This window comes from Colossoma macropomum, unplaced genomic scaffold (assembly GCF_904425465.1).
Source record: "Colossoma macropomum unplaced genomic scaffold, Colossoma_macropomum, whole genome shotgun sequence".
In the NCBI taxonomy this organism is placed as follows: Eukaryota; Metazoa; Chordata; class Actinopteri; order Characiformes; family Serrasalmidae; genus Colossoma; species Colossoma macropomum.
Window position 1 is genome coordinate 30,313,915 of NW_023494794.1, and position 71,795 is coordinate 30,385,709.

At 41.2% G+C, this 71,795-nt stretch overlaps 4 protein-coding genes across 6 annotated transcripts in view; 3 read left to right on the forward strand and 1 right to left on the reverse strand.

Moving 5' to 3' along the window:
* The first annotated feature begins 451 nt into the window (after positions 1-451).
* On the forward strand, positions 452-17,349 carry tp53 (tumor protein p53). 2 transcript variants are annotated; one of them, XM_036580814.1, is made up of 11 exons: positions 452-589; positions 2,212-2,319; positions 3,741-3,780; positions 6,242-6,424; positions 10,359-10,545; positions 11,476-11,588; positions 13,803-13,912; positions 14,209-14,348; positions 14,961-15,046; positions 15,496-15,599; positions 15,853-17,349. In XM_036580814.1, exons 2-11 carry the CDS (start codon positions 2,246-2,248, stop codon positions 15,947-15,949), a joined length of 1,134 nt encoding a protein of 377 aa, XP_036436707.1. In that variant the 5' UTR covers positions 452-589; positions 2,212-2,245; the 3' UTR covers positions 15,950-17,349. The 2 variants fall into 2 exon arrangements, with proteins under 2 accessions (XP_036436707.1, XP_036436708.1); XM_036580815.1 differs by lacking the exons at positions 452-589; positions 2,212-2,319; positions 3,741-3,780; positions 6,242-6,424 and adding an exon at positions 9,484-9,644.
* Positions 17,350-18,954: 1,605 nt separating this feature from the next.
* Positions 18,955-31,899, reverse strand: si:ch211-114c12.5 (E3 ubiquitin-protein ligase TRIM39). Its single transcript, XM_036580808.1, has 11 exons — positions 31,765-31,899; positions 29,443-29,508; positions 28,266-28,393; positions 26,203-26,283; positions 23,638-23,757; positions 23,234-23,365; positions 22,746-22,871; positions 21,176-21,227; positions 20,637-20,663; positions 20,454-20,480; positions 18,955-19,699 (listed from the first exon to the last, which is right to left on the reverse strand). The coding sequence occupies exons 2-11, from the start codon at positions 29,471-29,473 to the stop codon at positions 19,167-19,169; spliced, it is 1,257 nt and encodes a 418-aa protein (XP_036436701.1). The 5' UTR covers positions 29,474-29,508; positions 31,765-31,899; the 3' UTR covers positions 18,955-19,166.
* Positions 31,900-38,153: 6,254 nt separating this feature from the next.
* On the forward strand, positions 38,154-57,873 carry LOC118814911. The gene is made up of 8 exons (XM_036580792.1): positions 38,154-38,159; positions 39,891-39,973; positions 42,964-43,070; positions 52,049-52,252; positions 52,363-52,556; positions 52,820-52,847; positions 53,018-53,082; positions 54,490-57,873. Exons 3-8 carry the CDS (start codon positions 43,019-43,021, stop codon positions 55,792-55,794), a joined length of 1,848 nt encoding a protein of 615 aa, XP_036436685.1. The 5' UTR covers positions 38,154-38,159; positions 39,891-39,973; positions 42,964-43,018; the 3' UTR covers positions 55,795-57,873.
* A 12,203-nt stretch (positions 57,874-70,076) lies between these two features.
* The window catches only part of LOC118814905, a 30,612-nt gene continuing 28,893 nt past the window's right edge, over positions 70,077-71,795 (forward strand). For both annotated transcript variants that reach the window (XM_036580780.1, XM_036580781.1), the window contains exons 1-2: positions 70,077-70,134; positions 70,665-70,806. In XM_036580780.1, coding sequence (XP_036436673.1) covers positions 70,755-70,806 — 52 coding nt within the window. In that variant the 5' untranslated portion in view covers positions 70,077-70,134; positions 70,665-70,754. The remainder of the gene's footprint in view (positions 70,135-70,664; positions 70,807-71,795) is intronic.

Sequence of the window (71,795 nt, forward strand, 5' to 3'; positions counted from 1 at the left end):
ACTGAGTGATATATAAAAGCATAACCTGAGTGAAGGGGTTTACAAGGGTGGTCTCTGCTTTAACTGAAAGCGGAATTGTCTTTACAGTGGTGGTGACAGGAACCAGGGGTCGCCATGACTACAGCACAAATATAGACATTTTATTTACTATCCAGAACCTAAATACCATCCATAACTTTCTGTAAGGGAGCTTTTAGAGGTGGACGTCTGGTTCCTATCACCACCACTGTGAACAACTCTGACTCGGTAAGTTTCTCTAGAACAGAGAGTTTCACACCAAACCACTCTGAACGACTCTGTTTACATCTCAACCGATTAAATATGCAGAAAGTTTGAAAAATCGGTGGAGTTCCCCTTTAATGATAGGCATCGTGTTTTTGAAGCGGATTTAATGTCACAGGCTTACAGAGACCCGATTGGTCGTCGTGCTCGCGTCACGTGGCGCCTGGCCCCGCCTCCTGGGGAATTCCCCGGCAGCGTTGTGAGAAAATAGGGATTAGCTGGAGCGGAGAATTCGAGTGTTTTTGTTGGTTGAAGATCATCTTGGAGGACTTTCAGCGGAAACTCGGTCGCTTTTTTGGAATAAGAGGTAAAAAAGAGATAATATTTACCTGTTCGCACCGCCGTCATCACTTTTTTGCGGTTACTTTGCACAGCGAATAAAAGTCGGCAAGTGAATTTGCGATAAATCGCAGTTCTCAGATAATTTCCCCGTTCCACCTTAAATAGCGCCGCGGCAACGTTCTGGCGTTTCAATCGCTGTATTGTAACTGCGGCACCATTTAAGGTGGAACGGCAAAATTCGAACAAGAAGCTGGTGAATGGAAAACCAACTTAAGCATTTGCACACATTTCAGCTGTGTGCGATATTTTAACTCGTTTTCGGGGTTTTTAGTGAAGTTGTGTGAATGTGAGAGTCGGGTATGCGGCCTGCGTGGGAACGTTGGAGTGACGTTCAGATCAGGAAATGCAGTTAGCATCAAAAAACACTCTTTAAAATGCACATTTATCACCTATTACAGTCTTATTACAGTCAAAGTCACATTCAGGCGGCATTTTAATGAGTTCAGCTCTTAAACAGCCGCAGCTGACCGCGTTTAACCGAACCGGTGTTCATTAAAGTAGCTTAGCCAGCTCGCCGAAGCTCGCAGTGGCGCTGATACTCGGTATGTTAGTCGGTCTGAGTCCCAGAATGGAGGAAAGTCAGTTTGTGTTCGTCTGAGAGAAGTTTATATTAAATAATTAGCAGATTTAGCCTTTTCCCCATTCAGGATACTGAGCTAATTTAGCTTAGCATCCTAGCTAACCCGGTTAAAGAGCTCCAACTGGTGTAATTTCAGTATTTTCGGTCTCAGCTCAGTAAAATAGTACATTAATTTCAATATTTTCAGTCTCAGGTTAGTAAAATAGTACATTAATTTGAGTATTTTCAGTCTCAGGTTAGTAAAATAGTACAATAATTTCAGTATTTTCAGTCTCAGGTTAGTAAAATAGTATATTAATTTGAGTATTTTCAGTCTCAGGTTAGTAAAATAGTACATTACTTTCAGTATTTTCAGTCTCAGGTTAGTAAAATAGTACATTAATTTGAGTATTGTCAGTGTAAGGATAGTAAAATAGTACATTACTTTCAGTATTTTCAGTATCAGGTAGTAAATGGTTGCATTTAATTTTAGTTTTTTCAGTGTCAATTTAGTAAAATAGTGCATTACTTTCAGTATTTTTAGTATCAGTTGGTGAAATAGTGCATTAAATGCTGTAATTTAAACGTAAGGATGGTAAAACACTGCATTGTTGTCATAATTTCAGTATCAGGTTAGTAAAATACTGTTTTAAATACTGTAATTTTAGTGTCAGATTTGTAAAATTGTACATTACAGTAATGCCAGAGGTCATTTGAGAAAAATTCAGAAACTATTAATTACTACTGATTTATTTTATTAGGATGTTGTTAAAATAGTTGAGAAAGTAGTTAAGTCCAGCACCTGTTTGGTAAAACACTTCAGAACCTGCAGTAATTTTTTGGGGGGAATAAGTTGCTGAAATAATTCAGAACAGTGAGTCGGGAGGAAATTCAGAGTGTTTAATAACTGAGGTTTAGTTTTTTGGTGCCTAATTTTGTGTCTGATAACCCTTGTCTGTACTAACGTCCTCACCTCCTCTTTTCTTTCTCTCTTTTCCTCTTCCCCCTCTCCCTCCCTCGTTCCCCAGCTCTGTGGGGCCGCTGAGCTCCAGCCCGCTGCCGATGGAGCCGCAGGCCGCCATGGAGGAGCCTTCAGAGAGCCAGGAGTTCGCTGAGCTGTGGCTGCAGAACCTCATGTAAGCGCTCAGACTGATGATGCAGTTTAGTCCAAGACTAGCCTTAATCTGTGTCCAGCAACCCATGCAGGTCGGCTGGTGATGTCTGGACACACAAATCAGATCTGATCATTTGCAAATAACAATGTGGGCAAATAAGCCGCCTCAGAAGATCTGATTTAAGAGACAGATTTGATTGTCCTGCACCTGAACACAGCCGGATTGGTGCGTCAGTTTGACGTGACGCTGTGAACATCACACACTTTTCTTTGAGTCCGTGTGTCGCTCTGAAAGCTCAGTCCCGGCGCAGAGCGAGGAGCTGCCTCAGAGCGAGGAGCTGCCTCAGAGCTGTGTTTGGCATCTAACTGATAAAACCCACTTGAGTTGCTCTCAGAATCCCCATGGTTCTGTCCAGCTCAGTGCGCAAAGGTTCAGGTGCTCAGTGCATGTGTGGGCGGAGCTTCTGAGGCTGAAGGTCACTCGAATCGCACAAATCTATTTTTCTAAAAAAACGCTATCCAGAATCTCCGTCTGTGCCTCTTCACATAAAACAAACCCAGTAAAATCTCAGTCGGGACCTGGACTGTTTGCATCGTCGCTGTCACTGTTTGTGTTTCCCGTTGTGACCTTCACATGACCTCCAGAGCCCCGCCCACTTTCACAGGTACCATTACGTGTTGGCAAACAGACGCAGGTACTGGAGGAGGATGTGGATAGCAGGGCAGCAACAACTGATCAGAATTGTCGATAACATGGCTAATAAGTGATTTGTTGGAGTTATTGGTTTTTTGGGGTTTTTTTTGAACAAATAATAACCTTTCTATTTTTAATTGGTGCAAAGGGACATTATTGCCAGACTAATATCTGCAGGGTTTCGTTTTGCAACTAATCGATTAATCGGAGTCAAAACGGACCAACTAATCGATTAATCGGAGTCAAAATGGACCAACTAATCGATTAATCGGAGTCAAAACGGACCAACCAATCGATTAATCGGAGTCAAAACGGACCAACCAATCGATTAATCGGAATCAAAACGGACCAACTAATCGATTAATCGGAGTCAAAATGGACCAACTAATCGATTAATCGGAGTCAAAACGGACCAACTAATCGATTATGAAAATGTTAGTTTGTCGCAGCCCTAGTGGAGATTTCTGGGTTCGGATTAGTAGCCGTACCGCACTGATACATTTAGAGAGGGGGGCTGATCTGAGAGTTTAGTCCTGCTGAGACGAGATTCCCAGAGTAACACACACGGCTGAGAGGGTTTCACTCGTCCAGGTCGAAGTTCACTAATAGTGATTGAAGGTGGCTTCAGTCTCACCTTCATTAGTTATACTAGACAATAACACTGTGAGTGATCATATTAGTGCGGTTATCTCACTTCTCTCTCTCTCTCTCTCTCTCTCTCTCTCTCTCTCTCTCTCTCTCTCTCTCAGGGGGCAGACACCTGAAAATAGTCCATGGGGAAACGAAGAGGTAAGTCTTCATTCATTCACTTTCTCTCTTTCTTTGTTTCATTCTTCTCCCTCTCTGTATCTCACTTTTTTTTTCTTCTCTCTTATCACTCCCTCTCACTCGCTCTCCTCTCTTCTTTTGCACCCTCTTTTTCTTTTGTTCTCTCTTCTCTCTCCTTCATTCTTTCTTCTCAGTTTTCTTTTGTTTGTTTCTTCTGACACCCTTTTGTTCCCTGTCCTCTTTTGCTATGTTTTTCTCTCGTTATGTTTTTTCACTCCGTTATTAAGGTGTTTTCACATAGAATCTGATTTCTACCCTCGGAAAAAACTTAATTCGCTTTGTAAAAACAGACGTTACGTGTTAATCCGGCTTAGCCAGACGACTTTACACTTGGATTTCACGTGAACGTCCTCATAACACCCACCTGCAGCCAGCAGAAGTCGTGTATGTCTGTCGCCATGCGGAGCAGTGTTTTTGTCCAGGTTGCGTTCACACAGCAGGTGAAAGTGGCCCAAATCGGTTATGTTTTTTTTGGTCAGGCTGTTCACACTGTCCTTTATATGTGACCTTCATCTGACCTCAGTGTGAACAGATCAGCTCCTAAACTGACCCACATGTGCAGAGGAAGCTTCACGTGGCTCATCCAGAGGAAACCAGTCAGAATGGAGTGAACAGTGACAGGTTTCAGCTTCATCTTCTCAGCATCTCAGGAGCTGATAAGAAGTTCTGATGACTGACAGCCGGACTCGTCACCCAGAATGAGCTCGATCTCGCTGTAAAAAGGCCACGGTATTCAGCCACGCCCACTTCTTTGGTTTGCGTTGTTGGTTTCTTTAAACTTTGCTTTCAGACTTGTAGCTTTTCTTTGATGCTGGAGCCTCGTTCTCCCACGGATTTTTCCTGAAATCTCTTCAAACGCGGAACGGTTTCGGATGAGCTTCTTCTAATTTTGTTTGTACAGAAACATCAGCCCAGATGTTTGAGGTCACAGCATTGCGAAATTATGACAAATGTGGAGTTGGATCAACGTCATTTGAGTTCCAATCTGGCTGTTCAGACTGAGTCGCGCTGCCACGTATCGGATACGGATTTCAGCACCACGTATGAAAGCGTCTCTAATCAGATTCATGTCAGATTCAGAGTGTTTATCTGTTCACACTGACACACAGACACACGTCTGCGTCACACATGAGGAAAAGGATTTCACCTGCTGTGTGAGATGTGAGAAAAGCAGCTAATCAAACCCAGGGTGGTTTGAATTTTGTTGATGGGATTAAAAAGTCTGAGTGTCGTAATCAAAGCCTGTTTTAATGTCCGCGTTTGTACAGATGTTACGAATCAAGCTGGCCGATTTGAGCTCCGTTGTCGTGGTTACAGTGTAGAGAAATGTTCATTATGGTAGCGGCAGAGCAGCTCGTCCTGACTGTAGCAGCACAAAAACATATGCGATTATAAAAATGTGGTTGTTAATGAAGACATACGTATGGTTGTGGCTGAAAGGCGGGAAACCATGGCGAGAACTTCAGTACAACACAGAGACTGTTTACTGCTGCGGTCGTTCATCCTGGTGGAGCCTCGTCTGCTTTGTAGAATGATTGGCTGCTACAAAGAAAGAAGGAAATTCTTCATGGCTGCTTCTCGAGGAATCCATTTTTCCCATCTTCTTGGATTCTCAAAGTGTTTAAAAGTGGTATTGGAGTGGGCTCCGCCCGTTCCACCTCACCGTGGGTCGGCATCATGCAGCTCCGAAATAACACAATCCTCCTTTACAGTAAAATAAAGCTCTGCTGATCGTTCAACACAGTTTAACAATAAATGGTCTTAAACTCTGGAGTTAATGTAGAACTGCTAATTCACCCTTTAACCCTGAAGATCAGCCCAGACTGCTGGTCACCATAGCAACACAGACAACAGTCTCGCCTAGATAGTAGCTAACGAAACGGCAAAGAGAGAGATTTAAGATGAACGTCGATAATTTAGAGATGAATGGACTGATTAGTGTTTATAATCACTCCAGCTGGTTTCCTGATACGTTTAATCTGCAACGAGAAACTGACAAACACGAGGCTGATGTCAGGTTCTCAGTTGTGTTTTCCCGTTCCACCTTAAATGGTGCAGCAGTTACATTCTGGTGTCTCAGGCACCATTTAAGGTGGAACGGGAAAATTCCAACAAGAATCCGGCGAATGAGAAGCGACTTCGTTTAATTTCGAACATTGAGAGACATTTTACAAGAAACTGTTCTACTTTTGTGAGAATGTTTCCTGCTGGAGATGCGAGAAAAGCAGCTAACCAAAGCTAAGGTGGTTTGATTTTTGCGGGTTAAAAGCTCTTCTTAACGTTCGGGTTGCGACTCCTGCATTAGACTAAAAATCATTTTCACTCTCCAGAAAAATCAGATTTAGTGTGAACAACCTCTGTGATGATGATGTTGTTGATGATGATGATGATGATGATGATGATCTGAACGGTTTTACTCCAGTTCCCTGAGGATCTTCAGAGCATGCTGGATCAGCCTCTGTTCGGTGAAGTTTCGGCCGAGCCCCCCCAGCCGTCCACGTCCCCGCCTGCCCCCACCGTTCCCGTGGCGACCGACTATCCCGGAGCTCACGGCTTCACGCTGCGCTTCCAGCAGTCCGGCACGGCCAAGAGCGTCACCTGCACCGTGAGTACCGTTCCTCAGAGAACTGTTCCTCAGAGAACCGTTCCTCAGAGAACCTCACGCAGAACTGGAGCTTCAGAAAGTGAAGCACAAGAACAGAAACTATTAGTTAGCTAACGTTAAGACGGCTCAGAGTTAGCTGAGTAGGCTAACGGTACACAAGCCTGTAACGGAGTTAGCTAATGTTAATTCAGTTGTTACCGCACTCCTCCACAGAGTTATCTACCGTTATTTGAGCCGTTTACGTTGTGAGCAGTGTGATAGTGTCTCTGAATGTGGTTTTTGATATCTGGTCTCTTTGGCTGCAGCCTATTAGTTAGTTTGCTAGATTTGTGTGTATATTAGCTACACTTATATACAATCTATAAAGGTAGCTAATATACACACAATCTATAAAGGTGATGGAAAACAGCAGATCTCAAAACCGTTCAGGGATGAAGTGATGTTTCATTTGTTTTGCATCACCTTTATAGATTTGTGTGTATATTAGCTACACTTATATACAATCTATAAAGGTGATGCAAAACAAATGAAACATCACTTCATCCCTGAACGGTGTTGAGATCTGAGTCTGATCAGTTATGGCTGGAGCTCTGCTGTGTCCACTGGAGTCCAGCGTTAGCTGCAGTTCTCCTGCTGTACTTGCAGTGTGAGCTCATTTAAAAGCAGTTATTTTTAACAGTTTGATATTAAAATATTTCTAATTGCATGAACTGTTAGATGAACTACCACTGAGAATTACTGCTCTGTGAAATGAACCTGAGGACACTGAGCTCAGTAGATGAGCTTACTTTAAAGATTTTATCTTCATTAACGGAAGTTTTGTTCACAACATGCGGTTCTGTTGATTTTTTGGTACAGCTGTTTACAAAAGTTTGTGCGCCCTGTATGTATTAATTTTCTAAGTGTAAATAAGTTACACATCCTCTACAGAGACACACGACTGCACATTTTAATTACTGTTTATTTACTGAATTTGACAAAATGTTATGAGGTCTGCGTGAAAGTAATGGCATATTTTATAATCTATGCTTACTTTTTTTCCGATGTGTTAAAGAGAATTTGTGCACTAAAATTAGCATAAAAATGCCTTTTTTAAGTGTGTCGCAGTCCGACTCTGCAGTAGAAAAATAGAATATTATTTAGATACTTAATATATATAATAAATATTAGATTCTTTTCATAAATCTCTAATTAGTTATTAGATTTATTAAAAAGCCTGAGAATTAGTGCATACATCATATTATTGTAATGTTGACTGTAACATAATTCAGTCTCAACTGATTGAATCATCACCTTCAGCTGGTCGCAGCACACAGAGCCATGTGTGTTCCTCCTCTTTGTTCTCCTGAAGTTCTCTCGTTCTCCAGAGCTGCAGGTTCCTCTCCGTCTCTTCCTCGTTCCCCGAATCCTGACCGAGCGAGTCCGAGCGATCCGTCTGTCTGTGACGGCCGGTTCTCCTCCAGTTCTCTGATTGGGTTCTGATGGTGAATTTTCGGCGTTTCTGGTGTAACTCCACTGCAGGCATGAACGGACATGTTCTAGCTATCAGTTCCTGCGGCGGTGACGGGGTTAATGAGGCGCCCCCCCCCCGTCCTGTGCTCGGCCCCTCGGACGCTGCTTAGGTTTCACTGACGGATCTGAGCCGCGTTTATTTACCTTATTCAGGGTTTTTAGGAGACTCTGATTCACTCAGTGTGAACAGATCCTGAAACAACAGACCAGCAGAGACGCTTCAGCATCACTGACAGCAGATCAGAGGCTTCGTTACAGATCAGATCAGAGAGTCACAGCTCTCAGAGTGACGGCACAGCTTTCAGATACTCCTCCACTCACTCACTCACTCACATCAGAGCAATAACAATGATGGTAATAATAAGAATAGTAGTTGTAATAATGATTGTAATAATAATAATAATAATAATAATAATAGTACTTTTAGTTCTATTATTAGTAACAATACAATTACTATTACTACTCGCACTATTAGTAATAATATTGTTAATAACTGCACTGCTGCTAATAAGTTTTTAAATGGTAGTTTTTTCCACCCAGATCAATAAATCTTCCTGAGATCAGATCAGTGCTACTCCTACTACTAATAAAATCAACATTAATAATTGTAGTACATTTTTCTTTAATAGTAATAACAATAATAGTGCTATTAATAATACTAAGCGTTTATTTCTCTGTGCTATGCTAATGGATCTGACCTCATAATGAAGACTCACTGCTTTTATATTCAAAATTATATGTATAAATTGTGTATATGTTTCATTAACAGGACTGTTTGTTCCTTGTTTAACACTATTGTACAAAAGTTACAGTGAATTTTATAAAATAAATGTCTCGCATGAAGGAACTGCGTTTTCCCCAAAACACTAATAATGTGGGTCACAGTGTTATTAATGTTTTAATAAGTACATGTTAAAAACCTTATTAATATGTCTACATTTAATAAATCAACCAATAAACTAATAGATTTCGGCTGGAGTGCAGTGAGAAAGTGGGATCCAAACCTGTGGTGTTCTAATCAGCTCCCGAGAGGTCAGCTAGATTTTAATGTAAAATTCTTTTTATAATTTTGTAATTTTTAATTCTATTTTTTTTTTATTTGTGTTTATTCTGATGTTAAATAGTGACTTTACTGGTACAGACGTACTTACTTACTGCTGAGATACGCAGTTTGAAGCAGATTGCCCTAAACTTTTGCACAGTTCTGTTATATAAGCTGTGAAAAAGTTTGTGCACCCCGGTTCAGCGCCGTGTTGATTTTGAGTGTGAATAAGTCGAAACATCCTCTACAGAGACACACTGCTGTACATTTTACTACAGTCACTGTTTTTAATCACTGTATTTTAAACAGTGGAGGAAAAATAAAATACAAAATGTGGCCTGTGCAAAAGTATTGGCACATTTTGTATTTTGTTTCTTTTTTTTCTTTTGCCAATGTGTTAAACACAGTAAATAAATAGAAATGGTGTGTGTGTGTGTGTGTGTGTGTGTGTGTGTGTGTGAGAGAATGCAGGGACGTGTCTGAACATGTCTGCTCAGCAGTGTGAGTGAGTGAGCGAGCAAGGAAGTGAGTGAGTGAGTGAGAATGGTGGAGTCTCCTGCGGTCGGACTGTGAGGGTTAAACAGTATTCAGTTCATTAGAAACTCAGACTGTGGGGGGGGCAGTTATGGAGAAATGAAGATCTGCAGACTGTATCTGATCAGGAGGGTAAGAACAGAAATTACATTAAATACTCAGTTATCGCTCACGAGGAGAGGATTTAACTGCGTGTTCTGCTCTGATTGACGTTGATCTGTTATTGGAATATTTTAGACTTTTTTTTTTGATGTATTTCTTTGTGTTTGTTTTTTCTTCACTTTGAGAAGCAAAGTTTTTTTCCTTGTAATTTGCTGTCTCCTCCGACGCCAGTTCTGTCCGCTTCATGCTTTTGTAAACCCGTTTAAGTGGACAGATTATTTTGTTTAAAAACAATACTTGGTAAAGCTGATTAAGTTATTCTGTAAGAATCCAGCTTCTCAATAAAGGACAAGTTTTTCTGTTCTCTGTTTGCTTTATGCTCTGACGACTGTCCGGTAGAAATGTCTCTGACCTCTCTTCTTACAGGAGAGGCTTAACTTTTGGTTTAACCCTTTAAAATGGTCAGGACCTTAGGATGCAATAAGCCTGGATTATTTAAGGAGTTAAAGCCTGTTCAGAAATAGTTTTTGCTTGATTGTTAATCAAATTCAAATCATAATAAAATGTCTCGTCTTCCGCTCGTGGACACTAATGTGATCTGGATTGTAAGTTTACACTCTTCTCTTTCCAGTTCCTCCACTCGTTTCAGTGAACGAGTCAGAAATAACTAAAACTCCAGTGTGACTTTGTTACTGAATCCTAAAGCGACTGATGGTTCTGTGTTTTGTGTTTTTCTCTCTGCAGTTTTCTCCTGAGCTCAATAAGCTGTATTGTCAGCTTGCAAAAACGTGTCCGGTGCAGATGGAGGTCAACTCCCCTCCTCCACCGGGGGCAGTGTTGAGGGCCACAGCGGTGTATAAGAAAGCGGAGCACGTGGCAGAGGTGGTCCGCCGCTGCCCCCACCACGAGAGGACACCCGAGAACAATGACGGTACACGCGCGCACACGCACACGCACGCACGCACGCACGCACGCACGCACGCACGCACGCACGCACGCATGCTGCTTCAGATAATCTAGAACTCTAACAACCACGTCAGCCACACCTAGTAAACAGCAGCCTTAGGATGACGTGAGAGTTAATGTTAACTCATGTTAGCCTGCCTCACTTTGATGGCTGTGCTAATTAGCTACGTTCAATAAACTTTGATCTGGGAAGATCAGAGAGAGATTAGAGAAGATTAACTAATGTTTTCTTCTCTTACTTTATTTATTTGTGCTAGTTAGCAAGATGTATTTAGATTTTTGTGACAATGTCAAAGAACTCGGAGCTAAGGGCTGTCCTCAGATCTCAGAACTGTCCTCAGATCTCAGAACTGTCCTCAGATCTCAGAACTGTCCTCAGATCTCAGAACTGTCCTCAGATCTTAGAGCTATCCCCAGATCTTAGAGCTATCCTCAGATCTTAGAGCTATCCTCAGATCTTAGAGCTATCCTCAGATCTTAGAACTATCCCCAGATCTTAGAGCCATCCTCAGATCTTAGAGCTATCCTCAGATCTTAGAACTAACCCCAGATCTTAGAACTAACCCCAGATCTTAGCGCTATCCCCAGGTCTTAGCGCTATCCCCAGGTCTTAGCGCTATCCCCAAGTCTTAGCGCTATCCCCAGATCTTAGAACTAACCCCAGATCTTAGAGCTGTCCTCAGGTCTTACCGCTGTCCCCAGATCTTAGAGCTGTCCTCAGGTCTTACCGCTGTCCCCAGATCTTAGTCAGTGTAGAGCACTGCTCAATCTAACAAAGAGAGCTGTCAGGCCTGCGTGGCGTTCCAGGCTGTGTGTCTGCAGTGTGTGGTGTGATGTTGGTCTGTATGACTGTAGCGTGGTGTAGTTCAGTTAGCTGAGTGTGTTCTGTCTCTAGGCCTGACTCCTCCTGGTCATCTGCTGCGTGTGGAGGGAAACCCCCGGGCGCAGTATCAGGAGGATGATAACACTCTCCGCCACAGCGTGCTGGTGCCCTACGAACCCCCACAGGTACATCATCTGCGACCTCTGACCTTTCACACAAAAGAGAAGAGACATGTTGTATCAAAGGTGAAAAAGTCCCCGTTCACACCTGGTATTAGCATCTGTCTCGAGTGATCTGATCATATATGAACAGCGAGATGTGTAGCTGTTCATATCTGGCATCTCGAATGCATCTCCAGTGATCGGATTCCTGACTGGAGGTTGAGGACCACCCACAATTACTACGTGTAACTCGTGTTTGTTGTCAGACAGACGTGTTTTTGTAAATGAAAGAACTGTTGAAACGTTTAGACATGAACCTCTAATGCAGCTCGTAAACAAACGGTAGAGGCGATGACAAATGAAGCTACAGCAGCTGTTTTTTTGGTGGCGCAGCTGATTTAGACTGATTTAGCCGATTTTAGCCCCGATTTGCCCCTGACAAATTTTCACAATCTAAAACGATCCTCGAGGTTGAGAATCAGATCAGAAGTGATGGCGCAGATGATCTGTTGATTTGAGCGGAGAAACGAATGAATCTTTAGCCTCCGATCGAATTCTGAAGTGATCAGAGACCCTCAGATGTTATTAAACGTTTACTATTTCCAACTCCGAACGTTCACGAGTCCTGCAGTGTGAGATGAACTCAGCGAGAGATTCGGAGAGCTGGAAGAGCAGAGAAAAAGGCGAAGAGCTGAGTATGAACAGTGGAGCGGAGACAGAGGAGCTGTGTATAAACACAACCAGATAAGCGTTGATATCATGTTTATAATGTTTATCATGATTATTATGTTCATAGAGTTTATAATGTTGATCCAGGTCAGTGTCTTTACAGTTTCAGCTCAGCTGCCAGTTTGTAGTGAAATATTTCTCCAGCTCTCACTGTGATATCAGCGTTTCTCACCTCATATCCATCCCTAGTTTGAGCTTTCGCCATGCATAGAACTGAGTTCAGCTCTGTGTGTGTCGTGTGATCTGAGGGGATCTGGGAGTGTGAATTCTTAATTGTAGCTGAAAATCGTTGTGTGTTATGCTGTCTCTTTGCCTTGTGGTCTAGTCTGAGCGCCTCACAGCGAGAAGGCCAGGAATTCTGTGACAGACTGACGTTAAGCGTGTGATGCTTTCCGGTTTAGAAATCCGCTAAGATTTTAAAAGTTGCGTAGTGAACCATCAGCCTAAAGCGGTCCCTGTAGCGTTCACACTGTAAACGTTCTGTGGTCATATGCGTCCCTGACCACCTCGGGTGGTTTGTGTACTCTGGTTTGAGTACTCTGATCACAACGTGTCTCCAAGAGTGACACCTTCACTCTGCGCTGTCCACTTTTGATCTGATCACCCAGAATGCTTGTTAATGCTTGTGTGAACAGGGCCAAAGGTAAAGCTAACAGAACATCTGTGATGAAGGTGTTGGATACTGTTGAAGAGATACTGTGAAGAATCATTGGGCCTCATTCACCAACTGTTCTCAAGAACAAATTTCTTCCTAAAACCCACTTACGCAGTTTTCACCAAGACTCTCATCATCATCATCATCATCATCACTTTTATTTATATAGCACCTTTCCCATGCTCAAGGATGCTTTCCAATCATAATAAAATACATAATCAACAATACATAACACAGAACACGCACACAACTCCACAGTTCCCACAGCTAGCCGGGGCTTTCACTGACCACGGTATAGAGTCACTTAGCTAGCCCGGAAAGAGTCCTTAGCCGTGGTGCATCAAACAGGGGCTGGCCTAGGAAGTCTCGAAGGCTCAAAATGTCCTTAGCCACGAAGGGGGAGCATTTCCCTGCAGCCGAACACCACCAGTCCAGCAGCCTCATAGCTGCAGTGCAGCGTTACCCAGGCGGCTGGCCCAGGCAGCCACGTCACTGCGATGTAGCGTCGCTCAGGCAGCCAAACACTCCTGGTCCAGGCAGCCAAACACTACCGGTCCAGGCAGCCCCACAGCTGCAGCGCAGCGTCATCCAAGCAGCCAGCCCAGGCTGCGATGTAGCGTCGATCAGGTCCTCAGGTCATGACTATTCTATTACAAAGCCAAACCAATGTCGTGTTACCATTACTGCTAACTATTATCATCAGATGCTGTCGTCATCCGCTATGACTTGTTTATGGCATTGTTACGTCAGTGTTATGTAGCTAATGTAAAGTGTTACCAGCTCATACACAAATGTGTTTCTCAGGAGAATACTGTACGTGTTTATTGTTGAACCCTCTCTCTGTCTGTGTGTAGGTTGGGTCGGAGTACACAACAGTGCTGTACAACTATATGTGTAACAGCAGCTGTATGGGTGGGATGAATCGGAGACCCATCCTCACCATCGTCACCTTGGAAACTCAGGAGTGAGTTACATACTACACACCTTCTACTGTTTCATTTAACAAGCCTCTATAATGTTTATGTGATCCACACAGTCACTCTGACAGACTGTAATACACTACAGGAAGTGTAGGGGGCGATATGGCTTCTACTGTTTCATTTAAAAAGCTCTGTAATGTTCATATGATCCACACAGTCACTCTGACAGACTGTAATACACTACAGGAAGTGTAGGGGGCGATATGGCTTCTATTTAGTGTCCTTCAGTGCTCTGTAACGCTCATTTGATCCTCCCTGTCTCTCTCTCTGTGTCCTGTAGTGGTCAGCTGCTGGGCCGGCGCTCGTTTGAGGTGCGTGTCTGTGCGTGTCCGGGTCGGGACAGGAAGACGGAGGAGAGTAACTTCAGGAAATTGCAGGAGGCCAAAAATACCAACAAAACACCGGCTACCAACAAACGCTGTGAGAGAGAGACTGAGAGTTATTCTGTTACAGTTTAGTCATGAATGTGTAGGAAGCAGTTCAGCATGTTCACTTCCCTTATTGTGGCACATTTCAGATCATTTTTTATGTATTTATTTGTTTTAATGTTTTGAATGGTTGATATTGAATATAAACTGAGAATAGAGGTGAGTAACACGGGCAGTATTTTGTTGCGTCGAATCACTGAATGCTTCTCTGAGCATACATTTAATGCATTTTATAAACGTTTATGTATTGATGATGGCAGATATGTACATAAAAATATCAGATATCTGCATCAGCCCACAATCCTGTTATCAGTGAGTCCCTACTCGTGATGAAGTATTGTGATATGGTATTTTTTCCATATCGAGCAGATATAATTGAGTATAAATACACTGAATATATGAACTGTTTACACAGTAGTGGAGTATAGACAACACCGAGGGGGAGTAGTTTGATTTGTTTGATTTATTTTTACCAAAACATCAAAACACACTCTGCGTATTATAATTGATTAGAATATTCCAATATTGTGATCGACTTGCCACCTTCAGTGTAATAACACTGTAAACATTAAACTCCCCCTTAATCTGACCTCTGACCCCTCAGCCCTGAAGGAGCCGACCTCCCGCCCTGAGGCCAGCAAGAAGGCCAAGACCAGCAGCAGCAGTGATGAGGAGATCTACACGCTGCAGGTACACAAACACAGGCTGAGTGTTTTAGTGAGGACTGAGATTATAAGGGTTGAAAAATGGAAAAATCAGAACAAAAACGTCAAACAGCACTTTTAATGTATGTAATTTAAACCACAGTTATGTATCTGTTATATTCAGTGTATCTGGGACAGATTCCAGTTCCACCAGAGGGGGCGACAAAGCCTTACTCTCAGTAACTAAATGCTCAACTAAAATTACTGATAAAAATAAAGTACAATAAGCAATTTATTATTATAGAAAAGACATGGCATTTCCTCCCTCTGTCTCTCCCTCCCTCTCTCCCCCCCCTCTGTCTCTCTCCCCCTCCCTCTCTCTCTCTTTCCCCCTCCCTCTGCCCCCCCCCCGTCTCTCCCTCCCTCCCTCCCTCCCTCCCTCTCTCTCCCTCCCTCTCTCTCCCTCTCTCTTCCCCTCTCTTCCCCTCTCTGTAGGTTAGAGGTCGAGAGCGTTATGAACTTCTAAAGAAGATTAATGATGGTCTGGAGCTCAGTGATGTGGTGCCCCCTGCTGACGCTGAGAAGTACCGCCAGAAACTGTGAGTCTGAACACACACACACACACACACACATTTCACTAGTGTAATGAATATTAACTATAGTGGATACTGAATAATTAATAGAATGTACTAAATAATTTAAAATAATTACTGAATAATTCGTAGTAGATGCTGAAGAATTCGTATTGGTTGCTGAATTGAATTTAATCTGAACTAGTTAAGCCGTCTAATGTCTGCACTCCTATTCGTTCTCTCACTGTTTAGCTGCTTTTCTTCTTCTTCTCTGTTTCAGTCACTCTAAGAGCTCGAGGAAAGAGCGAGACGGAGCTCCTGAACCGAAACGAGGGAAGAAGCTGCTGGTGAAGGAGGAGAAGAGTGACTCGGACTGAGAGAGAGAGAGAGGGGCTCATTCTTTTTAATGTCCTTTTATTTTCGTTCAAGATTTACTTGCTTTTGGGGGAGGGGGGGGTGGGTGGGTCATTTTTTGACCTTTTTTAATAACTCGTCATCAGTTCCATTCATTACGGTTGGTGTTGCGTTATTAAACACTGCAAAACTGTCTGCAAAAACTGGACCATAGTGACCATATCCGTTCCTGCTGGGTGTGTGTGAGGATGATACAGTGGTCAGACTGTGTTTAGTGGTTTAGTGGCAGATTCACTACGTTATTACAGGTCGGTCAGTGCTGGTCACTGAATCTGCTAAACTGTCCGGAATGATCTTTAATTAAAACTCCATGCTGGTCTTTATCTCCTGTATCTGTACCATCGGTTAGCACCAACAGCAGCTTCAGCACGTCGCCATGAACACGTTTATAAACCCGTTTATAACAGACGTCTGTGAGCAGATGCCTTTTCTGGTTTCCATGGCGATCAGGAGGCAGAGGCTGTGAAAAATTATAGATTTATAAACACTTGATAAACACTTTCATCTGACTCTGACTTTCATCTACCAAAACAAACAAATCTCACTGACACGGTTCAGCATCTGTTCACTGGCTACTGTTATGAGTTTGATGCTTGTAGGTCATTAATTACGTTCATTAAAATGTATTGAAATCGTGCAGTAAGTGAGATTATACATTTTGAAATACTTCCTAAAAATACCCTTTTTAATTTGGCAGCCCTGCTGGAGCCTTTTGAATATTTTGCAGTTTTTTTCTGTATTTTATGTCCTTCGTTAGTTAATTTTAAAGCTGATTAACCTGCCAATGACGAGTAAACCAGTAAACACGATAAGCTAAAACGATTCAGAGTGAAATGCAGTCTCGTGTGCAGTGAATAAAAACGTTTTATTGATCAGCAGCCGACCCTGTTCACCCCAGACCGCCTCTGCAGCCGTTCACCTGTCAGTCAATCAGTATCCGATTAATGCACAGCCATAATTACAGCTGACTCTGGTTAGTTTGTTCTCACTGCTTGGTTCGATGACGTGATTGTTAAATAATCGATCTGTATCATAGATCGGCTGATCGACAGACACTGTGGGGGTTTTGTTCTTTGTTTTTTGTATAACTTGAATGGTTCTTCATTATGGTGCATTAAAGAAAAACTCAGGGCACCAAGATCCATCCTGATATTCTTGATACATTTGTCCTTTTTTTTACATATATATATTTCTTCTCCATATAAAGTGCTGTTCGGTTGTTATTTTTTACTCGGTCATGAACAGCCTTTAGTTTTTCATTTATCTACATTTATCGCATTTATCTACAAATGTAGTTCACTGTAGCCTTTCTCTGTCTTTTTGGAAAAAAAAGAAAATGTAATAAAAATAAATTCTTGAATAATTTTTCTTTAAAAAGGTCTTTGTCTTTAATTGCTGTGTGGGAATTAATTACAGCGTTTACCAACAAAACAAGCTTTCAGTTTTAAAGAACGGGAACATTTTTAGTGTTTTTTTAAAACATATTGTAGAGGAGTTTCATTGTTTATGACGACAAACTGCTTTCAAATGGACAGAACATGAAACTGAAACGTTTCAGCTGTTTTCCAGTGTTTTAATCAAGCTGTACTCAGCAGTCTTAACCAGTTTCACTTCAGATCATCCAGTGAAAATCCTCAGAAGAAAACTTTAATTTACTAATTGTATAAATTGATGAATGAAAATCAAATTCTACACAATAGAAATACCCCCTCTCTCTTTTCCTATTGACTTTAGGCTTAAAGGGGAATCCCACCATTTTTTCAAAATTCCCCCATAACTCAGTGTGTGAGATGTAAACAGAGAGATTCAGAGTGTTTTGGTGTGAAATGGTTCAGATGTCTTTACAGTGGTGGTGATAGGAACCAGGGGTCGCCATGACTACAACACAGATATAGACATTTTATTTACTATCCAGAACCACCAGTGAACCTACACGAGTCTTCTGAGTTTATATGGAATGTTGATGATGGAAAATAGTGGAAAATCTGAAATAATAAGTTTTCTTTGGGGACTATTTTGCCTCACAGCGCCCTGCATGTATCCCTCCACCATGAATGGAGTTTAAGTTCTCTAAACTATCATAAAACAGTGTCTCAGTCATCAGGCAGTGAATTCATAACCATTTCATGTAGGAACTTTCTGTGAGGGAGCTTTTAGAGGTGGACGTCTGGTTCCTATCACCACCACTGTGAACAATTCAGACTCGCTAAGTTTATCTAGAACGTTTTACACCAAACCACTCTTTACATCTCAAACAATTAATTATGTGGAACTTCTGAAAAAGTGGTGGAGTTCTCCTTGTTATCGGGCTAACTGAGGCAATCCTACTGCATCCATGAGGAAAAAAAAACTAGAATGTCCAGCAGTTTCAGTTCTCCTCTCCAGGCTCCGCCCACATGTGTGTTCCTTAGTTCCTTTCGTGAGGTTGGACAGAACACTGATATAAATCCCATTCAGCCTAATGACCGATAAGCTTTCTTTGTATAATTAAGGCGTCTGATACACTAAACGGAAGATTCACCAACTTCAGCTCTTTAGGAATTGCTAGCTTAATAAATTAACATTTTAGGCTTGATTACTCAGGGCTGAATGAATAACTGACTCTAAATGTAGGTATTGTGATATAAACTGAGTCCGTTCTACAGTTTCTCATTAGGCTGAATGAATAACTGACTCTAAATGTAGGTATTGTGATATAAACTGAGTCCGTTCTACAGTTTCTCATTAGGCTGAATGAATAACTGACTCTAAATGTAGGTATTGTGGTATAAACTGAGTCTGTTCTACAGTTTCTCATTAGGCTGAATGAATAACTGACTCTAAATGTAGGTATTGTGGTATAAACTGAGTCTGTTCTACAGTTTCTCATTAGGCTGAATGAATAACTGGCTCTAAATGTAGGTATTGTGGTATAAACTGAGTCTGTTCTACAGTTTCTCATTAGGCTGAATGAATAACCGACTCTAAATGTAGGTATTGTGGTATAAACTGAGTCTGTTCTACAGTTTCTCATTAGGCTGAATGAATAACTGACTCTAAATGTAGGTATTGTGATATAAACTGAGTCGTGTGTTTGGATGGGATTTGTCTGTAAAGCTTCACAGCAGCAGCTCTGAAAGAACACAGTTGTGGGCGGAGACTCAACAGTTAAGTTCTACTAAAGGGGCACGTTGGCATCTCCTAAGTCTCTGGTGGTGTGTCCGGTGACCGAAGCGTCATGAGGGTGCGTCCGTCCAGCGGTGCAAAGAGTGGATACAGTTTCTCTTTGAAGTGTCCAGTAAAGGTGTAGATATGTGAGCGTGCCTCTGCGTTATAGAAGGACACCTGACCCTCCTCAAAGTCCAGGTAGATGCCCACTCTCTTGGGCACCAGTGTGAGGGGCAGCGGGGTTTCAGGTTTGGTGCAGGCATAGAACTGCCGAGTGCTCCTCCAGATTACCCAGAATCCCTGGCAGGGGCTCATGGGGAGCCGTCCGTGGCGTTTGGACGATGCCGTGGTCACCCCGAGACGCCAGTATCCGTTGTTGGCCACTTCGACCTCCCAGTAATGACGTCCGGAAGAGAAACCCTGCCAGCCCAGCACGCACGGCCAACCGTCGAACCGCTGCACGTTAGGCTCCACCTCCGTCTCACTGAGAGCCTCCTGGACACGCTTACGGTCATCTGACACCTGCAGCCAGCGGTGGTTGGTCAGCGGGTCCATAGAGACGTCAACTAGGAGAGAAAAAAGAGGTGAAAAGAGGAAAACAGTACGTTCCACCTTAAACAGTACAGCAGTCACGTTCAGGCACCACATTTACATGCACTTATTAATCCAATCATAATCAGATTTCTGCAGTTATCTGATTATTCAGATGGTCATGTAAACAGTACATTCAGATTTCTCAGATTGGAGTAAAGTCTAGAAATCTGATCAAGAAATCTGATAAAGAAATCTGATAAATAAAGTTTTCTCAGTCTGAGCATGTGCGAAAACAGACGGTGGTACCGGAAATAAGTGAGTATCGTCGCCGCGGGACACAGCAAAACATTTTTAGAGCAACGCTGAAACCAAATACATGCTGGACAAATGAAGGATTTGAATATTCTTCATGTTCTGATGATTGATGTTCATATTTTCAGGAAAAGCGGTGCGATATCATTAAAAATAAGCTGCAGGATGAGTTTTACGTTACGTTTACATCACGTCTTCTGTGAGTTTATTGGCTGATTGTAAAGCAGAAATCTGATTGCTGCCTGACTCATGAGTTTCTCCATTGTCTGATTACTCAAGTGCATGTAAACATTGATCGGATTACGGACAAAATCTGATTTTCAGCAGTTATCGGATTATTAAGCGCAAGTAAATGCACTCATTGTAACTGCTGCAGCATTTAAGGTGGAACAGAAAATTGAAGTCAACACGGTTTCAGGCAGAGCGCTTTAGGCATGTAAGATTGGTGTAATTAGAGCGAGACTAATTCGTTACCTGCAGCGCTGCAGATCCACATCCACACTGCAAGAAGACAGAACAGCCAGAATGAACAACCACAGAATCAATCACGTTCATCACCGTTTATGATACACGAACACTAATGCAAACAAAAGATCATATAATATCATCTTCAAATGTACAAAATACAGACGCGGTAAAAAGGGCAGTAAAAATTACCTGAATTTGGAATGTACTTCGGAGTTTCTGTCCAAAAATTTGAAAAAAAATTTTGATTCATGACTATTAAAGAACATAAGAAATGTGGGTCACATATGCAGCATTATGGAAGTAAAACAGACAGAATTATACAGATCAATATTTTAATTCATTTTGAGTTGTGTTTATTTACTGTACATGGAATTAGAATTTATGTGAAGTAAAATATTTCAAAATAATGAATTCAGTAGTGAATTTGTTGGATAAAGAACTAAACACAGTTCTGAGTTCACATATTCACATCACATCAATTCAGCATATTCTCAATAAAAAATACAACAAAAAGTCTTTGGACGACAACAGTTCACCACTGAATATTCTTAAATATAAAATTCATGGTTCATAAATTCAAATGAATGATAAATAAATTCACTTTGATCAAGATTTTGAAGCTGAAATTAGGTTTTTTGGCCAGAATGAAATTACTGCACCATTTAAGGTGGAATGGGATTTTTTTTGTTCACACGGTCTGACCTCTACAGTGACGGTACTGAGCTTACCTGTTTTCCAGGTACGTTGCTTACATAACAGCCACACCTGAGAAACCAAACCCTGTGAAACCCAGTAAAGAGTACAGTGTTAACAGTAAATCATAAAACCCCAAAAAACATCAGTTTTAAGAGGTTTGAATTCAGGAAACATAAAAGAAGAGGACACTAAAGTGTTGAAAGAGTCGGGAGTAAAAGTTGAGCTGTGCTGAAATGAGTTGATCATTATGGATATGAAGATTAGTCTGTGTTGTGTAAGTCTTAATAAAGTCATCTTCAGTCTGAAGTGTGAGAGTTAATGGAGGACGAACTCGTCCAGTTCAGCCGGAGCTCAGAGTTTATGGTCTTTATCTGCTGAAGTTCGTCACTCTCGGTATTATAAACTCGGTTGTTTGGACGAGGCTGAGCTCCTCAGGGCTTTACAGTAAACTGTAAACCGTAAAACTGAGCACATAAACTCTGAGCACGCAACTAAACTGTGATACAGTAACTAAACTGTGATACAGATTCGCCCAGAATATTGATTTTTTCTCCTGTTTTCTTTCTAAAAAAACTAATTTGCTAACTTGTCTTACAGTTTTTGAGATATTGATTCCAGAATGTTCTACATGATTGTGAGCTGTGCTTGTAAACAGGTTTTTGACTAAATGTACAAATGTGTAGCAACTGTTTAATACAAGTACACTAGCAGCTCCCTAGCAACCATGCGATACTAGACTAACCCCCTAGCAACCACCTGGGACACCACTGGAGCCACCTAGTAACCCCCTGAGACACCTTAGCAACCATCTAGCAGTCCCCTAGGAACCACCTAAGCATCCACACAGCAACGCCTTAGCAGCCACCTAAAATACCATAGAAACCACCTAGCAATCCCCTAGCAACCATCTGAGATACCATAACAACCATCTGAAATAACATATGAACTACTTAGTTGCACCCTAGCAACCACCTTGGATACCTTAACAATCAACTGGCAACCACCTGAGATACCATAGCAACCACCTGAAGTAACATATGAACTACTTAGTAACATTCTAGCAATTGCCTTGGATACCTTAACAACTACCTAGCAACCATCTGAGATACCAGCGCAACCAACTGAAATAACATATGAACCACTCAGCAACACCTTAGCAACTACCTTGGATACCATAACAACAACCTTGCAACCACCCTGGATAACCTAACTACCACCTAAGATACCATAGCAGCTTCCTGAAATAACACATGAACCGCTTAGTAACACCCTAGCAACTATCTGGGATACCTTAACAACTGCCTAGCAACCACCTGAGATACCATAGCAACCACCTGAAGTAACATATGAACCACTTAGTAATACCCTAGCAAATACCTGGGATACCTTAACAACCACCTGACATACCATAGCAACCATGGAGCAAACATCATGACACCACCTCATGACAGCATAGCAACTACCCGGAACACCAGTGACCCCTTTCAAACCAAACCAACACAATCACTCTGCACTTTTCTACTTTTTAATTTTTGTAATAAAAAAATTAAATGTAAAAATATTTAATGTTTATGTTTATTTAAAATAAACAGTTTATCTGACCTGGTCATGTCTGAGCAGAGACCATGTGATGAACTCCAGGAAGGGCAGCAGAGTCAGCAGCTTCTTCTTCTTCAGCTCCAGCTGCCTCAGAGTCTGAGCGAGTTCCTCTCTCATCACCCCACAGCTCTGATTAACACATTCACACCATCACACACTGTTACCCACCACTACACCCGGCCACTTTATCAGAAACCCCTCTCTGAGGATGCTTTTTGGTCTGATTTTGTTGATCTCTGGGCGTCTGCCAGGAGTTTCTCCTCGGCTGAGAGTTATTTGATTAACATCTTACTTCTATGACCTCAGGAACTGACCGCTGATGAAACAGGGAGAGGGGCTGATAAACTGTACAGCAGCAGATGGACTGCAGTCTGTAACTCTACGCCCACACGGTGGAGCTGTGAGGGAGGTGTTTCTAATAAAGTGGTCAGCGATTAACAGACAGTGCTTCACTGTAGAAACAGAACCGTCTTCATCTATTAAGGCTCTACCTCTGAGACCGCCTGCAGTTCTTTAGCCCACTCCATGATCCTCTGCTCTGCCTCCACGGCTGAATCAGCCTTGTTCTCCTTTGTTTCCCAGCATGCATCTTTCTCCTGCCTCTCTTCACATTCACTGAACAGCTACAAAGACAGATTATCATGGGTAATGCAGTTCATTAGCACAATTTCTGACCTTAAATATCTGCCCTCTAGTACCTGCCCCTCAATATCTGCCCTTCAGTACCTGCCCCTCAATATCTGCCCTTCAGTACCTGCCCCTCAATATCTGCCCTTCAGTACCTGCCCCTCAATATCTGCCCTTCAGTATCTGGTAAAAAGCTCTTAAATATCTAGAAATAATAATAATAATAATAATAATAATAATAATAATAATGATGATGCTGTGGACTCACAGTGTTGACGTTCTTGAGTTCGTCGGCCCACTGCAGGATGAGTTTACGGCACTGCTCCAGACTGCGGGGCTCAGCAGCACTGTTAGCACTGGAGCTGACAGGTAGAGCGCCACCACCAGGCTGAAACACAAACATGTACAGATACTGACGCAGATACAGATACACCACTCACACACACAGCTACACACACACACACACACACTCACACACACAGCTACACACACACACAGCTACACACACACACACACACACACACACACACACACACTCACACACACAGCTACACACACACACAGCTACACACACACACACACACACACACACACACACACACACAGCTACACACACACACACACACACACACAGCTACACACACACACAGCTACACACACACACACACACAGCTACACACACACTCACACACACACACACACACACAGCTACACACACACACACACACAGCTACACACACACACACACACACACAGCTACACACACACACACACACTCACACACACACACACAGCTACACACACACACACACACACACAGCTACACACACACACACACACAGCTACACACACACACACACACACACACACACAGCTACACACACACACACACACACACAGCTACACACACACACACACAGCTATACACACACACACACACACACACACAGCTACACACACACACACAGCTACACACACACACACACACACACACACACAGCTACACACACACAAACACACACACACACACACAGCTACACACACACACACACAAACACACACACACACACAGCTACACACACACACACACACACACACAGCTACACACACACACACACAGCTATACACACACACACACACACACACAGCTACACACACACACACAGCTACACACACACACACACACACACACACAGCTACACACACACACTCACACACACACACAGCTATACACACACACACACACACAGCTACACACACACACACACAGCTACACACACACACTCAGACACACACACACAGCTACACACACACACACACACACACACACACACACACACACACACAGCTACACACACACTCACACACAGCTACACACACACACACACACACACACGCAGCTACACACACACTCACACACACACACACCCACACACAGCTACACACACACACACACACACACACACACACACACACACACAGCTACACACACACACACACACACAGCTACACACACACACAGCTACACACACACACACACACAGCTACACACACACTCACACACACACACACACAGCTACACACACACACACACACAGCTACACACACACACACACACACACACACAGCTACACACACACACACACACTCACACACACACACACAGCTACACACACACACACACACACCCACACACACACAGCTACACACACACACACACACAGCTACACACACACACACACACACACACACAGCTACACACACACACACACACACACACAGCTACACACACACATATTCAAACAGTCACTCAGAGCTCGTTCTGCTCTGCTCGTCCACACAGACGCTTATGAAGTTCAGGCTTTATAAAGTTTAAAGTGTATAAACTGCTGGACTCTTCTGGACTCGGCAGCAGCTTTACAACCTGCAATAACCCTAAACTCAGCCTGACCTCAGTGACTCAGCGCTCAGCGCTCAGCTCAGACGCCCTGCGCTCAGTGTCAGTGAGGGCGTGGCTGATGCTGCCAGCAGCAGCGTTACAGAACTACACAGACTCATAAAGTCTTATCACAGTCAGCAGGTGAGCAACTGCAGAACAGACCATTGGAGTGAAGGTTGTGGGCCTATTAATTATTACAGTTACTGACAATAAATCACGTCCTACGACACAAACACAGCCAACGGCATGAAGGTAACAGTGTATGAGTGACCTACTACTGACCGTTACTGACCTACTACTGACCGTAACACTAATGACCCACTTCTAACTGACAGTTAGCCACTACTTACCACTATTGACTGACCTCTGATCACATTTGGGCAAAGTACCTTGAAAAAGTGGTGATGTCTGAATACTGAGTACACTGTCCGGAATGTATTCAGTACTGGCTTCAGGCTTTAGCAGAGCTCAGTAACACTGAGATTAATAACTGATCATATTGATTTATCAGTCTACTCAGGCTTTAGCAGAGCTCAGTAATGCTGAGATTAATAACTGATCACATTGATTTATCAGTCTACTCAGGCTTTAGCAGAGCTCAGTAACACTGAGATTAATAACTCATAGTTATTAATTAAAGAGTAAGTCTTTACATGCCGTGTGCTGATTTTTAAATAGTCAATAAACAAGTATTTCAGGTATTTCCTTTAAAAATTTGGGTCGTTTGTTTTGGTCCATTCATGAAATTTACACACAATGTAAAGGGTAACAGGGATTTTCAAATCATCTGAAAAACTGAAAAACGGAGATCCGAGTTTTTGTTCAGACAGCAGTGAAATAATCTGCTGTTGTGAAAGTCAGGAAGTCATTTCTCCCGTTTCAGGTGAGTGTTACCTTACAGACTCGCTCCACCTCCTGTTTCCACTGTCTGAGGAACTTCACACACTCCTGCAGACTCCGCAAATCCCCCAGATCCTACAGAGAGAGAGAGAGAGAGAGAGACAGAGAGAGAGAGAGAGAGAGAGAGACAGACAGAGAGAGAGAGAGAGAGAGAGAGAGAGAGAGAGAGAGAGACAGACAGAGAGAGAGAGAGAGAGAGAGAGACAGAGAGAGAGACAGAGAGAGAGAGAGAGAGAGAGAGAGAGAGATAGAGAGACAGAGAGAGAGAGAGAGACAGAGAGAGAGACAGAGAGAGAGAGAGAGAGAGAGAGAGAGAGGGAGAGAGACACACAGAGAGAGAGACAGACAGAGAGGCAGAGAGTGGTCGAGTTGAAGTAGAGATGAATTTTCTTTTTACTGTGAAAAAAGACAAAACTATGAGCAATGCTGGGACAGGATGTGAAACACAAATAAAAACAGAAGGCAGTGATTTATAAATCCACTCTGATCTGTATTTAAATGAAAACGGTGTTTTTAATGTTTTACGACTTCACAGTTTTTTATGAACTCACACTCATCCTGAACGTATCTGCCCTTTAGTAACGTTACTGTACAGAATCAGGAATCAGGACAGTGTCTGACTTTCACTTTCTTCCCCCCATTATCTGCTCATAACTATCAGTACCAGGACAGGATCCACCCTCAAATAATCTGCCCTTCGATATCTGCCCTTCAGTACACAATGAAAAAGAACCAGTCAGCTCAACATAAAATGATCAAGTAACTGATTACACAAAGGGGAATTCCACAGATTTTTCAAAATTTCTCCATAATTAAATGGTTAAAATGTATTCAGAGTGGTTCAGAGTGGTTTGGTGTGAAACGCTCTGTTCTAGAGAAACTCACCGAGTCAGAATTGTTCACAGTGGTGGTGATAGGAACCAGACGTCCCCCTCTAAAAGCTCCCTCACAGAAAGTTCCTACATGAAATGGTTATGAATTCACTGCCTGATGACTGAGACACTGTTTATGATAGTTTAGAGAACTTAAACTCCATTCATGGTGGAGGGATACATGCAGGGTGCTGTGAGGCAAAATAGTCCCAAAGAAAACTTATTATTTCAGATTTTCCACTATTTTCCATCATCAACATTCCATATAAACTCAGAAGACTCGTGTAGGTTCACTGGTGGTTCTGGATAGTAAATAAAATGTCTATATCTGTGTTGTAGTCATGGCGACCCCTGATTCCTATCACCACCACTGTAAAGAGATCTGAACCATTTCACACCAAACCACTCTGAATCTGTCTGTTTACCTCAATGATGGAATTATGCAGAAAAATCTGAAAAATCTGTGTAATTCTTCTTTGGATCTCTAGGAATGGAATGAGTGGATATTTCCAAAATTAAAAATGAAATTTCATTAAAGCAAATATCTTCTGTTTTTGTCATGTTTTCAGTTTAATGCAGATCAAGCAGAATTTAATAATCACAACGTTTTTGTTTTAATGAGCATTTCACACACTGCACCAACGTATTTGACCTGAGGTTTGTATGATGGGTGTGGTTTGTTTATTCTGTTCTCAGATCATCATAATTTGCTGGTTATTTCTGTTCTGGTAGTTTGTGCTGAATGCTTTGGTGTTTGTGTGCATTTACTGACGAAGTCAGTGGTGCAGAATGAAGTTAAACCGGAGGGACATGAAATTACACAGGATCGTTCTGCCAGCTGAGGGATGGGTAAAAAACCTGGCGGCACTAAAACTACACACTAAATCAGACTGGCTGTTGGAGCGGACTGGATTTAAGACTCTCAACACACAACGGATTTTGTTTATAGTCACTAACGATACAGAAAGCAGCACCGATCTGTTCTGACTGTAGTTACAACAAATGGAATTTACTGCTCTTTGATTATCTGTAGATTTATGCCATATTATTATTTTCTCATTATGCCAGTTATTAATAACCCTTCACATTACTATTTTTCCGTTACCATTCCTGTTAACAATACTGTTGGTTTTGTGTTTTAATACTGACTCTAATAAGCAGCTGATTATCATTATTTCTCTGTACCTTCTGTCGGTGAGCGCTGCTGCTCTTGCTGGGTGCTGAGCTGTGGGTCTGCAGGTCCTGGTCCGGTTGAGCCCAGCGCACTGCTGAAACAGAGCTGCCCAGACTCCCCCCCTCACCCTCCGGCAGCTCTGTGACACACACAGTTTGTATTCTGTTATCTTTTTTAATGAAAGCTGCAGTTTTGGGATGTTTTCACATGTGGAGCAGCTAAATGTCCCCAGTCGAGCAGAGCAATGTGCAAAGATGTCACTATTCATCAGTGGTGTACAGGACAGTATCCAGTGTACGACACAAGCCGTGTGCTGAACTGCAGGACAGGGGCGGAACTAGACCACCAACATCAGGCACTGTGAGTCCATCAGACCATCTCAACACCCGCCCTGTTTTCCTCAGCCCGCCAATCAATGCTTAGCAACCGTTGCCAGCTGCTTTTCAATGTGTACATTTATATTTTGATGGAGAGATGAACCTGTGTGACTTTAAAACACACCCCGAACTTCTTCTTAGTCTTCTACTCGCCTCCAAAACTACGAATAAGCTTTAAACAGTCATTTCATTTTCAATACACTTGCAGGTGGTCATATGAGCTCGTCTGACGGACTAATAAACAGTGTGAATCCACACAGGATGCTGAGTGGATTGTTCGGCTGAGACCAACTTTAACCTCATTATAAACATTACGCAGTAATTTAGTAGCTTAATTAAATAACCAAAGTAGTCAAATCCACCTGAAGACCAGAAGTGAGAGCTGATGTGGCTTCAGTGCGGCACTAAGTGCAGCAGCATTTGGAAAAAAATGCAGAAAAAGTCTTTCATTTTGCCATTTTTAATTAGAAAGGCTGAATCTACAGCTATTAAAATGATCCTGGCAGTTACGTCAGCAGTTACGTCCTCCTGACACGGCTGTGTTGCACTGTGGGATGCCTTATGTCAGAGACAGCTCTGCTCACGTACTGGAATAGCGTAATCCGGGTGTGTTTGGTGTACTGGAGAAATTCATGTTGGTCACACACTGAATATCACAGCCCAAATCCAGTCTGAGCCATACTGTGATATTCTACACAATCCTGACATCACACCCTTATCCTTTCATCCGGGGGACATTCAGTGCTCACAGTGAGAAATACATATTCACACAAACAGGTTCTCCAACTGTAAAACAGCTGTAAAGACTCACTTATCCGCTTCTCCTTCAGAATGCTCTTCATCTTAGGAGGCCACTGTCACAGCATTTGTATTCAACCTACCAAAGAAAAAACAGAGTCTCTAAAATGCTCCTCCAGGAATCTGATATAAAGCTGATATTCAGTTATTCAGTCCGCGAGTGGGGCGTAGCGAAAGTGCCAGTAGATGGAGTGGACGTGGAGGTGGGCTTCCTCCGTCCAGAGTGATTACAGAACACTTTAAGCCAGGGCTGCCCACCCCTGGTCCTGGAGAGCTCAGATCCAGCACACCTGGCTGTAATATTCAGACGCCCCTGAAGGCCCTGATTACCTGGATCAGGTGTGATAGATTAGGGTGGGAGATAAACTCTGCAGGCTGAAACTACACCACACTGCTGCTCCACTACACTCACACACTCTGAACATTCATAATCATAAATCAGAGCATTCCCAGCATTTACGCCCATTTTAATGCTCATGTTTGAAGGAATCTCACCTGATTAGGAAACTCTACATCTGTTCAATCTAAAGCCCAGTTCACACTCGTCTGACCAGACCAGACAGAGGAGTTTTAGACCGTTACAGAAAGCAGTTTTTTAATAAAAATGAATCTACATTAAATCTACATTAAAAGGATGGTTGTACAGTAAAGAAGTTCAAATTGCCTCAGTAATCTAAGCTCAATTATTTTGGTTTCTATCAATCTCTCATCAAAGTGTTTGGTTATAGATAAGAAAAAATGACCTAATTTCTTGCCTGATTTTATCCACACTGTAAAATCATTATTAAACCTACGTATTACTGATTCTTGTATAATACATTAGTTACTTAAAAAAGCTAGTTAAGATGGTAAGATGAAGAATTATTGGTGTTCCTCCACACATTTTCAGTCTTTGGAGGAGAGAAGAGATGAAGCAACACTTAGGACGTTTAAATGACACCAGCAAGATCAAACCAGTCCATTACATGAACCTCTGACCGACTCCAGACTCCGTAATAAGAGATGTTATTTTATATGTTATTTACATGTTGTTTTGTATAGAGTGTGCTTTATGTTGTACTTTGAGTTGTAACTGTTGTTATATACTGTAGTGTTTCACTATCCAGGACTCAATGTTTATGCTGCATTTTGTTATGTGTCTTTGCATGTTTATGTATAGGTATGTATACAAAGTCTTCGCAGTAATAAACTTTCAACTTCCAACTTAATTCGGATCAGTTCTACAGACTGCAGTTCTACAGACTGTTTTTTGCTCAACAATTCTTTACAGTTTTGTTGGCTTCTGTTAACTTTTATGTTTCACATATTTGATCTGTTGTTATTTTTGCGTTATAGCGCACTCTAATGCTAAACTGTAACGTTTGGATGCATGTTGAGGTCAAGGCAGCGAGTTCAAATTATTTAACTGAGTAAAGCGACATTATTTGAGCTGATTAAATTAACCTAAACAGGCTGACTAAACCCTTACATGGCCAGGGCCACCGGCACACCCAATGTTTATTACACATCTATAACCTAAGAATAGCTCAGCTAATTTGCACTGAAGTCCCTGTAGTTACTGAATAATAATTCTTAGTGTGTAATAATCCTGAGATTTTAAGGGGTTTAAGTTAATCTAACTCATTCAAGAGTGAGCAGAAATATCAGAAGTGAGAGTCACTGAAAATTAGACAGTAACTATAATTCAAATATTCAGTCATTTAACCTGAACCTGTCAAGTAACTTTACTTAATTCTTTTAAGGCAGAAAGTTTGCCTAATTTTTTAAAGTAAAATAAACTACTTTAAGTTTACAGTAAATGCTAGAATTATAAACTCCAATTATACAAGCAATATTTCGGAGGGTGTTCGCTTTAGTGGTCAGTTACTTTTAGCGCTGCAGTCATACAAAGAAATATGGCCTTCAGAAAAGTTGTGAACTTGACAGTCCAAAACTGGACACACTGAACTTTTTTAAATGGTTCTTGATTTGAATGTAAGCTTCTAGGTGTTATTGGTATAGAGCCTTTATTTTATGTGGAGATTCTATAAACTTCAAAAAAGTTCTTCACACACATATTTCACTACACAAAGTTATTTAACGAAATGTCTATTAGAAGGTTTTTTAGAGAACCAAATGTGGTTCTTCTAAGGCATCGCTTCAAAAGACCATCTTAATGTTCTAAAGCTGGAGAGATCATTGATCACACAGATCAAAGCACCTTTTAAACCTTCTAAAACTCATCTTGTGCCGCTGGATGAGTGTGAACTGAGCTTTGTGTGAATCTTTCAGGTAGACCTACAGAACCTGATCTATAACCGACTGGACTAAAATGAAGAGAACAGCAGCGCCTCACCTCTCGCTGTGTCTGCAGACAGAACGAACAAGCCTGAAGCTGAAGCTCCTCAGACAAAGAGTGAAAGGACTAAGACTTTCACCCACAGCTGCACTTCACTGACGACGCTGGAGTGACCTTTATCCATCATATCTGCACTGGAATATAATACTAAGGTCAGCTCAACATTTCCGTAAGCAGCAGGTTTATGTAATCAGACAGGGAGGTGTGCAGATTAAAGGCAGTATTAAGGCAGGATGATGTGGCGAACAGGTAACATCATGACACGTGACATTTTCATGGTGGACGATAAAGTCATCGTCAAAGTCAAAGTTTATTTATACAGCGTTTTTTACAACAGGTGTTGTCACAAAGCAGCTTTACAGTAAAATCTGTGTCCGAGTCCCCATGAGCGTCGCCAATGGCAATAAAACCTCCCTAAGAGCAAGAGGAAGAAACACTGAGAGGAACCTCAAAAGAAGAACCCATCCTCCTCTGGACCACACCGGACAGTAAACAGTAACACGAGCAAAATGAGCAGAGAATAAGGTTTTAACATTAGTGTAAAATAGTAAAATACAGAAAAGGGGAAAAGCAGGTGAAGCAGGTGAAGCAGGTGAAGCAGGTGAAGCAACGGCTCTGATTAAACAGTTTGAGTGCAGCAGCATCAGGAGGGTCAGTTCATGCAGGTGAGGTTTGCACAGCATTGTACAGCAAGAAGCTCCATGGTGGTCAGACTGGTCCAGAAGGCTGGTGAGCAGTGGCACCCGATCAAGGCAGAAGAAGAACAGCACCAGACCCACAGGATGGGCAGCTGATCAACTCGGCACAGAGAGGAAACACACAGAGAGTCAGTTCTGTACAGAGAGACTGACCACAGATTACAGTGTAACAGAGCAGCAGAGACTCCAGCAGGTCAAGCTATTACAGCCTCACTAAGAGGGAGAAACCAGAAAGGTAACAGAGTCATGAGGCTCCCTGAGATGTCGGTGCCCCTCCACTCCACCGTCAGCAAACCTGAGTGAGCGCGTGAGCAGCGGGACGACAGCACCAACACTCCCAGTTTACCATAATACTCTGTGACCATGAACCCCAGATCTGCACCTTTTATCTAACAGGGAAAACTAATCACCAAAGGCTCCACTAAACAAGTGGGTTTTAGCCTAGACTAAAACACTGAGGCTGAGTCTGAGTCCCGAACACTGACTGGAAGATTATTCCAAAGCTGGGGGGCTTTGTATGAGAAGCTCCGCCCCCTGATGTAGCTTTATTAATTCTAGGTACTAATAGAGAGCAGCACCTTGTGATCTAAGTAGGCGTGATGGTTCATAGTGGGAGAGAAGTTCACTCAGGTACTGAGGGGCGAGTCCATTTAGAGCTTTATAAGTCAGTAAAGAAACATCTTTGTTTAAAACATCCTATAATTTTTCTTATCACAGCATATATTTCTACTTTCCTGATGTCTGTGACCTTTTAGCTGCAACTTCCCTGATCTGATAATGTATTCAACCCACATCTGTTCCTGAAATACACTCCTCAAAGCTGTGAGCGAGCACAAATAGGATCCATGAGGTGAAGGTGGGGTCAGGAAGGAACAGAAAGAAAAATGCCTGACACATATCATGAATTTTTTTTTAAGGTTTACAAATGAGGTGGAAAGGACAAAATGTACCATCAAAACAGCAGAAACATGTTGGGAAATGCTGTGAAATATGGCAGAATGGACACTACATGGTTTATGTATTTACTGTACACTGATTGCTGTTGTTTACAGGCTCTCTATAGTACAGTGCCTAAGAAGTATTGACCATATCCATCATACACACCCTTTAAAGATGCCAAAAAGGGCTCTTTGCACAGTGCCAAAAAAGAACCACTTTGATTCCCTGAAGAACCTTTTGTATAGTTTAGCACTGGTAGACATCTTTAATATTATGTGACCTTTGAAAGGTTCTTCACCCTCACATGCCTCTTTTTCAAGACTGGTTCTGTGGGAGACTAAAACATGGTTCTTCTATGGGAGGGGTGTCCAATCTTGTCAAAGGGCTGATGTGGTTGCAGGAGCTGACGTGATCAGTCATTTGAAGACCAGCTGATCAAACGAGCAGAATCAGGAGCATGTTTGGAATGTAAACCCGCAACCACACCAGGCCTCGGCACCAGTCCTGTTCTATGGCATTTCTCACAGAACCCTTTGTAGCACCTTTATTTAAAAGGGACCTATTCTATTTATTTTCAATGTTGATACTTTTATTTATGAGGTTTATATTAGATTTACATCCTTCAATGTTACAGAACATATTATTTTCCTCATACTGTTCATCTCTATTCACCCACTGTCTGAAACGCTCTGTTAAATCTCCTGCGTCTTTAAGCCCCGCCTCCTGATGAGTCCAGTGTGCTCAGATTGGTCAGCTCACCCACTCTGTCCTGATCAGTCGACCTCCAGAGTGGTTCCGCCCCTCTATGTTCCGCCCCTGTCCTGCAGTCTGCAGACAGACCCTTCTCTCCTGAGCAGCTGTAACTCCGCTGTGGCTGTTTCTCCTGCGGTGTCGGTTCTGCCGTATCAGTTTGATCCAGAGTGGATCCTGAAAGTCCGGTCAGCGTCTCTCCACACGCTACAGCACTGAACACACTCTTCCTCCTCCAGTAGCCGCTGTGCGCTGTGTGAGGGGGCCGAGCTCACTGGTAGGCAGGCAGTAAGGACTGTGTTACGAGATGATCCTGGTCATCCTGTAACAAAGGAAAAGGGCTGGAATTCCAACGAGGTGTTTCAGGCAGCTGAGAAAAGTGGATTCTGTGGGAGAGAGTTTCTCCCTCTGGAGGGACGCTGAGCTTTGCAGTCAAAAATATGTATTGTGATGTAACATGTCAAAAATAAACATTTTCATCTTCCAACGCTATTTGGATTTAGTGAAGGATTCATCATTGGTCAGTTGGGTTAATGACTGCAGTCACTCAAAGCTGGATGGACACAGCAGTCTAAGTGATGTAGCTCCAAGAACACCTATGAGGTGCTGGAGGAATCAAGTGGTTGAAAAAGTCTGATATCACAACTTCAAGGCTGGATTACCAACATAGGATTCTGCTGAGGATCTTGTAGCCGCTGCTCCTCTATGAATTCTCAGTGCCCACCATCACTGAACTGGGGAGGAAAGCCTCCACCTGAGGTTATGGCTTTTTATTACTATAATTATTATAAATTTGCAGTTGTAAACATGGTGAGGAAAAGGCTCGACTGCATCTAGCTGGTTGATCATATGGTTCACTTTATTGGTGCTGTCAGTTAAGTGTTGCAGTCAGGAGGTATCTGTGTACTTTGCCCTTAAAGACTTGGATGACCGTGTCTGTTATCTGTCTAACACACTCTTCCTGGTGGACACACCAACTGCCAAGGAAACTGAGCAGCATCACCCTCTGTGGCGACATCTACAAACTGAGACTTCCTCTTGAAGCCTGCTGAGGAGGAGTTCAGCATCTTCCAAACAAGTGAGGCGCTACAATATAGAGATTCAGATGATCCTAAGATCTCAGGGACTTGGGAGAGGTAGGGAAGGTAGTTGTGGAGAATGTGGGGTCACAGTTACGATATGCAGACCTGGGTGTTATAACTAGAAAAAGGAAAGAACTGGCAACCTTTGCAACTCACCAGTATATCAAGACCAGCAGCAGCTAGTCCAGAATGAAGTGTGAACAGTTATTGAGGAGGGGAAGTTCAGCAGAGCAGTGGGAATGAGGCAGCAAGGAGCTGGGAACGAGTGGGGTAAAGGTAGCTCATGTGGATAGAGCTATAGCAGGTAGATCACAAAGCATTACATTCTTGGTCCGAGCAGTTTATGATGAACTCCACGGTCTTTCCAAATTATATCATTAGAGATAGGCACCATCTTGAACCCTGGGCAAGAAAAGGAAACTGTGAGGTTGCGTGGCCACAGCGGGCAAGAGGAGGTCCAAGAACAGCCTCAGACAACACAAACATCCCCCAAAAGTCATTGTGTATTGTTCTCAACAAGCACAGAAATGGTCAAAATAAAGAAAAAATTAGAAAATAGTAAAAATACTCCACACTTTCTGTGGGGAGTTTGTATGTTCTCCCCGTGTCTGCGTGGGTTTCCTCCCACAGTCCAAAAACATGCAGTCAGGCTGATTAGACATACTAAATTGCCCCTGGGTGTGAGTTTGTGTGAATGTATATGTCATGTGTTTGCCCTGTGATGGACTGGTGACCTGTCCAGGGTGTTTCCTGCCCTCCGCCCAGTGACCCCTGGGATAGGCTTAAGCACCTGCCGAGACCCAGGAGGATAAGCGGCATAGACTCTGTGTGTGCATGTAGCAATGACAGGGGACAATGCATAAAACAAAACAAAAAAACAGAAAAGACAAAAATATTGGGCTTATCACAGCATGTCATACAGTCCTAGCTATGAACAAACCATCCACTTGGCAATATGCTTCAATACTCTCCTCTATCCAAGAGAGAGTGGAAAAGACCCCCAACAGTCTATAGAGATTATATCCCAATATAATCAATATCCCAGTTTTGCCTGCGAATGGGATCTTTACTGAAAGAATGGGGCTCAAAAAACCAAAACTTCATTATGCAGATTTTCACCCATATGAATAACAATGTTAATACACATCTGTATCATCATTATTGATTCAGAAATTCAGAAATGCGGTACAGATCCTGAACTGTTCATATATATATATATATATATATATATATATATATATATATATATATATATATACATGATTCGATGTTTGGGACACACAAAGCCATAAACAGCATTTTAGACGGTCCTTCTTTGTGTAACCAGTGTTAATACTTTATAGGACTGGAACAGACGTTTCAAACGGCAAAGATTTTTATTGTTCGTACAGAGTGGATGTAGAAATGCTGTGTTCATAGACGCGCTAGTGATGGCAGCAGTTGTCATCACAGCAACACGAAGAACATTTAAGGAACAAAGAGCTTCTCTCCAACAGCTCTGAGGAACCAGTATTGCTGGTATATGACTGAGTTCTCAAGATCATTGTACAGGTCACCTGCAGTGCAATCAGGAACAAACAGAACTTAAAAACCAGGAAGGAAAGCTGGAATAAAATCCCCTGAAGAGAGAAAAGGGCAGCAGATCAGATAAGCGAGGTAATAGCAGGGTCATCCTCCTGATAAGAAACCATCATTCTGGATATAAAACTACACGTTACTTAAGGAGTCCAATTCTGAATGTAGGAGCTGCTCCTTTACATGGAAATGTACTGTAAGTAGCGTTGTGAATCTTTGAACTGACGGCGAACTGATTCGATTCACAAACCATTGGTCTATGATTCAATTAAAAATTATGTTTATAGTTTAAGAATGATTTTATTAAAATAAAATAAAAATATTGAAATAGTATAATGAACTAAAAGATGACAATATTTCTTGGGCAAAAACTCAATCAAATTACCTCAGTATCGTTTATTGAAATAAAAGTGATTTCAAAAGAAATATTTACAATATACACAAGACATTCACGCTTTAAAAAGATGGTTCCTCAAGGGTTCTGCTGCTGCTGCATGAACTAAACTAATCAAATTAATCATTGCTCCACCTGTTTTCCCTGTTTTTGTACTAACAATGTTTACTATCCGGTGTCGACCAGAGGAGGATGGGTTCCCCTTCTGAGTCTTGGTTCCTCTCAAGGTTTCTTCCTGTTTCTCTTAGGGAGTTTTTCATTGCCACTGTCGCCACTGGCGACGCTCATGGGGGCTCGGACCCGGATTTCTTTCTGTAATGCTCATTTCCTTGTAAAGCTGCTTTGTCACAACACCTGTTGTAAAAAGCGCTATAAAAATAAACTTTACTTACTTGCTTCTTTGGTAAAGAAAATGATTCTAAATAGAACCATGAACACTCACAGATTCCTTTGCATGATTAAAAGGTTCTTTGCATGGTGAGAGGGCTCTTCAGATTTATGGAATGTGTTGTAGATGGTTCTACATAAAATCTTTTTCAAAAGGGTTCTATATAGCACTAAAAGGGTTCTGCTATTGTTGCAATATCAAGCTTGCAACAATAGAAGAACCCTTTTTGGTGTTTTATAGAACCTTTTTCAAAAATATTCTATATAGAAGCATTTTCCTTTACCATCTTTTTTAACAGCGTAGGTGTGTGTGCACCAAATAAATCTAAATTTTACTACTGGTGATACACACAATGCAGAGAAGGCATGGGGGAAAAAAATCTACTATTTACAGCTGATTAACATGTTATAGCCATACAGGGTTTCTAATCAACAGTCAAAAGTAAACAGAGAGAACCACTGAAGAACCACTGTTTGTGCTGTTCTACTCAGTGAGCTGTAGAGGGCAGCACAGAGTTAAATGAAAGTGAAAGTGTTTAGAGGACAGAGCCGTCAGGAAGAGCTGAGGTGAGTAACAGCAGATCGGCTCTGTGTTACAGAAACTAGACCTAAACAAAAAATATTATATTTATCATGTGTGTGTGTGTGTGTGTGTGTGTGTGTGTGTGTGTGTGTGTGTAAGGGAATTATTTAAACGCTTGCTATCTTCTTATCTCCTTCCGTTGGTTTAATGGTTTCTATTTTATCAGACACATCTGAAATACAACAAACCCAAAACAATAAAATGTACCCAGAGAATGGCATATTTAACCAACTGTCTCATGAAATTTTGTAAGCTTTACTGTTCTGGAGGTTTTGGTTTCATTTTTGGAGTCTTCATAGTAAACGTTCAGCATTCTGACCATGAGCTTTGTAATATTTGTGTGGAGCTTTAAAGAACACGGTGATCTAATTACTGATAACAATTACTACGTTCACCATATTATATGCAAGGGGTATTCAACTAAAAATGGTATCTTCCGAAATTGCAAACTTAAGCAGTACGTCCTAAATTTGTTCCAGAAAGAAGTACGTACTGTCAGTATGCGAGTGTGCAGTATTGAAACATCCTCGGACGCACTACATCCGCCATCTTACCAGCGACCGCACGCTCTTTGACCTGTGACGTCTCGTCACAGCGTCAACGTTTAAAGAGCTTTACTCAACAAAATGATTTTCCTTCTGTACGTCGCTATGGTACTTACCAGATACTTAGCCGAGTCACCAGTTTTTACCAGTCATGTTTTAACAGGAATTCGAGAAGATAAATGAAAGAAGCAAGATTTTAAATATCAACAGTAATAATATAAAAACGATGTGTCCATTGAGAAACTGTAATGCATTATAAATAAACAACAATATAACAATAAGTGATAAAGCATTTGACTCTGGCAAACTACACTTTTTTCTGATGTATTTATTTTACTCAAAAATAAACCATAAATTCTGTTTAAGAATGACATTTTGGCAAGTGGGCTTTAATGTTACAGTGCAAAGCATGCTATATGAACTGACTTTAAATGAGAAAGATGCATGCATGTGTGTGTGTGTATATATATATATATATATATATATATATATATATATATATATATATATATGTACACAAACACACACACACACATATGCTACTTTTAAGTCCACTTCGTGTGTTTCAGTGGAGATTGCTTACCTTTTCCTTTTCACTGATATCCAGACAGATACTTTGTTCTTGCAGACATACTTCATCTACATATTTACTGCTGTCATCACAGAAACCAATCTCATGTTATTGACTAAATATCACATGACAGCATCAGTTACAAACATTAGAGATTCTTCCTACAAATACATAAATAAATAAAATAAGCCAAACACATAATTACAAGACTAGGACAAGGCCATACCAATTCTTTCTGTTTGGAAATACTGGAGTCCTCAGAAAATCAAAATGTACACCATGACTTTGCATCGACACATACTCAAATACTTAAGTTTTCTCACAAAATTTAATAATGGCAGTGGACTTTGCAGCTGCTTCATTTTAATACTTATTTTTTTAAAAAGCATATCTAAAATGATTGTTCCAAGAGGTGGAGTAGGCTGCCGTCACGACTGCTCCAATCACACTTTGCTATCTTTTGCCTTTTTATTTATTTTTCTTCTCACTTTAGACTCTATCTTCTCACAATGACATGTGTTAGTTATGATAGAAACACTCTTGTTTCTTTAAATCTACAATTCACTCACTTTTCGTCACTTTTAACTTTGAGCCTTAAGCGGCCGAGTGAGATCCTGCGGAGGAACAAAGGAAGATACGCAAAGCGATGTCCCAGAGGAAAGTGGGCCGGCATCAGGAACAGGTGAGCACCACTGCCTAGCATACTGCTAGCCAATGTTCAGTCTCTGGAGAACAAGCTGATGATCTCCGGGCCAGGGTCAAGTTCCAGAGGCACATTTGGGCCTGCAACTTCCATTGCTTCTCTGAATCATGGCTGAGCCCAACAGTGCTGAACCACGCCATTCAGCCAGCTGAGTTCGTCTCAGTTTACCGCATGGACAGGACAGCGTAGTCGGGGGAGTCACGAAGAAACAGGAAGCTCCTGTTCAGAGGGAGATCCTGTGCTGGACGGACCAATCAGTGGCCGACCTTCAGGATGCTCTTGATCACGCAGACTGGGATGTGTTCCGGTGCAGCTTTGAGGACATCAGCGTGTTTACGGAAGGGGTCATGAGTTTCTTCGGGAAACTGATAGACGATATGGTCCCAAAAATCACCGTAAGGACGTTTCCCAGCTAGAAGCCATGGGTGGATAAAACCATTCGCGATGCTCTGAACTCTCGCACCACTGCCTACGTTGTGGGGCTCAGCAGCAGCATGGATGAATACAAGGCTGCAACAAAGTGGCTCTAGAGCACTGTGGCAGGGGCTGCAGAGGATAACAGACTTCAAAACCCACCCTCCGGGATAGTGAGCCCAGACCTGTCTCTAGCAAACAAACTGAACACCTTCTACGCTCACTTTGAGGCTGCAGTTGGCAGCGCAAGCAGAGTAATCAGCGCTAGTGCTAGCAGGGCTAACAGTGGCCGGCGGAGCATGTGCGGATCCCGTAAGTGGACAGAGTCCTCAAAACCTGCGTTTTCCAGCTTGCTACGGTATTTGCTGAAATGTTTAACATCTCCCTGACACTTGGAGTCGTTCCAACATACTTTAAACAGTCTGTCATCGTCCCTTTCCCAAAGAAACCCCAGCCAGTCGGCCTTAATGACTATGATGAAGTTCTTTGAAAAGCTGATCAGAGACTTCATCACCTCTTCATGGCTGGTCTCCCTGGATCCACTATAGTTTGCATACTGCCCCAACTGCTGTACAGATAATGCCATCACACATCTGCTCCACACAACACTGCCCCACCTGGACACTAGGAGGGATAATTAGGATAAAATGCTATTTGTTAATTACAGCTCAGCGTTCAACACTATTATCCCAAACTTCACACCAAGTTGGACGATCTGGGACTTCATCCATCCCTGTGTCACTGGATCTCCAACTTCCTGACAGACAGACCACAAGCTGTGCAGGTAGGAAAACACATCTCACCAACCCTTACCCTCAGCACTGGAGCCCCTCAGAGCTGTGTCCTGAACCCCCTGCTGTATTCACTGTACACATATGACTGTGTGGCCACTTCCAGCTCTACCACCATTGTCAAGTTCGCTGATGACACTGTTGTAGTAGGTCTAATCTCTGACAATGATGAGAGGGCCTACCTGGAGGAGATTAAGCACCTGGAGAATTGGTGTCAGGATAATAATCTCCTCCTGTCTCAGCAAGACTAAGGAGCTGATAGTGGACTACAGCAAGAACCAGGAGAGGAGTTACCATCCTTTATGAATAAATGGAGCTACAGTGGAAAGAGTGGACAGTTTCAAATACCTTGGAGTTCACATATCGCATGACCTGTCATGGTCTGGCCACATCAACTCTCTGGTGAAGAAGTATACCTGCACCATTGAAAGCATCCTCACATTTCACTGACATTTTGCTTGTAATCTTAACAAAACCAGCCTACATTGCATTTCACTCTGATGTTGTCCCATTTACCTTGCCCTCCTTCTGCTCCACCACAAAGGCTCTACAAACAATACACACAAGACAGTTAACAAAGTACAGTGGAAGCTTTCCTGTTCAAAATAAAGTATATTATCATTTAAATTATCTGTCAGTGATATCTGGAATAAGGAAAAGGCTCACCACTATAGCATGTTGGCCATCAGAAACATAGCTTTTGAATTTAATGCAGATTTTGGCTTTAAATATTGACTGAATTCCTCTGATTGAAGTTTTTTTAAACTGGTGAACAAGGCCTCGCTTGCTATTCTCCTATCAGTGGCGTTTTAAAACTTGGTTATGCTGTGACATTTTGATTTCCATTTTCTGACATAGCTAGCTAATTGTTTGTGGTCTGGGAAGAACCACGTAGCGTCTCTGACATAATGTGCCAGCTAACGTTAGCTGTTCATACAAAGCTGATCATGTAGGAATTATTTCGGTTTATTGCCTGTAGCAGTGGCTTTTTAAAGATGAGTACAAATTTCAGCTGCAGAAAAAAATGCTTTTAGCTTTATGTTAGTTGGCTAACAGTTTGGGATAATAGCTACAGTTAGCAATGTTTTCTAGCCAGTGCAGCTAGCTTAATATAAACAAATTCTATCAAATTCATACTACATGTAAAAGTTACTTTTCGGCATTGGCTACCCCTCATAACCTGTCCATTTTTGATGCTCTGTAAAGTGACTTTGAGCTCTGGAAAGGCGCTAAACAAATAAAAGCATATTACTATTAATTTTGAACTGAAATGGGGAGAAAAATGCAGAGTTCTCTGTTCATTCATTTTTAAACTGTTTTTGTCATGTACTTTCCCTTTTTTAAGAAGCCTAGTTCACTACTTAGACCAGAAATAGCATATAAGATTATAGGTCTATATGTATATGTAAATATATTCTTTTTCAGATCTGAGGTCTGCTCTGTATTCTATTTTCTGATTTGTTGTAAATCGTTTATATAAAGGCATGTAATTGGATAAACTGTAAAACAGCTGTATGGCTGCTTCATCTTTATGTGTGTCACTGAAAAATGATACAGATAAGGAATTTTTTCCAGTTCTGTTTGGTCTGCTTAAATGCTTTGACACCCCCTAATATTTTACACCGCTAATAATACAGCTTTATAGTTTTTGTTGCATGTCTCTGGTATTTTCTTCCTTAACCTATATTCTTTTTACATTCACAACATTTTTTGGTTATGTGCATCATGCCACTATTAAAAATAGAGCTGACATCTGTCTTACAGAAAAACGGACTGCAGCTTTCACTCTGTAGAGGACATCAAAAAGAGGCCACTGAAAATGATACAATTTTCTCGCAACCCTACTGTCAGTTCTTCTGAAGAGATCACAGGTGAGTGTCTTTTGTTTTCCTGTGTCAATTAGCATATTTATTGAAGAATTTAAAAGATTATGAGTATGTCTGGCATGATTTGTTGTCTGTGTAGACTGTGCTGCACACACTGCAGGAGGAGAATGAATCAACAGAATCTAAACAACAGTGTTTAACTGCACCTTGATTTAGACTTTTACTTCTATGTTTACACTAGATCAGTGGTTCTGGTCCAGGAGTACCACTGTCCTGCATGTTAAATTGCTTTCGATCACACCAAGTTCAGCTTGTTAATCAGTGTATTAGTTCCATCAGGTGTACTGTGAGCAGGGAATGTGCAGGGCAGTGATACTCTAGGACCAGGACTGAGAACCACTGCACTAAATTGTGGAACGCAGCTGCTGGGATTCACTTTCATTCAGCCAAAGGAGCATTAATAAAGTCAGGTACTCATATTAGATGGTAAGTTCTGGCTCACAGTCAGCATTCTAGTTCATCCTAAAGTTGTTGGATGGGGTTGAGGTCAGGGCGTTGTGCAGGCCAGCACAGTGAAAGACACTGTTGTATGCAACTGTTAGTAATGTGTAGCCAAACTCACTTTTTTTATTTTTAACCTGAGGGTACACTGCAGGTAGCCCTCATTTATAATGTGGTGAAGCATTATACAAAAAAACAAGGGACTAAAAAGATTAAATATATATTTGGAAAAACAGTATGGAAGACAGAATAAAATTTAGGCATGTCAGGCAAATTTGACAATCAAATCGAAACAAAAAATAAAATTAGTACAATAATAAAGAAATCAATATAAAACAACATTAAAATAGAAAAAAAAGACAAATAACACAATTAACAAAATGACCTGAGACATAAAATAAATTGAAAACTGACTGGAGGTGGTTAGAGATCGATGTGTAAAATTGTTGAGTGACACAAGTGAGTGGAGCTTAAGATTGAGCACATAGTGAACAAAAAGCAGATTTTCCCAGTTCAGTAAAACTCTGGAGACAAGTGAAGGGTGATCCGGTTACTGGAACAAGTCTGACAATTTATATTATTTACATTGATGTACACTGATGTCATATAAGTTTGTGTTATCCTGTCGTATTGCCAGAAAGGACCAACTTAAATTTACATAGTGTGCAGTGGTGAGTGCTGTAAGAGTCACTTATGATGCATCTCAGAGAAGAGCAATAGAGTTGAGAGATTCAGTACAATAAATAGCAATTTGATTTGGCAATTTAATACAATGATTCAACCCAAATATTTGGGAATTGAACCCAGGCTCTTCTTGCTGTGAGGCGACAACACTACCCACTGCGCCACCATGTACTGGGGAACTGACAGTAACATATGTGCAAAATATGCAGCATCCTCAGAGGTATAGGTCTAGTGCGTAGATTATACTTATGTGTAAACATTGCATGAATGTCCATGTGTTCATTCCAAGCAGAAACATGGCGAGAATTAGGAATTAAAGTGCAGTGTGCATATGTTACGCCCCTGAGAGAGGGAATGATAGAGATAATTAGTTTTAAAGCAAACACAGGACACAATGCGTACTGCTCACAGCTGCATTACTTTATAAGTGATCTGATATTATGCACAGATATAGGATTCATTACATTAAACTCTCTATATAATGCATTAGAAAAGCATACACTGTTCATGTGTTGAGGTAACACACATATTTGGCAACCATAACAAAATAATGTGCTTCACAACTTTTCAAAAGAAAAGAAAAGAAATATGCAAATTAAATACAGAAGCTCTCATTAGTTTGCTCAATACTTACTCACGGTATTGTTACTCACTTTTAGCCTAGCACAGTTACGAGTAGTACAATGTTAATACTCTCCCCATATTTAACACAATTTATACAGAACAATAGTACCCAATCAACTCAGTACCTAAAGCTGTTGAACTCCATATACCTCGTATTAACTCATAATATATAACTTAGAGCAGCAAATCTATACATCACAACAGGCTTAACAATAAACAACAGGCGTGTTTGCATTGTTTAGCTGAGCTACATAGCCTTTTAACATTACTCACTCCAAAAAAGTATAGCTCAGTACAAAATGACTAAAGTAGTTTCAGTATCAAATATGAACAGTGAAAAATTAATAAAACTTACAGCTGCTACATAAATTCCTTGTTAAATGAGCATAAAACTCCTTAGAACGAGGCTGGGTAGCTTATTTTGCTGTTCTAACTTTTGTCAGAGCACCAGGTCAATGAACTAAGCTAGTGACTTGCAGTTCAGAAACGCCAGATAAAGTCACTAAATTTTCTATTAAAACCACAATTAAACAGGATTTCACAAACAAGAACACTTCTTTAAACATCATTTGCAGTTACGCCCCTGAGAGAGGGAATGATAGAGAACATTAGTTTTAAAGCAAACACAGGACACAATGCGTACTGCTCACATTCTGCATTACTTTATAAGTGAAACGTACATTCTCTAGATTCCTGCGCTCAGTCCGAACCAATCGCACATAGATCACAGGCTCGACCAATCGATTACACAGTAATGGCTCACATGGAGAAACAGTGTTTTGTAACCGTATCAAAACAGTTAGAAACATACTTTTCTTTCTTTTATTCTTTTAACAGACTTTTTTTAAGTGCATCACACATATACAGTTTCAGGTAGATCTGGTGGGTGCTGTGGGTATAACCAGTTTACAGCTTAAGGATAGAAGTTGTTCTTGAACCTGGTGGTTCTGGCTCAAACATTCTGATATCCCCTCCAGATGGCAGCGAGTGGAACAGGAAGTGGCTGGGGTGTGTGTAGGGTCTGAGGTGATACTGCTGCCTTTTTTTATTGGAAATGTCCTGTATGGGTGGGAGGACAGCTGCACTGATGGACTGGGCAGTTTACACAACCTTCTGCAGGGCCCTCCATTCTACAGCAGTAGAGCTGCTGTACCAGACTGTGACGCAGCTCATCAGGATGAAGTTGCAGAGGAGCTGTTGTGGCAGGTTGACTCTTCTCAGCCTCCTGAGGAAATAAAGGAGTTGTTGGGCCTTTTTGACAAGTGTGATGTAGTGAGTGACCAGGTGAGATTCTCGGCTGTATGAACTCAGAAAAAATTAAAGCAATTCGCTGTTTCCACCATAGTCTCCTCAATGCTCAAAGGTGTGTGCACATCTCTTTGGTTTTGTTTACAGTGAGGGACATGTGTACCACTCTTAGAAGTTTCACTTCCTCTCTGTATGCTTCTTCATTGTTGTTGGTGATAAGGCCCACTACAGTTGTATCGTTAGCAATATTGATGATGGTGTTGGAGTTGTGCTTGGTGATGCAGTCGTGGGTGTACAGGGTGAAGAGCATGGTCATTAGACACAGCCTTGTGGACAGACTGTGCTGAGAGTGATAGTAAAAAAAGTGTGGCCACCCATCCTAACAGACCGAGACCGGCTGGTGAAGAGATCCAGTATCCAGCTACAGACTGTGTGACTGATTTCTAGGGTCTTGAGCTTGGAGACCAGTTTGGAAGGAATAATTGTGTTAAATGCTGAGCTGAAATTAATACAAAGCATTTTTATGTAGGTGTTCTAAGGCAAACTGATGAGTATCTAGAGTTCTGGGGAGGCAATACTTAACATGGGTCAGGATCGGTCTTTCAAAGCACTTAATTATGATGGGTGAAATTGTGTGATATTGAGGCATGTGACATTGGGTTTCTTTGGTATGGGGATGATGGTCTCCAGACAGTGTGAGTACCGTCTCTTCTGCAGAGGGACCTGAGGCTTCACTGGTCAACTCAACAGCTTGGTTGATCTCAAAGCAGGAGTAAAATTAGTAGAGTTCAGTTGGGAGGAAAACAACTGTGGCCAATAAGCTGCTGATTTGCTCTTGTAGTCCGTCACTGCATGGATTTCCAGCCATGTGCGCCGAGGGTCTGAGTTGTTGACAAAGTGAGGTTGAATTTGCATGTGTGTCTGGCTGCTCTCAGATCTTCTCTGTTACCAGATCTGAAGTCTGTATCACATGCTTTAACTAGAGTGCGTACCTCTGCGTTACTGTTCATCCAGGGTTTTTGGTTTGGAAGAGTGCTTATGTTTTTTGTTTGGACTACAAAAAACGGCCGGTTTGGGCGCAGGTTTTCGTTCTAAACAAGAAGAGCCTACCTGATTCCACTCGTTTAATTAGTCAGTCTCAATCTTTAAACAACTGATCATGTGTGCTCCTGCTTTGTTGCAACCTGTGGCCAGACCAGCCCTTTGCGGACAACATTGGATACCTCTGGACTACATTATCCACACATTTCCTGATAAATCTAGAGACAGATGCATATTCATTTACATCTACCTGAGAGCCTCTGGTGGCTGATGTTCTGAACATGTCCCAGCATGTGCATTCAGAGCAGTCCTGCAGTGTTGATTCTGCTCCCTCTGGCCGCATACTCTGTTCATACTGAACTTTTAACCACTCAGGCACTGCTGGTACGTTAGCTTCATGAGATGTGAAAAGTGAACACTTTTCCCAAAGTGGGTGGGAGGCACTGTAAGCGTCCTTTATGTTCATATCAATATGATCTACTGTGTCTCTCTTAGATCAGACAAATCACATGCTGGTGGAATCTGGCGAGGACAGTTCTGAGATCTGTTTGATTGAAATCAGCTGCAATGATGATCACAGCCTCTGGGTGGAGTGTTATTTTCTGACTGCAGTGACAAACTTTGTTAGCACTAGCTTAGCATCGTATTGTATAGGAATGTTTACAGCCACAATGACTACTGTCAGCATCTCACCATATTCAAGTAGAACAGCTTAATAGTCTGTTGCTGCACCACTCATTGTTCAAAAACACACACAGCCTGACTTCCTTTGTTTTTAGCGAGCCAGCTGTTCAGTCTTCCTGGAATACTGTTAGTGAGCCTGGCATGCCGCTGTGGACCCAGATGAAATTACAAAAGATGAAAATACAACAGTTTATGATTTCAGTCTGGGTTTAAGCTTGTCTAGTTTGTTTTCCAAGGAGCAAACAGTTGCTAGTAGTAAGCTAGGTAGCAGTATCTACTTTAGCTGCTTTAGTTTAGCCTTTAGCCTGGCACACTGTCCCCACTTGTGTTTTTGTTCGCACGGCCAGTGTGGACACCTTCCAGTCGGCTTGACCCAAAGAAAGACATCAGTTGACTCCAGGCCGCCGGGGTGAACAAGGCGTTGCACAGTCAAGTCAAGAGGCTTTTATTGTCATTCCATCTATGTACAGTACACAGTGGAGGGAAACTGCATTCCTCCAGATGCAACACGGTGCAGCATGGAACAACATAGACAGTACCAAGTGCGAACGTGCAGACGTGAGTGTGCAAAAAGAATTAGACTAGAAACAACACAATAAATACGATAAATCAAACAGACATTAGACACGGTAAACAGACAGGACAGTGCAGCGCCGACACAGCACTCATTTCTGGACACGAGGGAGGGTTCGAAGATTATTTAACATGCTGTGATCTGTGAGTTACACAGTCAGATTATGATACATGTGAGCACAGCAGTTACTGAGGTAGGAAATACACAGTACTTGAGTAAACAAAGTGTAGACACTGTATTAACAGCAATGTTCCAGATGAAAAAAGAGCAAGTAGAGCATCAAAAGACGTGTGTGTGTGTGAGGGGGTTTTCAGTTCAGTGCTTCTGAGTTTAAAAACCTGATTGCTTGAGGGACAAACCTGTTGCAGAGTCTGGCAGTGATGGCACGGATGCTCCGGTACCTTCTGCCAGACGGCAGCAGTGAAAAAAGTCAGGGATGGGTGGGGTCGTTCATGATGCTGGTGGCTTTGCGGATGCAGCGTGTGGTGTAGATGTCCATGATGGAGGGGAGAGAGACCCCGATGATCTTCTCAGCTGTCCTCACTATGCGCTGTAGCGTCTTGCGGTCGGAGGCGCCGCAATTCCCAAACCAGGCGATGATGCAGCTGCTCAGGATGCTCTCCACAGTCCCCCTGTAGAACATGGTGAGGATGGGAGGGGGGAGATGAGCCTTCTTCAGTCTCCGCAGGAAGTAGAGGCGCTGCTGGGCTCTCTTGGCTATGGAGTTGGTGTTGAGGGACCAGATGAGGTTCTCTATGATGTGGACGCCGAGGAACTTGGTGCTCCTGACGATTTCCACAGCACAGCCAGTGATGTTCAGTGGGGGGTGATCAACCATCTCCTTAGTTTTGTCTTCATTCAGAGACAGGTTGTTGGTTCCGCACCAGCCTGTTAGCCGCTGCACCTCCTCTCTGTATGCTGACTCATCATTCTTGCTGATCAGACCCACCACAGTCGTGTCAGCAAACTTGGTGATGTGGTTTGAGCTGTACTTTGCAGTACAGTCATGAGTCAGCAGGGTGAACAGCAGCGGACTGAGCACACAGCCCTGAGGGGCACCGGTGCTCAGTGTGATGGTGCTGGAGATGTTATTACCAATCCTGACTAATTGAGGTCTCTCAGTCAGGAAATCCAGGACCCAGTTACAGAGGGAGGTGTTCAGGCCCAACAGGCTCAGTTTTCCAATCAGCTGCTGAGGGATGATGGTGTTGAATGCTGAACTGAAGTCTATGAACAGCATTCAGATATAGGTGTCTCTATTGTCCAGGTGGGTGAGAGCCAGGTGGAGTGTGGTGGAGATGGCGTCATCTGTTGAGCGGTTGGGGCGATATGCAAATTGCAGTGGGTCCAGTGAAGGAGGAAGCTGGTCTTTAATGTGCCTCATGACAAGCCTCTCAAAGCACTTCATGATGATTGGAGTGAGTGCAACGGGACGGTAGTCATTGAGGCAGGACACTGGAGACTTGTTCGGCACAGGGATGATGATGGTGGACTTGAAGTGAACGACTGCAGTGCTCAGAGAGATGTTGAATATGTCAGTGAGAACATCAGCCAGCTGTTCAGCACATTCTCTGAGCACTCTGCCCGGTATGCTGTCGGATCCTGGTGCTTTCCGTGGGTTGACTCTGTAGAGTTCTCCACACATCAGCTGTGGACAGACAGAGTACCTGTTCATTTGGAGGAGGAGTGGTTTCCTCGCCGTTGTGCCGTTCTGTGCTTCAAACCGAGCGTAGAAGTTGTTTAGCGCGTCTGGAAGGGAGGCATCACTGTCACAAGCAGGTGGAGGTGGCTTGTAGTTGGTGATGGCCTGGATGCCCTGCCACATGCGCCGTGTGTCAGCAGTGTTTTGAAAATGTTCATGGATTTTCTTTGAATAGGCGCGCTTAGCCTCTCTGATGGCCCGGGGAAGCTTGGCTCTTGCTATCCTGAGGCTTGCCTCATCCCCTGACTTGACTCAGCAGCACGCACACCTCAATGCCAATCACTGATTCTGTATACTCCTCCAGGCTGATGGAGTCACCAGAGGTTGCTGCCTCTCTGAACATCCCAGTCAGTGTGCTCCAAACAGTCCTGAAGAGCAGAGATAGCTCCTGGTGGCCAGGTTCTCACTTGCTTCTGGTCTGGTTTGGCGCGTCTGATGAGCGGTCTGTATGTTGGAATGAGCATCACAGAGATGTGGTCTGAGTAGCCGTAGTGGGGGCGGGGCTCAGCCCTGTGCGCGCTGGGGATGTTTGTGTAAACAAGATCCAGCATGTTAGCCCCCCGGGTTGCAAAGTCCACATACTGGTGAAATTTTGGGAGCACTGACTTCAGATTAGCATGGTTGAAATCTCCAGCAACAATAAACAGTCCGTCTGGGTGTGTTTTGGAGATCACTGATAGTGCTGTACAGCTCGTTCAGTGCGGCGTTAGCATTAGCACTGGGAGCTATGTACACCGCTACTATGAACAGCATATTTAGCTCTCTTGGCAAATAAAAAGGCCTGGCTCTGACAATCGCAAACTCCACCAGCGGTGAGCAGTGACTGGAGACTAGCGCCACGTTTCTACACCATTCAGTGTTGATGTAAACACACAGTCCCCCACCTCGAGTCTTACTGCACAGCTCAGCGTCTCTGTCCGCCGGAACCGGAACGTGCAGTGGAATCCAGCTGGAGGCTAAGTGTTGAAACTTTGCACCAGTTTCCAGTAACATTTGTCAGTAATAGAAAAAGTGTAGTTTGCTCATGTTACAGTGGGCAAAAATAGACTGCACAAATAAACAACAGAAAATTGCACGTAAGTGGGAAAGGTAGCTCAGCTGCTGCCATCTCCGCTGCCAGGGGCTGCTGTTTGGAATAGGAGTGATTGTGGAGGACCTCAAGACTTATGGGACTTTTTCCATGGCAAGAGAGGACTGAAAGAGTTGTTGTAAAACACTAGTCAGTTGTGTAGCTCATTACTTTAATGTGTACCTTGAATACCTGGAAAATACCTGAAATGCACTACTGCTTTTGACAGCTTGTGACCTATATTGGCATACTAGTTGAACTAAGTGAACTGAATCCTGCTACAACAGTTACTTGTTTCCCTGTTTTTATTCCTAGAGCGCACCTGAATGCTTAATTTTCTTGTTAAATCACTAACATTTTCTCTAGAGGACCAAACCTCCAGTCCTCCTAAAGAGGGCTGATTTCTGAAGTTGTCACCATTCTCAATGCTCATGAGTTTGCATGTCTGAATATAATAGCTGTTTTTATGTTGATTAGATGTTTTCCCATGTCTGACACTAAGTGTGAAGCACACCAAATAATATAAGTAATAATCTACATCAGTGTTTCTCTTTGAAAACAATATAAATATTTTGAGTTGTATTATAATAATGGAGCTTGTTGAATTTGAAGGTATATATTTGGCCACTGGATAGGAATGGTGCTCCCATTATGGCCCCACCTTAAAAAATCTTAGTATCAACACTGGTTCCAGAGACTTGTAAGATCAATGCCAAGTCATACAAGCTGTTCTGGTTGCTTGTGTTGGCCCCACGCTTTATGTTGTTTTTTCCTTTGTCACTCGTCTGTACCAAGTGAATCGTAAATAGCAGCATATTCATATTCATACTGTGAATTAGTTTAGAAACATCTCAGTGTCTTTCTGCATGCTATCTGTGAGACATTTCTGTTTGTAGGAAAACTGAAGTATCTGTGCTGTGTGTCTGGAAAAACGCTGAAAGCAGATGAGGAATATCTGAGAAAGCTGAATGAACAAATACCCAACCTGAAGGAGGTGTTTAATGTGGAGGAGTGTGACATCATTCTGGCTTTCTGTCCTGTTGTTTCTCGAGCTGGAACTGATATTAAAGCAGCGCTAGAAAAACTTCAGCATCTATCAGGTACCAGCATCTCAGACTAAAGCATTAATGTGCCTCTTTAAAAGTATAGTATTTTGAGTAGGGTTTGGTGATAAATTTATTTTCACTACATCGTATCTTTTTCTTTATAGACTCCAAACCTGCTGTTCTAGTGGTTCTCCATCACACATTTGACCCAGACTGCACTGTACCAGACAGCAGCAGAGCAGTAAAGAGAGAGGAAACTCTCACTGTGGACTGTCTGTTCCACGAGGATAGAGGACTCCTGAGCTGCCAGAGGAACCAGGAAGCTCTGGATAAAGTTACAGAGTGGATAAAACCTCTGGTAATTTATAGTGCAATACATATTGAATTATTTTATCATTCAAATATTTCAGGTTTTTAAATTTCCATCCAAAATTAGTGATTTGTCAGCTTGAATAGAAAACAACAAATGGCAAACTTTATATTTTAAGCTTTTTAAATATCTCATTGTGGATTAGCATTCCTAGCTTTCTCTCACACCCCACAGCCTTCAAAGTGTTATATTACACAAGTTCATATAGGTTATTTACTACATTTTAACTATTTTTTAAACTCTTGTTTTAGGTAAAAATTCAGAGTATACAACAGAATTGTAAGTAACACTTCTCATCAGCTTTGTTATTTACATCTTTTTAATTAGCAGTGCTTATGTATGATTTCTTAACTTCTTTTGCAATAACAGAGTTTCTAAATATTCCTAAAATTACAGAACAGTGCTTGATAGCTATTTTGTGTTACTGTCTGTTTTTTTCCTTTATCCAGTTTTCAGTTTTGTCACAAGGTTCTCTTTTACACGTCCACCAACACAAAACACCACAGATGCCAGAGTGAGTACTGAATCACCACACTCATTCTGCAGTCAAACTCCACTGTCACAATGTGTAGTGAGAGGTCATCATTTTTTTGGGTATGTTATGAAGGGAAGAGCACTGATGTTTACGTTAAGGGGTAATCCGCTGTTTGTAATGTATGTCAGTCACTCTGGTGTCTACACGCTGTGTTACATTGGAACTGATCAGCCAATCACTGTAAACTCTCAGACATAAACAAGAAAGTGGGGGGGCGAGAAGAGATGGGACAGAATCAGCATGGATGTAAGCATTTTCAACTTCCTTACTGGAGTTTCAGGTCTTTTTTTGGTTTCTTGCTAAATGAGTGCTATGTTTTTTGGATCATTTTGCTTCTTGCGTTGTCATGACTGAATGGTCAGACATTCAAGCAGTTCTGTGGAACTTTAATGTAAACAAAATGTTGAATGAAATGTTTTCCACTTTCCCTCAAGGCCGCCAAGTGTTGACCCAGGTTTGGTACTGCAAGTTCATATATAATCTTTCAGAACTGTGCCGTTGAGAGATCTCTTGCAGTCATGTGTCATTGGCAACCTAAAACACAAGATGTGCAGAATGTATTCATTAAGTTGTGTTTCTTTCCCTGTATGTGTACAAACTCCCTGTTTAATTGTAATTTGGGGGATTGAGGCACTTGTATATTAAAAGCTACTTGTGATTAATTTTTTGTGCATGCAGGTTTTAAGGTGGAGACGGAAATTACACCGCTTGACCAAAAGGTGTTTGCAGTAGTATCATGGTTGGAAATTCCTAAGGGTAGAGTGAATTAGTGATCCACCATCTAAATTCCAAAACAAAAGTTTAAATTCATAGTACTTGTTACAGTGTTATTAGAAGGCAGGTGGGATAGGACTTTAGACCATAGGACTCTAGAGTTTTCTACAAAGTCCAAAATGCACGAAATCTATCTAAACATGGAGAACATGATTTATGCTGTAATGCACCCTGTGATCTAAGTAACACTTGCTCTTTGTCAAAAATCACAAAACATTTGGCTACGTGTTCTCAAAAATGACATTAAACCCTGCCCTCTGATTGCCATATTTGACATTCCAAACACTTCGACCACCAAACAGGCCAAAAAAAACAAAAAAACAGACTCCTTGCATACAAACATTGCGTAATATTAAACAATTCCTTTTTGAATTCCTTTTTCATGTGTGTGTACGTTTATATGTCTATATATACATGTATAAATGCACGGAGACAAGAATTTAAGTTGGGTGGGTGTGTTTATGGGAAGCTTTAAGAATAAAATGACTATTAGATACAATGTTGTATACCACTGTACGTCCACACAATACTTGGGGGAGGTGTGGGGGGGATGTTATATGCAGAAATTCTAAATAAGTTTTCTGTTTTCTTATTCCTACAATCTTTCCACAGGTAGAAAATCTTCAACACCAACTTCTGAAAAAAGATGAAGCCCAAAATATCTTCTTTGGGATGGTAGAGAAAACACTGTCATTGATCAAAAATCAGAGACAGCTGGAAAACCCACAAGATCTGAGGAAACTCCTGAGTGAAACAGAAAAGCAACTGGAAAACATAGTACACAAGCAGGAAAAGGAAATGCAAGATAAAAGCATGAACACAGGTAAAAACAGTTATAAACCATGTGATCTAGAATGCAGACTAGTCGTGTTGGGTAGGGCTGAGTCTGACAAGAGTGCAGCAGGAAACACCATCCAGGAAGCTAAGAAAAGACAAGGAAACGTGGGAGATAAGAATCTCATTGTGCTGGAGACTCCTGATGGGTTCTTCTCTGGACTTTCTCAGGATGAAATCAGGAACTTTGTCTGTCTCTCCGCCCCTGGACCCCACGCCTTCCTCATAGTCATTCCAGTGAAAGAGTCTACAGGAGAGGAGAGAGGGATGCTGGAGCAGATGGAGGAGATTTTTGGAGATATATGTTGGAGGAACACCATCGTTCTTCTCACTGTTACTGAAGAAGAACAAAAGAGCAATGTTGAAGAGTTTATCAGATCAGGAAACCAGGAGGTTCAGAGACTGGTAGAGAAATGTGGGAACAGGTTTCACTGTCTCAACATTAAGGACAGTGGAGATGGTTCTCAGGTCAGAGACCTGCTGGAGAAGATAGAGAAGATGCTGGAAGAAAACACAGAGAGATTCTACAGCAGTGAGATCTACCAGGAGATCAGAGAAATGGAAAAAAGAATAATAAACAGAGTACTTACAAAGACAAAATTAGATATTCAGATCCATGAAGAAGTTATTGAAACATTTGATAAAAACAAAGCAGAATTAAAGGTTACTGACAAAGAATCAGCTCAACAGCTTGAGGCAGTAAAGAATGACATGAACAATCAGTGTGAAAAATTGAAGAAAAAAACAGCTGAAATGGAGAAGAGATATGAGCAGGACATAAAGAAGATGAGGGAGAAATATGATGGGGAGGGCTGGCCTAAGGATGAGGAAGAGCTGATGAAGATCATCCTGCCTGAGGTCCACTTCATGCTTTGGGACTTAAAGATGCAGGTAAAGAGGCAGGAGAGGAGGCAGGTAGAGCTCAGCAAACAGACGAAGGGAACACAGACTGAATCACTAAAGCAAAACATTGAAGAACCAGAAGAGAGCAGCTTTGAAACCGAAGAGACTGACCAGAGAAGAGTCAACAGCTCAGATCCAGAGGGAGTGAAGACCAGTGAAGAAACTCCAGATGAGTATTGAGAACTTTTAAGAATGCTGATGAAGACAGGGGCCCAGAGATTGAGGGGGTCAGTTCAGCTGCTTCAGGTGTTGAGTCAACTCAAAACACTCCTATGAGGAGTATCTAACCCTCTGGTGAGAATGAGATGAATTAAGGATCACAGAATGTAGAAAGACTGAAATAATATGATGAGTTGTATAGTGAAGTCCCATTGCTGTAAATTTGTGGGAAATCACATAAACCAATTGATAAGAATAGATACTATTAGCAAAGGTTAAGGTCTGGAGCATATACATGATACAACTTAATTCATATATAATCCATTTGTACTTTACTTTGCTCATTCTTTTTTTTTTAAATGTGTTTTTTAAACAGTATTACAGTGTTTCCATGATTTTTTTTACAGTTACAGTTTTTTACAGTTACAGTTTTTTCCATGAAAAAAAAAAACATTTTCCCTTTCCCAGCTATATCTATACACTCTTCAATCTCAATTATTACACAAATAAGCAACAATCGGGATCCACTCCAAAATAAAATTAGCCAAAAGCATAAGAAAATATTATTAACAATAATAAGAAGTAAATGTGAACTGAAAAAAGAAAGTGAGGGTTTAAAAAAAAGATTCCTCACTGCATTAGTAGATCTATAACAGGGCTCCATCTCTTTGTAAATGTATCTTTTTGAATTCTTAAAAAGAATGTTTTTTGTTCCATTTGGTAGACATCACACATCTATTGGATCCATAAATTATCTGTGGGAGGGTCTGGATTCATCCATTTAATTGTAATACACTTCAGAGCTACTGTTAGTAACATTCCTAGAAGGCCTTTCTTAGATTTTCCTTCTAAGTTATCCGGTATTACTCCCAGTATAGCCACTCTAGGATCTTGTGGAATATTCTGCTGAAACACTTCCTTAAGAGCATCAAATACTTGTTTCCAAAAGATCTGTAACTCAGGGCACAGCTGAAATATGTGAGTATGGTTTCCAATTTGTGCTCCACAGTTTCTCCAACATGAACTGTTATGTGTTTGACCATCTTTGACACCATTTCAGGCGTTCAGAAATATCTGGTGATGACTTTCCATTTGAATTCTCTCCAGATGTTTGAATTTGTCACTAGACTTGCTTCTGTTCGAGGTACTCTGTTATATCTCCATTTAGTTCTGATTCCCATCTCTGCTTTATATTTAAGGAATTATTTAGACTCATAGACAAGAACGTTGATACAATTTACAAAGCATTCTTCTCCCTCCATTCTCTGTTTGTAATTCCATTAAATAATTTTCTATATGTGTAGGTTTTACAATCTTTTCCCATTCTCAATCTGTAGTTAGAAAATGTCTCAATTGCAAATATCTAAAAAAGTCTGTTCTGGGGAGCAAATTCATTTTCCCACTGTTCAAATGTCTTAAGGTTACTCTCGTCCAATATTTGATAGTTTGGTTAAACTATATTCTGACCATCTTTTAAACCCTGTATCTAAACTGTTGGGCATAAAGATTTTCATATGTCCAATACTTGTTAACAGTGAGATTGTCTTGGGCAGCCTGAATATTGATTGTATTTTTTCCATATTTTAAGGGTAACTGCAGTCCATTGCCCCAATTCTTTTATAGGGGCATCCAAAAATGGTAAGACATTAAGGGGCACTGGGCACATACTTTTTGATATTAAACCAGCGTGTACATATATTATTCTGGATCCATGTTAACAAGGGCTTCATCTGTGCTGCCCAGAATTAATATTTTAAGTCAGGCAATTTAAACCCTCCATCTGATTTGGATAGCTGCAATGTTTTAAGTCTAATTCTTGGATGTTTTCTTTGCCATATGAACGGAGAAATCTGTTTATCCAAGTTATCAAAAATAGACTTTGGGACCTCAGTGGGTAACATCTGAAATAAATAAAGCAACCTGGGCAAAACATTCATATGTATACTTTCAATACGACCTAGCAGAGATAGAGGGAGTGTGGACCATTGGTCAAAATCTTTACTAATACAGCAAATTATTTTCTTATAATTAGCATCATAAAGGTTTTGTACAGATTTAGAGATGTGTATACCAAGATATTGGTATACCATCCTTTTGCCATTTGAATCCACTCTGGAGTTTTATACTTTGTGGTATTTTGCCATTAATATCCATAGCTTCTGTTTTTTCCACATTAATTTTATATCCTGAGTCATATCCATACTGAGAAATAAGGTCCTTTAGGTGTGATATCGTTGTTATTGGTTCTGTTAAGTACAGTAGTACATCATCTGCATAAAGGGATCATTTATGCTCTTCTGTATTTAATTCAGTTCTAGGACAGCTCATCAGAGATGATAATAATATAAAATATTATCATCTCTGATGAGCTGTCCTAGTGGTCGATACTAATTGCAAACAGCCCTGTCTACATCCGCATTCTAATGTAAATTAGCCATTATAGCTATACCCATTAACTCTGATGTCAGCCTGTGGATCTGAATAGAGTGTTTGTATCCAATTTGTGAAGTTACGGCCCAATTTAAACCGTTTTAGTGTTTGAAATAAATATTGCCACAACACACGATCAAAGGCCTTTTGGGCATCCAATGATATAATTATTGCTTCTTTATCCTTTGGTTGGACATTATATTAAGTAATCCTCTGATGTTCTTTCCATAGTATCTTCCAGTAATAAAAGCAGTCTGATCAGGGTGGATAATTTGGGTAATAATCTTACTGACATGTCCAGCCAAAACTGCTGTTAAATCTGCATTCTACAAATCTGCATTCAGCAGTGATACAGGCCTATAGGATTGGCATTCAGTAGTGATACAGGCCTATAGGATTGGCATTCAGTAGTGATACAGGCCTATAGGATTGGTATTCAGTAGTGATACAGGCCTATAGGATTGGCATTCAGTAGTGATACAGGCCTATAGGATTGGCATTCAGTAGTGATACAGGCCTATAGGATTGGTATTCAGTAGTGATACAGGCCTATAGGATTGGCATTCAGTAGTGATACAGGCCTATAGGATTGGTATTCAGTAGTGATACAGGCCTATAGGATTGGTATTCAGTAGTGATACAGGCCTATAGGATTGGCATTCAGTAGTGATACAGGCCTATAGGATTGGTATTCAGTAGTGATACAGGCCTATAGGATTGGTATTCAGTAGTGATACAGGCCTATAGGATTGGTATTCAGTAGTGATACAGGCCTATAGGATTGGCATTCAGCAGTGATACAGGCCTATAGGATTGGCATTCAGCAGTGATACAGGCCTATAGGATTGGCATTCAGCAGTGATACAGGCCTATAGGATTGGCATTCAGTAGTGATACAGGCCTATAGGATTGGCATTCAGCAGTGATACAGGCCTATAGGATTGGCATTCAGTAGTGATACAGGCCTATAGGATTGGCATTCAGTAGTGATACAGGCCTATAGGATTGGCATTCAGCAGTGATACAGGCCTATAGGATTGGCATTCAGTAGTGATACAGGCCTATAGGATTGGCATTCAGTAGTGATACAGGCCTATAGGATTGGCATTCAGTTGGGTCTTTGCCCTCTTTATGTATTACTACTATGACTGCTTCTTTCCAAGAGGGGGCTAAAACTTTAAACTCAAACGTATGATGGTATTCTTTTAATAACAAAGGACATAAGAAGTCTTTAAAGGTTCTGTAAAATTCATTAATAAATCCATCTGGTCCTGGGCTTTTATTATTTTTCAGATTCGAGATCACCTGCTCAATTTCCCCTATTGGTTCATCTAATTCCTTGGCCATTGATTCTGTTAGTTCTGTCAAATTTATGTATTTCAAGAATGTTTCGAGTTGTATGTCCTCAGAACAAGTATCAGAGTTTTTGTATAAACACTGGTAAAATTCTGCAAAGGATTCTGCTATCTCATCTGGTTCAATATAAAATTTAGCCTTCTTAGATTTTATTTTCTGCACTATGTTAGATGATTGTTGCTTTTTCAGTCTAAATGTCAATAACCTACTTGCTCTGTCACCATATTCATAATATTGCTGGTTAGCAGATCATAAGCTTCCCTCAACCTTCTCTGATAGCAAACTGTTAAGTTCTCTTAGAGCTCTAACAAGACTTTGTGGTTTGTTTATGTTGCTTTTTTAAATCCTTTATTTTGTCCTCCAGGTTCTGCTGTTTGGCGTTCTTTTTTCTTTTCTTGGTGCATGTATATGAAATAATACGACCCTGGATATATGCTTTAGCAAAGCCCCACAATATAAGAAGGGAGGTTTCTGATGAGATATTAGCATCACAATAATTATTAAGCTCTGTTAAAATAAAGGTGGTTTGTGCTTTATCATCAAGGGGGGATGCATTAAGTCTCCACTGTTTAGAGATTGGCTTATGGCCTATATGCCACTTAAGTGCAATGGGTGAGTGGTCAGAGATCGTAATAGGTAATATTTCAATATCCATTACTCTATGCAGCTCTGACTTGGGCATAAAAAAGTAATCAATCCTAGACTAAGATGCATGCCTATGTGAATAGTATGTAAAGTCCTTATTTCTTGTGAATTTGCTTCTCTAAACATCTACAAGGCCCAACTCGAGAGATTAGTACTTAAGCATTTTACTCATTTTAGAGAGGGGAGTTTTCGATTCAAGTTGTCTATCGATAGGTTGTGACAAAACAGTTTAAATCCCCTCCCATCAATAAAGTTCAGTGCTATGTTGTATTATACTATCAAAATTATTTTGATAAATCTAAGTTTATCTTCATTTGGTAAATATACATTTATAAAGGATACTTCAGTGTCTTTATATATTAGCATTGGTGTGAAATTAATTTGTCTATGTATCAGAATAGATACTTCCCTTTTCCTCCCTGACTGATGTGAAGAACAGTTTACTTTATCTGCCCAGGACTTTTTAAGCTTATCATGTTCGTCATCAGAGAGATGGGTTTCCTGTAGAAATGCTATCTGACAATTCAGTTGCTTTAATTGGTTTAAAAGTTTCTTTATTTTGATAGGGCTATGAAGTCCCTTAACATTATAGCTTATAATTTTAAGTGGTTTCATTATTTATAGTTTAGAGTTTGTGCCTTAATCTGTTAGTGATGGAAATATATAATTGCAAATATATATTCTCGTCATGAGAAAGGATATTGAATAATAATAATATATTAAAAAAATTGTATACATTCTTATCTTCAGAGAAGTCCATTTAAAAACCTGGGTAAGGACACATTAAGGTGGTCTTATTATCCTTATTCTTAATGCATAATCCTGGGGTAACATTAGGATCAGAACAAGTAAAACGAAAAACAGTTCAAATTTGAATTCGCTGTCATGCTTAACGGGGATATGGGGTCTAGTACATATCCAGTCGGGCCGCAGAGTTAGCAAGCAGTAAAGGGCACAGTGTAGATGGAATTTGACTGTTCTTATGAGTGCTAAGATACAAGAGGTGTCAGGCTTTATTCAGACCCCTGCAAAATCTCTTACATGTGAGACATACAGCAGAATGGCATTGTAACACGGCATGTGCTATCCCGGGCTCAAGGAGGACGCTGGAGGCAGGGTTTAGGGTTGCAGCAGCCATCTCTTTAATCCAAAACAACCAAAAACAGACAAACCGAACAATACAAAGAACCTAAGCTGGCCCCTCTTCAGTGGCTTCAGTCCCTTTATCCTCAATAAGGAGCTTTCCAGCTCCTCAGTCGCTCTTGTTGCTGCTGCGTGTCCCTCTCTCTCTCTCTCTCTGTTCCCTCTCAGCTGTTTTTAAAAGGCGCTCACGCTGCCCGCCAGATCAGCATCAGCTGGCTCTCATTAAGGCAGCGCGAGCACCTGAGCCGAGAGGGAACGAGAGCTCGCTGCTCCGCCTCCTCGTCACCGCCCCCAGCTGGCAGCTCAGCCGCCCGGGTCGAAGGTGAGGTGTAGTGGCGCGGCCTCTCTGCGTAACAGGGGGCGGGGCCCAGGCGGCGGAGCTCGGGACTCGCTCCTTCCCCTGGTGTCTCTCGTTACCGGCACCATCGTCGTCTTCTTCCTCCCGCCGTCACTCGCGCCACTCTGAAGAGCTCGGGCTTTTCGCTCCGCCCCCTCCACACTCGCGGCTCTCTTCCTGCCGCCCTGGCCGAGGTTCGTCGCCGCTGGGTGTTCGGGCCCCGCCTTCCTGCCGACTCTCGCGGCCGTCATCGTCGGGGCCCGGGGGGCGGGCGCATGCCACAGGCATATAAAAATAAAACTGTTCACAAAACACCTTTCTGACTACCTTTACGCGTCTGGCAATAAGTTCAGAAAAAAGAGCTTAATGGATGGTGCCCGGCACAAACCTACGCTGACAGAGTACACAGACAATCTAATAATGATCCTTGTGGTCCCCGCAGCATCTTCCTCACATCTGTGAATGCTGCTCTGGCTTGGGCGACTCTAGAGGTGTAGTGTGGGAATACAGCTATGCGTTTCCCGCTGTAGCTTAGCTCTGTCTTGGGCTCTTCTCAGAACTTTCGCAGCACCTCCATCATAATGCAGCTTGGCGTTGATGACCCGCGACTTGTCCCCTGGTTTCCATTGGACAAGCCTGCGATGTGACCATCTTTATATCTCGGCCCATCTGCAGTACTTCTTTAAGAAGTTTGGAAACAGCTGCAGGAGAGCTCGAGTCTGGTTTTTCATCCACATCAACTTCCACATCCGTATATTCCCCCTTGTCATTCTGCCATCCAAATCTTCGTTCCTTTCTCTGAGCTTTTCGACTTCACTTTGAAGGCAGGCTACAGTAGTTTGAAGTGAGGCCGCTTCATCAGACCATGTGGACAGTCCTCCTGCCATGTCTTTAAAGTCTGCCTTCATGCGGTCCATTTCAGAGTCCTTTTCAAGGCATTAAAGTCTACAACTAGTGCAGTTTTCAGTTCTTCCCTGATTATTTTAGATATATCTTCCCTCAGGGATGACAGGATATCTGACTTGATTGCTTCAGTGCTCGTACCTGTAGCTTCGGACCTTGTAGGCGAGGCATGTTTTGGGCTACCTGAAGTACAGTGTGTCGAGGGGGGTGCAGGCCTCGCTGGGTTGTATTTATATTTTCGAAGATTTGTCACCATTCAAGTTGATATTCCTGCTTCAATTTGAAATCTGATCTCTTAAATGCCCTTTGAATGAGATTTTATATTACTTTGGATATGAGCAAAGCCGTTTAAATATCAAATTCTGCAGGAGCTCTGAAAGAAACGTCTTACTCCATATCTTGCTTACTAGCACCCCCCCCCCTTTGCTCATTCTAAAGCCTACAAATTCTTCATGAGGTGGATACTCATGTTTTCTAACAGTTTAGTGTATCTTGAACCAATATGCTTAAAGGAAAAAATGAAATGAATATTGTAAACTGTTGTCTAGATCCAGATCACCAGTGAACTCTCCATCAAGATGGCTTTTGAAGCAGTTGAGCTGAAGAATAGTGTATAATTATTTACTAAAAAGGACAATTAAGTGAAGTGAAATTTACCCTTAGGACTGACCCTACTCATGTGATTTTAAAGTGTTCACAAAAAATAGGTAATTACTTTTATGTTACACCTTTCGCAAACATAACTTTATGTTCATGTTCATTCTTTAATTTACAGGTTTCAGCTGAGACTCTTCTTCAGAGTGACTTACAGTCCTATGATTTCATAAACGTTCATCCTTTTGCACTTAAAGCAGTTATCAAAATTGATGATTATTAGGACATATGCATACGAATATATAGGCCAAATCAAGTCACAACAGGTGGATAACATCGGTAGCACTGCACTGGAACAACAAGATTTCATACTAATTCTGAGACCTTTTTAACCAAGATAGTGGAAAAACATACACCTAAGTGATCTTTCCGGGTCAATATGACCAAAAACACTTGTTCTGTGGCTGCTAGCATATATGCTAATAGCATTAGCTTATAGCTTAAGTTGCTTTATGTGTATAAAAGTAACTCCTAAAACATTAACACATTAGCACATTAACATACCATTCTACTTTACATCCTGGTGTTTATATTGCCGATAACAGAGTTATAGTAATTTCATCTTCATCTAAAAGAGCAAAGAATTCGCTAAACTGTATCTTTAGTAAACACAGAGGATCCTCAGTTGAGTTAATACTGCTTGTAGCAGCTTGGCCTGCTTTAGAGAACTGGAAAATGGCTAAAAAATAAAGTAAATAAATAAATAAAGTAATAAAAAAATAAAGTAAAATCCATTACATACTTGTGTACATCTGAGAAAACATCTTCAGAAACAACAGAATGTTACTGTTATTGCTGATGTTTTGTCTGTTATATTTATTGTAAATTGTGCTGTAAACTTAGCCACTTCTAAGCTGACTGGATGCAAGTTATCCACCCAGAAGTACAGCCAACCTTTATGTTCACAAACATTCTGATTTGGTCAATTACAATACAGTTTACTGTAATGAAATTCAAGTATATCATTTTGTGTCTGAATTATAATAAAGCTGCTTGCATCATCATGCTTATGCTGTTTTTCTTTCTCCTTAGGGTGTGGTCATCAGCAGTATGTATTCCATTTCTTAGGCAGCCTACTAACATGCACTTGTTATGCTAATAATTTATAATGACATTTATACAGCCATATAGAATACTGTGGCGTCAAGTTACAGTCTTGCGTTGCTGTAGAGGCACGGGAGGCATGGCCATGCAGAGGGCTATGCAAAGAATCTCATTACTATTACAATTCAGTGTCTGTATTGTTGAAAAACCTGCTTAACAACTCCTGCAATTAAAAAGAGAATTATCTAATACACCTATTTTTGTCTTACGATGAGGTGTTATGTAATGTGCATGAAGGAACATCAACTATATTGAGTACTTCTCCAACACTGTTTCTGAGCACAATGTTATTAAATCACCACTACAGTTATGCTCTATTGGTTCTATTCAGAGAACATTAGTGTGACAATCTTTCACTGATATTATTACATTAAAAATACAGAGTTGGTAAACAACTTTATCCGCTCTCGTTCTTAGACTACAACCCAAAGAAAACATATACATTTTATCCCCCTTTTATTATTTATTTATTAATTATTTAATAAAGATGCGACTGTATTAGACTATTTACACATCTTGTTGCACACCAGAGTTTGGGTTTTTGTGACATAGTGGCTTTTTTTCATTTGGTTTGGCTGGTTTCACATTACAGCAACTGAGCACTACCAAATTATATATGTGGCTGTTCACTGATTGGTTAGAAATTTGGCATTTGGTTGAGCACTTACGCTCCGACTTCCTGAAAAGCCGCTCTGCTCTCTGCTGCTATTGTTTAAAGGAAGTCACTCAGTAACAGGCCTATTGAGCCACTAACTCTAACTGGTTTTAAAAGGCGGAACAAATCCATGCAAAAATGGTCACTGCTAGCTACTAAAGGAGACAGGTAGAGCTCAGCAAACAGACGCATGGAACACAAACCACTAAAAGCAAAACACCGAAGAACCAGAAGAGTGCAGCTCCAAAACTGAAGCACTTGTTTTATTATGTTGTTTTTTCACTGCACATTAAAAAAATGTTGTTCTAGTTCTAGATCATTTCCCACCTGTTCAAGAATGCTAGAACTGTTTATAATAACTATGATTAGTGATACTGGTCTTTCTGGTGTTTTTTGTCCCTGTAAAGTATCTAATTTGGCTAATTACCTTCCACGCTAATTAGTTTACCTTACTGGCTGGTATGGAATGATGCACTGCACTGCTCTAACACAAATTAACAGTTAACAGAATTGAGTGTAGAATCAAACACCGCTTAAAATTTTCTCAGTCGAGTGAAAACACGAGCAAAAGCACTCATCCTGTGACTGCAAGCATAAATATTAGTGTTAGCTTATAGCTTATGTCTCTTTATGCTGAACTGTACAAAAATAGCAATCAGCACTTTAATGCACCCTCCTAGCTGACATTCTGGTGGTCATATTGGTGATAATAGTGCCATAGCAACTTTATCTTCATCTGGAAGAGTAAAGAATGTGCTAAATTGTTGTTTACTTCAGTATTAGTACACATAGGATCCTGAGTGGGGTTAATACTGCTTATAGCAGCTCTGCCTGCTTTAGAAAACTGGAGAACTGCAAAAATGTGAGAAAAATCTATTACATACTCTGTACATTTGACAATACAGAATCAAACACAACACGATTTTACTGTTATTGCTGATGTTTTGTCTGTTCTGTTTGTATTTGTTTCTGCCTTCTGCCCAACAACTCCAGCGCCCCCCCAAACACAACCCAGATAGATAAGTGGTTTAGAAAATGTGTGTGTGGGTGGGTGTGTGTATTTGTTGCAAATTGTAAACTGAGCTGCGTCCATGCTGACTAGATGCAAGTTATCCACCAAGAAGTACAGCCAACATTTATATTCACAAACATTCTGATTTGTTCTGTTACAGTGGTTCACAAACTTTTTTAAACCAACTAAATGGCCAGGCAGAAAGTTTTATTACACACTTCTATAACCTAAGAAAAGTTAATCTAGTTAACAACGTATTTTTCCTGTCAAAATTTATAACCAAGGATGTGCAAAGTAGCAGCAATAAAATAACAAAACTAAATCAGTTTTCCTTTAATTAAGTAAATAAAAAAATCTATCTAAATTGAAATGTTAAATTTAAACTATATTCTGTGCTCTGCTGTCTGTCTACACTTTGCTGCAACTAAATTCTACAATCCGAGGTCTTTATTGAACCGAAGAGTATCTCTCCGTGCTCCTGTGAGAGTCCCGCTCTCCTCTGAGAGCGGATACTCCCCGCTGCAGAGGAGGCGCGCTCTGATGGAGCGGAGGGGAAAGTGGCGAATGTTTGTCGCAAACTTCTCTATGAACAGTTAGATTAACGATTTTGTGTAAACATTTAATTTCAACAGTAACCCTGTTTGCAAACGCTGAATTTGACCGCACCGGTGGCCTCGACGTTAAGACGTCGATGCAGCGTTTAAAAGTGTAAACTTTATCTGTAAAGTGAACAGGGCCGCTGCGAATAATAATAATAGTTGCTGCTCTGTTCCAACTCTGTTAACGATTCCAGGGAACAGCATTTCGAAAATGAAAATGTTCCAGCTCGGCTCAGAACATGAAATAGGACAGCTTTTAACATTAACATTAGCATTAGCTAACCAGCTCGCTAGCTACAGTATCGCCGCGTCCCAAACCACACACTTCTGTACTTCACACATTACACTAACGAGTGCACTTATAACGGTATGTGCGCTATTTTTACACACTATTCAGTGAGCGGGTTTGCGGTTTGGGACGCGGCGCATCTTACCGAGATGAATCTTCACCCAGTGCGCCGAGTTTCCTCTTCAGACGCTCCAGCATGGAGGAGGAGCTCCAGCTAAGCTCGGCTTTACAAACAGCACAGCTACAACCTTGTGTCTGAGTTTAGCTCCCGCACTTGTGAGGATTTTGTTCTTCAGGTTGCCGTCGGGCTGCTGTTAACTCTCCAGTGAGCGGTAATGTCAAAATGCTCCTAGTGAGCGTGAGAAAGACGCCCAATGACGTCACCAACTAATCGACTACTGAAGTAGTTGCCAACTAATTTGGTCGTCGATTTTAGTCGACTAAGTTGAATAATCATTGCACCCCTAGTGTGTAATAAGTACTCACCACACACTCATCCACACACAGCAGTGCACAATGAACTACAGCCATCTTATTCATACAAGTATCTGGGTGTGCACTTGGACAACAAGCTGGACTGGAGCTGTAACACTCGCAGCATACAAGAGAGGCCAAAGCCGTCTCTGCTTCCTCAGGAGGCTGAGGTCTGTTGGTGTGGCACTAAACTCCTATGCTGGCCTCTTTGGAGGTTGTGGCAGAACAGAGGATGCTCAACAAGCTGTTAGCCATCTTGGACAATACCTCACACCCCCTCAACAACCACAACAACCCATTATAATGAAAGAGTAAAATACTGAAATATTAAATGGTAAATATTACAAATTAAATGAAGATTGATGTCAGTTTTTTTTACATATCCCCAACATCATGTTATTTGACGTTCAAGGGAGTCCAACACCACAGAATAGGAACCACTGTTCTACTAAAATACAGTTTACTGGAGTATAATTCAAACACACTGCTTCATGTCTGGGTTACAACAAAGATGCTTGCATCATTCTGCTTATGCAGCTTTTCATTCTCCTCAGGCTGAGGTCGTCAACAGAATGTAGTTAATTTCTGAGACAGTTTTACTAACAGTGAAACATGAACTTCTTATGCCAATAACACACAGATATAATCACACAGATTATGTTCCTATTTCAGTTCAGTGTCTGTATTGTTGAAAAACCTGCTTGATTCAGATAAGAATGATCTAATAAATAAATAAATTAGATCTCAAGATGCCGTGTTATGAAATGTGGGGACATCAACTAAACTGAGTGCTTCTCCAACAGTTTCTGAGCACACTGTTATTAAATCACCATTACAGTTCAGTTCTAGGATTCTGTTCAGAGATACTGGAACATCATGTTACTCTGAAATTATTAGCTATGGTTCTGGAAATGCTAAAAAGTACAATTACTAATGTATTGCTTGATAACACAGCGTTCTTTGACCGAGCAGTGCAATTTTTTTCATTGACATTATTTACATTGAAATAATAGAGCTGGTTAACAACTTTATCTGCTCTGGTTCTTAAACTCCAACCCAAAGAAAACATATATATTTTATCCTTCATTAGAATAAAGATACAACTGTATTAGACTGTTTTCACATCTTGTTACACAGCAGAGTTTGGGTTTTTATGACACTGCAGTTTTTTAATTTGGCTTGGTTGGTTTCACATTACAGCAACTAAACACCACCAAATTATATGTGGGTGTTTACACATTGGTCAGAAATTTGTCACTCTGTTATTTATATGTTTGCCCCTACATTAGTGCCAAAAATGTGTTTCCCAACCCAGCCCCTACACTTTATTTGAGATTTTTGCTTGAGTAAGTTGGGCTTTAGCAAAAATGTGGACCATCTGAGTGGGCCTGAGGACCAGATTGGGAACCATATGTAATGATAGAGATTATGAGGCTGGATGCAAGTGTGAGTTGTCATTATTTTAATCTGATTTGACCAGAAACTGATTATCAGAGGTGAGCAGAGCAGATAAGTGGTGAAACAAAAGGAAAATAAACAGGAGCAAAACCAAACAAAACAAAGCAAGACCAAAATCCCATAATGAGACTAATGAAAACTATAAACAGGCAACAGCAGCAAAGGGATCACACTGGTAATGCAAGACAACCAGAAAACAAAGATTAAAGGGTATAAATACACTGACACCAACACCTGAGACTAATGAGAGGGCGGGGCTACAGACATCACACAGGTGAGAAGAACAAAACCATCAACAAAAGCACAGGGCTGGACACACGAGAGAAGGTAAACAAAGGCAGACACAGACAGAAAGTTTCTCTGGTCACACAATCTGACAACTAAAAATAGCTTTAAGCTGTAATGAAGTATGGAGGAACAGTAAAAGGAGCAAAGATACACAAACATTCACTGCTAAATGCTCAGTTAAATGCCTGGATTGTGCCGCATTAAGGAGCCAAAACAGCCATTGCTGGACAGATGGACAGCGACCTCAGCAATCCTGCAAAGTGTGACAGGAGAAACTTGTATACCTTTAAAGATGGGTTACTATGAACTTTACACACTGTTTACAGTACAAATGTATATATATATATATATATATATGTCTTTCTCTGAAAGGCAATTCATTATTAAAGTGTGCAGGCAACTCATTAAGATCTCACTTAATAAACAAAGGTTTGTCTCTCTGAATTGACAACGACAGTGAAATCAATTCTGATAATTGCGTCTGAAGCTAAAGTTGAATTTGAGACTAGTTAGTAACAAACAGTGCATACTTCGTTCTTCATTTCAGGTTTTGTACATTTTTGTAAATTTTAAGCATTTGTTGCTGCTCCAAATTACAGTATTACTTAAGCCTGTTACATTATGCAGATTTGCATAGGCCAGTTTTACATCACCTGTACTAAACCTACTAAGGAAAAACTAAACAAATGAAAAATCATTTCATTTGAAGGAATATTTTCCTATTTTCCTGTATGTTGATGTTGAGTTACTGTTCCCTTCTGAAATGTAAGTGAACTAATAATCTTTTATTACACAGTACAAGTTTTTAAGTAATCTAAAAGCCACTGAATTCAATTTAAGCCTATTACTATAAATCAGCTGATTAAAATGCTCAGATGAACAAACAGCAGTTGGTGGTCTGGCTGTGCTGTTCTACACAGTGAACTGAAGAGGGCAGTAAAGAGTCACTGCAGTGTGAGGTTAAAATGAAAGTGAAAATATTTACATTAGACGTGTTTGCCAGGAACTGCTGAGGTGAGTAGCAGCAGAAGCTTTCAGTAAATATAGAGGTTTACTCTGTTTATTTAGTGGCTTATTTACATATTTATTCATTAATAATATGCGTGTGTGTATATAAATGCCTTCATCGCTTATTTTCTGATTTCTGTCTTAAGTGTCACCATCTAATGGTTTCTAAACTATAACATATCCTAAAGACTAAAACATAAAGACATGGTGAATATTTTGTAAACTATTTTTTTGATCATCGAGCAGCGCTGTAAACATCAGACATCAGACAGTGTTCCTGCAGGTTTTGGTTTCACTGTTGGGGTGTTCAGTGTAAACATCCTGCTCTCCAAAGAGCTCTGTGATCTAATCTATAATAACACGTTCCTCATTATTGTGTACACAGCAGTATAACACTGATAATAGAGCTGTATTAATAGATTTGTTGTTCATGTTCGTGTTACAGTTCTTACAGGTACAGTAAATACCTGCATGTCCTTCCTGCAGCAGTGAATAACATTACTGTGTTGTGATTTGTGTGTAAAATGCATTTATAGAACAGCAGCTGGTCTTTCTGTCTTTGATATCACTGAAAAAGAGGGAACTTCAGCTGTGAGGAGGACGTCAGTAACAGCCCAGTGGAGAAGATGAGTTTTCTTAGTTCCTGGTTTAATTACGGTTCGACTGAAGACCCCGCAGGTGAGTGTTTATCTGATATTTCAGTGTCAGTTAACGTTATGGTTGGGGATGTTGATGGACTGGCGTAGGTGGAACATGATGTGCTGCTTCCATAGACTGATATACTTTAGGAGGAGAATGACTGACCTTTCTGTCCAGATGATCAGAAGATACATAACAGTGTTTAACTTCAGTCAAATATATCACAGTCAGGAGCTTCGCTAGGCATCTCTGTACTGAGGGATTCTATGGAAAAAATATGTAACACATGAGAAAAAAATCAGTAACTACAGGGACTTTAATGCAAACTGGCTGAGCTATTCTTAGATCATACATGTGTGTAATAGAACTTTGGGGCTGCCAGTGGGCCTTGGCCATTTAAGGGGTTAAGGATCACATGCATCTCCTAAAAAACAAAACAAACAAAATAAAAGAGATGAACAGCAGACAGATCAGAGCCTGTCTTCACTGAAATTATAAACTAACGTTAATAAGCTATATTTAACAAGGAATGTTAAGAAAGTTGCAGGTCAATTACATCATTGCATTAAAGTGCTGTTTCTTTCTACAATATGTCAATGTGATGAAAACAAGCTGCTGTAATGAATAAAGCTAATGAATTGTCCAACCTTGTCAACACGTCTTACTGTTGGGTTCATAAGCAGCCCCCTATATAAAAATATAGGATATTTTGATATCCTACAATTTTTCTGACATCCTCATTATAACATCCGTATCGTTTTATTTATCAAAAATTGTCATAATTATTTTTTTACATGAATATTTTCTGACCTCTCTTTATCCCTCAGAATTAATCAGGCTATTTTTGTTACTGTGCTTTTAAGACTGAAGTAAATGTAAATGACCTCTGATTGTTGCCTCTGAGTTAAACTGTTGTGGGCTGAATAGGTGGATATATGTAAATATGTAAACGGACTGATTCTTGTGACATCACAAAAGCAATGAATTCAAAACAGGCTAATTTTAATGCGTGGCGTTACTACACTTTA

Excerpts from the sequence above, each read along its gene's own strand:
- si:ch211-114c12.5 (XM_036580808.1), bottom strand. The coding sequence starts at position 29,473 with ATGAAGAGCATTCTGAAGGAGAAGCGGATAA. Across the intron at positions 20,664-21,175 it reads GCAACGTACCTGGAAAACAG|AAACTCCGAAGTACATTCCA; the intron begins GTAAGCTCAGTA and ends ATTTTTGGACAG. Across the intron at positions 19,700-20,453 it reads GTGGATCTGCAGCGCTGCAG|TTGACGTCTCTATGGACCCG; the intron begins GTAACGAATTAG and ends TTTCTCTCCTAG.
- LOC118814911 (XM_036580792.1), top strand. The coding sequence starts at position 43,019 with ATGATACAATTTTCTCGCAACCCTACTGTCAGTTCTTCTGAAGAGATC. Across the intron at positions 52,253-52,362 it reads AAAACTTCAGCATCTATCAG|ACTCCAAACCTGCTGTTCTA; the intron begins GTACCAGCATCT and ends TTTTCTTTATAG. Across the intron at positions 52,557-52,819 it reads CAGAGTGGATAAAACCTCTG|GTAAAAATTCAGAGTATACA; the intron begins GTAATTTATAGT and ends CTCTTGTTTTAG.
- tp53 (XM_036580814.1), top strand. The coding sequence starts at position 2,246 with ATGGAGCCGCAGGCCGCCATGGAGGAGCCTTCAGAGAGCCAGGAGTTC. Across the intron at positions 10,546-11,475 it reads GACACCCGAGAACAATGACG|GCCTGACTCCTCCTGGTCAT; the intron begins GTACACGCGCGC and ends TTCTGTCTCTAG. Across the intron at positions 13,913-14,208 it reads GTCACCTTGGAAACTCAGGA|TGGTCAGCTGCTGGGCCGGC; the intron begins GTGAGTTACATA and ends TGTGTCCTGTAG.